The sequence below is a fragment of the Triticum aestivum genome, chromosome 3D (assembly GCF_018294505.1).
Source record: "Triticum aestivum cultivar Chinese Spring chromosome 3D, IWGSC CS RefSeq v2.1, whole genome shotgun sequence".
Taxonomy (NCBI): domain Eukaryota; kingdom Viridiplantae; phylum Streptophyta; class Magnoliopsida; order Poales; family Poaceae; genus Triticum; species Triticum aestivum.
The window spans coordinates 44,095,539-44,167,174 of record NC_057802.1 but is presented as its reverse complement, the minus strand read 5'-3'; the positions used below and the strand labels follow the sequence as shown (position 1 = coordinate 44,167,174).

The 71,636-nt window shown below is 46.3% G+C and overlaps 3 protein-coding genes across 3 annotated transcripts; all 3 read left to right on the top strand.

The window, feature by feature from the left end:
• The first annotated feature begins 44,726 nt into the window (after positions 1-44,726).
• Positions 44,727-48,397, top strand: LOC123077247 (cysteine synthase). Its single transcript, XM_044499481.1, has 10 exons — positions 44,727-45,106; positions 45,408-45,517; positions 45,623-45,680; positions 45,820-46,083; positions 46,186-46,323; positions 46,412-46,463; positions 46,580-46,659; positions 47,052-47,111; positions 47,828-47,908; positions 48,030-48,397. Exons 1-10 carry the CDS (start codon positions 44,864-44,866, stop codon positions 48,120-48,122), a joined length of 1,179 nt encoding a protein of 392 aa, XP_044355416.1. The 5' UTR covers positions 44,727-44,863; the 3' UTR covers positions 48,123-48,397.
• Positions 48,398-48,835: 438 nt separating this feature from the next.
• On the top strand, positions 48,836-55,458 carry LOC123077246 (small G protein signaling modulator 1). The gene is made up of 11 exons (XM_044499480.1): positions 48,836-49,376; positions 49,702-49,800; positions 50,404-50,507; positions 52,219-53,018; positions 53,112-53,234; positions 53,311-53,399; positions 53,491-53,691; positions 53,995-54,402; positions 54,762-54,845; positions 54,938-55,103; positions 55,181-55,458. Exons 1-10 carry the CDS (start codon positions 49,209-49,211, stop codon positions 54,959-54,961), a joined length of 2,100 nt encoding a protein of 699 aa, XP_044355415.1. The 5' UTR covers positions 48,836-49,208; the 3' UTR covers positions 54,962-55,103; positions 55,181-55,458.
• Positions 55,459-57,640: 2,182 nt separating this feature from the next.
• Positions 57,641-60,872, top strand: LOC123077245 (DNA-damage-repair/toleration protein DRT111, chloroplastic). Its single transcript, XM_044499479.1, has 2 exons — positions 57,641-58,745; positions 60,372-60,872. Exons 1-2 carry the CDS (start codon positions 57,873-57,875, stop codon positions 60,666-60,668), a joined length of 1,170 nt encoding a protein of 389 aa, XP_044355414.1. The 5' UTR covers positions 57,641-57,872; the 3' UTR covers positions 60,669-60,872.
• Positions 60,873-71,636: the final 10,764 nt, after the last annotated feature.

Sequence of the window (71,636 nt, the reverse complement as noted above, 5' to 3'; positions counted from 1 at the left end):
TTTCTGAAAGGCACGGCCGTGACTCTCACTAAAGCACAACCGTGCCTCTCGCGAAAGAAAAACCGTGACTTTCACGAAAGAATAAAAACGCGTTTTTTTCGTACAAATTTTTTTTTTCGATTTTTTTTATCGAAAGCTAATAAAGACCAGGGGAAAACCAAAACGTCGAAAAAACCCAAAAAAACCGTTTAAAAAGCCGAAAACGCGTGCGGAAAAATAAAAATAAATCCGGAGGAAGCGCCCAGAGCGCGACACGTGGTGAATGGCTGAGAGCGCGACAAGTGGCGCTGATCGTTGCGAGGCTCCCGAAGGAGCGTTCGTTAAGAGCATCTCCAACAGGCGCCTAAAAAGAGCTCCACGCGTTAAAAAGTTGTTTTTTTGGGCGCCGAACAGCTCCAACAGAAGCTGTAAAATTATGTGCGCGCTAAAAAGTTTTAGGCACGCGCTGAAAAACGCCATCGCACACACCATATTTTAGGCTCCGGATTGGGCGCGCTTCACAATTTGCACATCGTGCGTTTTTGGGCGTGCGTTTTTTGGCGTTTGCTAAAGCAATATTGGTCCAGGCACACTAAAATGCTACAGTAGCGCGCTATAAATTTTATTGGGCGCGGATTTTTTGTGCGACCGTCTCTAACTAGTTGCTCCCCCTGCCGGCGCTTGCAAGGTTTTCTCCTCCACATGAGTTGAGGAAGCCATCTTCGATCTCGCCGCTCGGGGTTGTGTGCCTTTGATCTTTTGGGCGGCAGTAGTTCGGTCGACGCGGGAGGTGGCCGTGGGCGAGGTGTTAACCGATGTCACCCACCCGAGGCGGCCGAGCCCTGCCGCCACCAAGATCCTCCCGCAGGTGGCCCGGGGGCGGGGGAGTGGCGTTGCCTGCAGTTGGTGGCTTCTCCAAGGGTGAGCGTAAGCGTGGCGAGCCGGCGGCGCTGCGGGCTACACTTAGCGCCATGGTGCGGCTGCAGGGGCGGACATCATGCGGCCACGAGGCCAAAGCAAGATCATTAGATCAGGCTGAGCTGCTATGGCTACCGTTCCTCGTTGCCCGAAGGTGAAAATCCCATGCTGCCCCGTGCTTGTCCTCCCATGTATGAATCCTTTGCATATGCAGATGCAGGTAATCATATCTCTATGCCTGTATTTGGCAGCGCCATGATGCAAAATTCAGTTTATGTGATGTGTGTCTGCAAAGGATTTGGCAGTTTTGGCACCAGGATTTTTTGGCCAAATGCGTCGTCTCAACCATAAGTAGAACACGGACAATTGTGAGATGTAGCTAATTGATACGTATACAGACCTTTAGAAAATATATAGAACTGAATAGTTTCCTTCAGTAATTATACCAATTAGCTACCTTCTTACATTTAAGTTTTTGTGAACTACTGTGATTGTTAGATACAGCTGAGTTTGAATATTTATTAGTAGCAAGTACATGTCTATCATTACTGATAATGCTAGGTAGGTCCATTGTTTAATGAAAGCTATACAGTTTCGGTATTGTACTAAGTTATTTGTTGACTGATGCCAGTGGCGGAGGCAACGTTGCTCCCGCCACCGGCCTGCTATGAGATGGGCGTCGGGAGGAGCAGCTGCGTCACCGACCCATCATCGTCGTGACGCCGGACGCATTTTGGCCTCAAAGCAGTGCTCCAGGGGCGGATCTCCTGCGGGTGACGACGGGGGGCTCGCTGCAGATATCCATGGTAGGAGTGGCGACGTTCAAAACCGACACACGCGTGCCCCGCCTCCAGCCTACCGTGGGTGATGCCCTCCTCTCCCAATGGTCGCAGTGCAATAGCACTAGAGGGGCAATGGTGATGGTGCGGATCCGGCTCTGGCCCTTCCATGGTCGTGGCTGATTGCTTGTATCTGCGTTGGTATTTTCTCGAAGAGGAGAGGATGATGCAGCACAGCAACGGTAAGTATTTCCCTCAGTTATGAAATATGAGGTACTTTGTTTCAGCGGAGGAAAAAAGAGAGGTGACCAATCACTGTCTGCGGATGCATCCGCGGACATATAGGGGTCTGATTTGCAGTCCAGTTGTAGATGCTCTATAGGAGATCTTATCAGACTGGGAATATTTTTAGCGTCAACAGGATCTCAAACCTTCAAAACAGGGGCCATTTATTGCTCTATGTGAGTTCCGCTGGAAATATTTGTGCCATCTTTGAATCCTCCTCATGGCCCAATTGAGAGCATCCTTGAGCTTTCATAAATCTTCAAACAGTGTCTTTCTTCTTGGAGTTATTTATCTGGACCTCCTAGGCTATTTGTTTGGGCTGCCACTACTACAGATTCGAATAACAGTAACTGACCAAATCATATCATCACTTTCATGTTTTGGCCCAGCAATGCTTCTGGTTCAGTGATGACTTCAGCATCACAGACGGGCCAGTTTGTCAGTCAGTTCAAAAGCCACGGGGGTCCGGCGGCAAAGCCACGGCAGCGGTTCAAAAGCAAGGTGCTCGGGGCGACTCATGGGCAACCCGGAGATGGTCGTCAGGCAGCGATTCGGAGGCGAAGACGGCTGGCGACGCAGAAACGAGGCGTCTTGGGAGGCCGTGGGTGTAGCTCCGACAGCAGAGGCGGCAACTCGGGCAGAGCGAGGCAGGCCCTGACGGCGGCGACTCCGGTCAGGAGGTTCATGGCGAGGCAGCTGCTCGCAGAGGCGGCTTTAGGCAATGGAGTCCGGCTCGTAGCCGTATTTTGTAGGCGCTGACTCGGGTCGTAGGTGAATCGGCCCTTGAGTGTAATCCACCCCCAATTCATATTCTTCTGTAGGTCGGCGGCTCCGACGCGAGGTAGCTCAACGACAGAGGAAGGCCGGCTCCACGCGTAACCCTAGTTTTCTCTTGACCACAAATCTCAAAAATTGCAAATCCAAACTGATAAATTCGAAGCTGATGCAGATCCTCTCAAGCCGGCTCCTCTTCATTGAAAACGAACTTCTCGACCCCTATGGGAGATCCCTCCAAAAACTCAACACCACCGTGCGCGGGCCCCATGGTGGGCGCCAACTGTCATGGATTTGTCACGGCAGATGTCCTAGTGTGAGGACTTAGTCGTGAGGCCAACGCATCTATGTGGTAGCTTGAGAGGGGTTGATCGGGACGAGAGACGCAACACATAAGACAAGGAATTAGACAGTTTCAGGCCCCGGGAAACATCATCCGGTAATAGCCCTACATGATGTTTGTGGCTAGGTCTTATTATGCTCATGAGGGAGACGCCGTAAATCCGGCTCTCCTCTCTTTGTGTCTAGCCTTAATGATTCTTTTCTTGCTCTCCTCTCTTTGGGTGCCCCGCCCCTCCTTATATAAGATGAAGGGGCGGGTTACATGTAGAGTCAAACTCGGATTAGGACTTAACCTGTTTTGACGTCTTACCATGGGCTTCTTAACGTCTTGGGCTTATCATCGTCTTGGGCTTCTTAACGTAAGTCGGTTTACAATCGGGCTTACAATCTGGCTTACAATCTGGCTTAACTGTCTGGCTTACATGACTGTGTCTGCCGACTTACAATACTTGACTGTGTCTGCCGGCTTACATGACTGTGTCTGCCGGCTTACAATGCTTGACTGTGTCTGCCGGCTTACATGACTGTGTCTGCCGGCTTACAATGTTTAATTGTGTCTGGCTTAACGGTCCGGCTTACATGACTGTGTCTGCCGACTTGCAATACTTGACTGTGTCTGCCGGCTTACATGACTGTGTCTGCCGGCTTACAATGCTTAACTGTGTCCGCCGGCTTAACCTGCTTAACTGTTCCCGCCAGCTTAACCTGCTTAATTGTTCCCGCCGGCTTATAGTATGCAGGGTCACCAATGAAACATCAAGTCCCAGCCGGGTTATATCTCCGGCCGGGTCACACCGCGGGGTATATCCCCGACATTAGCCCCCAGTTTAATTTGGATTCATCCATGTTAAGCTGATCCTGTAAAACAAACACTAGAACAATTTTGACAGATAATGCTCTGGGTTAAGAACTCTTGTAAGCCGGCACCTGGTCATCCTTAAGTCCTTGTCATTTCCTTCTTGTGGGAAGTCCGGGTCAATATACCAGCTTCATAATCAATTTGCTGACATTGGTTTCTCACGGAAAAATATTGTAAAGAATATTGGCCTTGAAATACTCATCTGATTTTCAGCCGGCTTGAAGATGTAGATCTCCATTATATTCATATCACTTGTAGCCCCCAAGGGCCAATTCATTATGCAATAATGAGCAGGGACTTTGTAAATATGATCATGTAGACTTGAGCAGCAACGTGTAGCCCCCAAGGGCCGGCTCAGTAAGATAATACTGAGCTGGGACTTTGTATATAATTCATTGATAATAACATCATATGATGTAATCTCCACCATGGGGCTTGAACCCACGTCCATAAGGTTAAGAGCTTTGTACTCTACCAACCGAGTAGTGGATCTTTCAATATAATGGACTGAGGCTTGTGTATCTTGATTTTTTGACAGGAGCAATTGGTAGCCCCCAAGGGCCGGCTCATTACAATGGGATGAGTCGGGTCTTCAATAAGTTGATCAAAAAATGACTTTACATTAGCCCCCAAGTGCCATGGTGCATGCTGGCAGTGACATGGGACTTGCATATTTGATGTAATCTCAATTTGAATAATGTAGCCTCCAAGTGCCGGGTCGTAAGCCTGCAGCGACTCGGGACTATTCCCTCCATTGTAAAAATAAATCATGTCCATTAATAAAATAATAACCATTGTGTTGAAGCGACTTTGAAGACCTCCATCATAATATTGGCTATTGATAACCATAATAAAAATCCAGCCATGTTGGCTATTAAAGATTTGAATAATATAATCAGGTTTGGAAAACCGGTTCCTGTGATATTGAATCGTACTGCCGGTTTAGGATACCTGTGTAGTAAGGGTGATAACCCAATCTTTAGAAGCCAAAACTTCCAAATGTTTATGATTGTCATATATGGCGACTTATCATCCAAAGTCAAGCCGGGTTAATCGAAACCACATATATGCTTCATATATGAACAAAAAGGTCTCAAGACAAAACCAAAGATTGTTTTCAAAAAAACTTAAGCCAAATAGAGAAAAATAAGGCTTCTGATTCGAATACGATTAGTAAACCGGACCAAAAGGGGTTAAGCTAGGATTCGAATACGATCATGAAGCCCCCTAGTGGTTTTGGCGTTGCGCTGATCAAGAGGGTACCGACAGCTATGTTCTCTTTGGTTCAAATACGACCTATGTTTGAACAGGAAGCCCCCAAATGACCTGGAGAGTTTTTTTAACGACTCTGATTCGAATACGATCAAAATCGTACCCAAAAGGGGTTAAGCTATTATTCGAATACGATCAAGAAGCCCCCTAGTGGGTTTTGGCGTTGCGCCGATCAAGAGGGTACCGACAGCTATGTTCTCTTTGGTTCGAATAGGACCTATGTTTGAACAGGAAGCCCCCAAGTGATCAAGATAAACCCATAAGGCAGGATACTCATGTTTGAACCGTGCATCATGGCAGCAAATTCTCTTTGGCAACCTTTTAGCTTTTCATGAGAACTCAAACTTGCGAGAGATAATATTCTTCTTGAGCCAAAATTTTAAATTGGATTTGAGAGCTTCAGAGCTTTGTGGGAGACAGATTTCCCTTGAACCGGATTTTGAACCGGAATCCTTCTTTTTAAGCCAGAAATTTTCTAACGGCCTTTTAACTTTTCACCAATATGGCGGTGGCCTCCAGGACCGGGTTATAATTGACCCTGTCCTTTGACCCATCCGGTGTAAGCAAGGGCCATAGCTTGATGGCCTATTTTGTAATGATGAATTGTTCTGCATAAGAAATTGCACAAACGAGAGTAATCGTTCTCGAAGAAAATAAAAATGTATCAATAAAAAGTGATTGGACAGCTTTCACCTGATTTGTCTGGAAAAAATGAGCTGTATATAGCGTCCATAGATCACCTCCAGTCACTTCAGCTGTGATTTAGCCACTCTCTCATGGTCGCGGTGGAGGTGGCGGCTTAAAGCGCAGCACCGGGCGGCTCAAGATTGATCCTTTTTTTTGGTCGGGCACTAAGGCCTTTTGACTTTTCTTTCTAGCCACGAACTGCTCCCACTTTTCCAATGCAGCGACCGGCTCAAAGCCACGGTGGTGGCGGCTCAGAACGAGGCCAAGGCGGGGATGCACCGACAACTTTGAGGTAATGGGGGCGGCTTTTCCGGCCGTCTCAAGGTCGTAGTAGTGCGGCGGCTCATCGCAAGGATGAGACAGCGATGATTCGGTGCCCGGCGGGTTACAGGGCGGGTCGGTGAAGCAGCTGAGGTGGGTCAACGGCGATGGCAGGTCAGCCAAGACGATGATAATCTTGCGGCCCGCAGTGAACACAAGCCGGAGGTGGATCGAGGCGGCTCGGTCTCGGCAGCCAGTTGAAGCGGACCGGGGTATGGCGACGGATTGACGGGGGTGTCCGCGGCAGCGGTGGGTTGGAGAGGCGCGACCGTGCAGAGGAGAGCCGGCGCGGCGGCTCACTGAGGAGGTGGTGCGACGAGGCTGGGGCACAGTCAGCTGGCGGCTCGTCGGCGGCCGCGGCGACGGCCCGAGGGCTGCGCACAGTGATGGCAAGCACAGGTGGCTAGGCAGCTCGAGGCAAGGCGAGGCCGCGAGTGTGGTTTGTTGACGGTGGCTCGGAGTAGGTGAACTGGCGGGCGGCATAAACAGTGACGCCGGGCGACTCAAGGCCAGGCCGCGGCTCAGAGGCAAGGCGGCTGACGCGAGAGGGCCGGCCCAGGCACGGCAGAGGTGGATTGGTGACTTGTTCCAGCCAGCAGGTCAGCGAGGCAATTTGAGGCGCTCGGCGACTCAGCGGCCGACGGGTCAGTGGCCATGCAGGACGGAGGCGATGGCAGCGGCAGCTCAGTGATGGTGCATGAGCCGGCGGGCAGAGGTGGTAGCCCGAGGTGATCCCGGGGAGGCAGCGGCTCAGAGTAGTAGTGGCTCGAGGCAGATGTGAGGTCAGCGGAAGCTTTGACCAGCCAGCGGCGACTTGGCGCGACGGCGAAGGCGCGGACAAAGGAGGCGCGCTGAGGCGCAACGGCGACTTATTGCAGGCAGTTCAGAGGGTAGTGGAGCGGCTCACAGTTCGGCGACTTGCGCAGATGGGCGCGGAGTCCACGGCGAGCACGAGAGGAGGCCGCGACACACGGTCGGGCCCGAGACCGCGACGATGGCGGGTCAAGGCAGGCCCACGGCGGCGGTTTTGTCGGAGATCGGCGACTCACAGCGTGCAGACAAGTGGTGGCGCTCAGGCATGGTGAAGAGATGTTGCAGCTGCAGCCCGTGGCCGGCAGGCGCTTCAGGAGGAGCACGGAGACGTGGACCGCGAGGGCGGCTCTTAGTGAGGTCGAACAGTAGCTATTTGGCGTTGAGGTTGCCCAGAAGCAGCTGAGGAAAGTTTGGAGTCAAGGGCAGACCGGAGTGAGGCCGCGGAGCTGAAGGCGACTCGGAACAGGCCGGCTCGGAGGCGAGTTGACGAGGCAGGTCCACAGGGGTCCGGCGGCAGAGCCACAGCAGCGGTTCAAAAGCAAGGTGCTCGGGGGCGACTCATGGGCAACACGGAGATGGTCGTCAGGCGGCGATTCGGAGGCGAAGACGGTTGGCGACGCAGAAACGAGGAGTCTTGGGAGGCTGTGGGTGTAGCTCCGACAGCAGAGGCGGCAACTCGGGCAGAGCGAGGCAGGCCCTGACGGCGGCGACTCCGGTCAGGAGGTTCATGGTGAGGCAGCTGCTCGCAGAGGCGGCTTTAGGCAACGGAGTCCGGCTCGTGGCCATATTTTGTAGGCGCTGACTCGGGTCGCAGGTGAATCGTCCCTTGAGTGTAATCCACCCCCAATTCATATTCTTCTGTAGGTCGGCAGCTCCGACGCAAGGCAGCTCAACGACAGAGGAAGGCCGGCTCCACGCGTAACCCTAGTTTTCTCTTGACCACAAATCTCAAAAATTGCAAATCCAAACTGATAAATTCGAAGCTGATGCAGATCCTCTCAAGCCGGCTCCTCTTCATTGAAAAATTACGAACTTCTCGACCCATGTGGGAGATCCCTCCAAAAACTCAACACCACCGTGCGCGGGTCCCACGGTGGGCGCCAACTGTCGTGGATTTGTCACGGCAGATGTCCTAGTGTGAGGACTTAGTCATGAGGCCAACGCATCTATGTGGTAGCTTGAGAGGGGTTGATTGGGACGAGAGACGCAACACATAAGACAAGGATTTAGACAGCTTCGGGCCCCGGGAAACATCATCCGGTAATAGCCCTACATGATGTTTGTGGCTAGGTCTTATTATGCTCATGAGGGAGACGCCGTAAATCCGGCTCTCCTCTCTTTGTGTCTAGCCTTAATGATTCTTTTCTTGCTCTCCTCTCTTTGGGTGCCCTGCCCCTCCTTATATAAGATGAAGGGGCGGGTTACATGTAGAGTCAAACTCGGATTAGGACTTAACCTGTTTTGACGTCTTACCATGGGCTTCTTAACATCTTGGGTTTATCATCGTCTTGGGCTTCTTAACGTAAGCCGGTTTACAATCCGGCTTACAATCTGGCTTAACTGTCCGGCTTACATGACTGTGTCTGCCGACTTACAATACTTGACTGTGTCTGCCGGCTTACATGACTGTGTCTGCCGGCTTACATGATTGTGTCTGCCGGCTTACAATGCTTAACTGTGTTCGCCGGCTTAACCTGCTTAACTGTTCCCGCCGGCTTAACCTGCTTAACTGTTCCCGCCGGCTTATAGTCTGCCGGGTCACCAATGAAACATCAAGTCCCAGCCGGGTTATATCTCCGGCCGGGTCACACCGCGGGGTATATCCCCGACAGTAACCGTGGCAATAGTAACAATAGCAGTTTTGTAGTGATTGTAACAGTAGCACGGCAAAAGTAACTTAGCAAAGATCAATATGTGAAAAGCTCGTAGGCATTGGATCAGCGATGGATAATTGTGTTGGATAATATTCATCATGTAGCAGTCATAATCTAGGGCGACACAGAACTAGCTCCACTTCATCAATATAATGTAGGCATGTATTCCATATATAGTCATACGTGCTTATTGAAACGAACTTGTATGACATATTTTGTCCTACCCTCCCGTGGCAGCGGGGTCCATAAAGAAACTAAGGGATATTAAGGCCTCCATTTAATAGAGAACCGGAACAAAGCATTAGCACTTAGTGAATACATGAACTCCTCAAACTACGGTAATCACCGAAAAGAATCCCAACTATTGTCACCTTGGGTATGCGGATCATAACATGTAATAGGTGTCTACAAATTGCAAGATCGGATCAAGAACACATATATATTCATGAAAACATAATAGGTTCAGATCTAAATTCATGGCACTCGGTCCCTAGTGACAAGCATTAAGCATAGCAAAGTCATAGCAACATCAATCTCAAAACATAATGGATACTAGGGATCAAACCCTAACAAAACTAACTCAATTACATGATAAATCTCATCCAACCCATCACCGTCCAGCAAGCCTACGATGGAATTACTCACTCCCGGTGGTGGGCATCATGAATTGGTGATGGAGGAAGGTTGATGATGAAGATGACGACGGATTCCACCCTCCGGAGCCCAAAACAGACTCCGGATCAGCCCTCCTGAGGAAGAACAGGAGGTGGCGGTGGCTCCGTATCGTGAAACGCGATGAATCCTTCTCCTTGATTTTTTTATCCACGAATAGGAATATATGGAGTTGGAGTTAGGGTTGTAGGCGGTCCAAGGGCCCCACAAGCCTGGGAGGCGCGCCCTGGAGGGGGGTAGGCCTGCCCCCAGGGCTTGTGGCCTATGGGTGGCCCCCTCGGGGATCTTTTCCACCAGTATTTTGTATTTGTTCCACAAAAATTCTCCGTAAATTTTTAGCTCAATCCAAGAACTTTGGTTTCTGCACAAAAATAACACTAAGGCAATTCTGCTGAAAACAGCGTCAGTCCGGATTAGTTTCATTCAAATCATGCAAATTAAAGTCCAAAACAAGGGCAAAAGAGTTTGGAAAAGCAGATACGATGGAGATGTATCACTCCTCTATTGGAAATATGCCCTAGAGACAATAATAAAATGGTTATTATTATATTTCCTTGTTCATGATAATTGTCTATTGTTCATGCTATAATTGTATTAACCGGAAACTATAATACATGTGTGAATACATAGACCACAACATGTCCCTAGTGAGCCTCTAGTTGACTAGCTCGTTGATCAATAGATGGTTGTGGTTTCCTAACCATGGACATTGGATGTCATTGATAACGGGATCAAATCATTAGGAGAATGATGTGATGGACAAGACCCAATCCTAAGCATAGCACAATATTGTGTAGTTCGTTTGCTAGAGATTTTCTAATGTCAAGTATCATTTCCTTAGACCATGAGATTGTGCAACTCCCGGATACCGTAGGAATGCTTTGGGTGTATCAAACGCCACAACGTAACTGGGTGACTATAAAGGTGCACTACAGGTATCTCCGAAAGTGTCTGTTGGGTTGGCACGAATCGAGACTGGGATTTGTCACTCCGTATGACTGAGAGGTATCTCTGGGCCCACTCAGTAATGCATCATCATAATGAGCTCAATGTGACTAAGGAGTTAGTCACGGGATCATGTGTTACGGAACGAGTAAAGAGACTTGCCGGTAACGAGATTGAACAAGGAATGGGGATACCGACGATCGAATCTCGGGCAAGTACCGATGGACAAAGGGAATTGTATACGTGATTGATTGAATCCCCGACATCGTGGTTCATCTGATGAGATCATCGTGGAACAGGTGGGAGCCAATATGGGTATTCAGATACCGCTATTGGTTATTGGCCGGAGAGGTGTCTCGGTCATGTCTACATGATTCCCGAACCCGTAGGGTCTACACACTTAAGGTTCGGTGACGCTAGAGTTGTAATGGGAATAGTATGTGGTTACCGAAGGTTGTTCGGAGTCCCGGATGAGATCCCGGGCATGACGAGGAACTCCGGAATGGTCCGGAGGTGAAGATCGATATATTGGACGAAGGGTATTGGAGTCCGGAATTGTTCCGGGAGTACCGGGTGACGACCAGCGTAACCGAAAGGAGTTTCGGAGGCCCCGACAAGCGTTGGGAGGCCTTATGGACCAAGGGGAGGGGCACACCAGCCCACTAAGGGGGTGTGCGCCCCTCCCACCCCATCTCACGTAACCTGGAGAGGTTGGGGCGCCTCCCCTAGGGCAGCGCCCCTCCCGGCTTGGGGGCCAAGTTTCCTAGGGGTGGGGGCGCCCAAACCCATCTAGGGTTTCCCTCTGGCCGCCACCCCTCCCCTAGGGAAACCCTAGGGCGCCGCCTCCTCCCACCTTCCCTATATATAGTGAGGGGGTGGGAGGGCAGCCGCACCCCATCCCCCTGGCGCAACCCTCCCCCTCCTACACCTCCTCCTCCTCTGTTGAGCTTGGCGAACCCCTGCCAAAGAACCACGAGCTCCACCACCACTGCGCCGTCGTGTTGCCGGAGTTCTCCCTCAAATTCTCCTCCCCCCTTGCTGGATCAAGTAGGAGGAGACGTCCCTGGGCTGTACGTGTGTTGAACGTGGAGGCGCCGTCCGTTCGGCGCTTGGATCGGATCTTCCGCGATTTGAATCGCCGCGAGTACGACTCCATCAACCGCGTTCATGTAACGCTTCCGCTTAGCGATCTTCAAGGCTATGAAGATGCACTCCCTCTCTCTCGTTGCGAGCATCTCCTAGATTGATCTTGGTGACACATTGATACGTCTCCAATGTATCTACTTTTCCTAACGCTTTTCGTCTTGTTTTGGACTCTAATTTGCATGATTTGAATGAAACTAACCCCGGACTGACGCTGTTTTCAGCAGAACAACCATGGTGTTGTTTTTGTGCAGAAATAAAAGTTCTCAGAATGGAACGAAACATTGCGAGGAAGTTTTATATCAAATAAGAGAATTTCTGGAGCCAAGACCTACCGGAGGGGGCACCTGGGTGGGCACAACCCACCAGGGCGTGCCCCCCTCACCACGCGCGCCCAGGTGGGTTGTCCCCACCTGGTGGCCCCGCAGACCCTGAAACCGATGCTATAAAATGCTATTTTTCAAGAAAAAATCAGGGAGAAAGAATTATCGCGTTCCACGAGACGGAGCCGTCGTCACCTCCTGTTCTTCATCGGGAGGCCAGATCTGGAGTCCGTTTGGGGCTCCGGAGAGGGGGATCTTCGTTCTTCGTCATCACCAACCCTTCTCCATCGCCAATTCCATGATGCTCCCCACCGGGAGTGAGTAATTCCTTCGTAGGCTCGCTGGTCGGTGAGGACTTGGATGAGATTCATCATGTAGTCGAGTTAGTTTTGTTAGGGCTTGATCCCTAGTATCCACTATGTTCTAAGATTGATGTTGCTATGACTTTGCTATGCTTAATGCTTGTCACTTTGGGCCTGGGTGCCATGATTTCAGATCTGAACCGTTTATGTTATCACCATTATGTCCATGTTCTAGATCCTATCTTGCAAGTTATAGTCACCTACTACATGTTATGATCCGGCAACCCCGGAGTGACAATAGTCGGGACCACTCTCGGTGATGACCGTAGTTTGAGGAGTTCATGTATTCACTATTTGTTAATGTTTTGTTCCGGTTCTCTATTAAAAGGACGCCTTAATATCCCTTAGTTTCCAATATGGACCCCGCTGCCACGGGAGGGTAGGACAAAATATGTCATGCAAGTTCTTTCCATAACTGTCTCATGATGAATATCGTCCAACAAGTCACCGATCCAATGCCTACGAATTTATCCTATATTGTTCTTGCTAAGTTACTACTACTATCGTTGTTGTTGCACTTGCTACAAAAATACTGTTATCACTGTTACCGTCGCTATTGCTACTGCTACCATTATCAAAACTATCATATTACTTTGCTACTGATCACTTTGCTGCAGATAATTAATCTCCAGGTGTGGCTGAATTTACAACTCGGCTACTAATACTTACAAATATTCTTTGGCTCCCTTTGTGTCGAATCTATAAATTTGGGTTGAATACTCTACCCTCGAAAACTATTGCGATCCCCTATACTTGTGGGTTATCAAGACTTTTTTCTGGCGCCGTTGCCGGGGAGCATAACTATATTTGTTGAGTCGCTTGGGTTATTATCATATTATCACTATGAGGAATCTGAAGGATGCTAAGACCAAGATATTTCCCTCTAAGACGAGGGGAGGTAAGGAACTGCCATCCAGTTCTGCTTTAGATTCACCTTCTGTTATAAGTAAACTTGCAACACCACCACATGCTATCAATTCTGATATGTCGCAAGTTATTGATGATGCTACTTCTGCTATGGATAATGCTTATGATGATGCTAGTACCTTGCTTGATAATGATGACATGCCACTAGGTGAATTTCTTGATGAACAAATTGCTAGAGTAATACACCATGATGTTGTTGAATCTGATGATGAGCTTGAAACTGAAACTCCTGAAACACCTGCTAGAGCTAGCCTTCCTAGATATGAATTGCCAAAGGTACCGGAAGGTTATGTTATGAATGAGGAGACAACTAGAGATATTCTTGCTTGTAAGGATAGAGATGATCTAGAGAAATTATTATGCAAGTATAAGGAAAAATCTCTGAATGCTAGAATGAAATATGATCCTAACTTTGCTACCTCACCTATCTTTATTGATGATGAGGATTATGAATTCTCTGTCGACCCAAAGTTAATTACTTTGGTTGAATCTGATCCTTTCCATGGTTATGAAACTGAAACTGTTGTGGCACATCTTACTAAGTTGAATGACATAGCCACCCTTTTTACTCATGATGAGAAGACTCGCTATTACTTTATTCTCAAATTATTTCCGTTTTCATTAAAGGGTGATGCTAAAGCTTGGTACAATACTCTTGGTCCTGGTTGTGTGCGTAGTCCCCAGGATATGATTTATTACTTCTCTGAAAGATATTCCCTGCTCATAAGAAACAAGCTGCTTTACAGGAAATATTTAACTTTGTGCAAACTAAAGAAGAGAGTCTCCCACAAGCTTGGGGGCGGCTTTGCCAGCTGCTTAATGCTTTGCCTAATCATCCTATTAAGAAAAATGAAATACTTGATATCTTCTATAATGGACTAACAGATGCTTCTAGGGACTTCCTAGATAGTTGTGTTGGTTGTGTTTTCAGGGAACGAATTGTTGGACAAGCTGAAGAATTATTGAATAACATATTGAAAAATTATGATGATTGGACTCTTCTGAACAACCACCTAAACCCACTCCAAAGAAGAGGGGTATATTATATCTCAGTCCTGAAGATATGCAAGAGGCAAAGAAAACTATGAAGGAAAAAGGTATTAAAGCTGAGGATATTAAAAGTTTACCTCCTATTGAAGAAATACATGGGCTTGATACACCACCACTGCCTAAGGTGGTAGAGGTAAATTCTTTAATGAAGTTCAATGATAATGATAATCCTCACAATATGCACCCTAGACAATGCCTTTATGAGTTTGAAAATTATATTAGAAAGCAAGATCACTTCAATGCAAATGTTATGAAACAATTGAAATATAATTCTGGTATGATTGCTCGCTTGAGTGACTTGTTATTTAGAATCTCAAATGATGTTAGAGGTGTTGGAAAGCATGCTTCTATGGTTCAAACTCAATTAGAACAAGTTGCTAAATCTCAAAGAGAGTTGCTTGATGAAATGAATAATAATATACATGACTTCGCTGTTAGAGTAGCAACTAGAGGAGGTAAAATGACTCAGGAACCACTTTATCCTGAGGGACACCCAAAAAGAATTGAACAGGATTCACAAAGGAACAACACAACTACACCTAGTCCTTCTAAAAAGAAGAAGAAAAAGAAAAATGATAGGACTTTGCATGCTTCTAGTGAACCTGAAGTAGAAAAACATCCTGATAATGATAATGAAATTTCTGTCTTTGATGCTGAAACTCAGTCTGGTAATGAACATCCACCTAGTGATAATGAAAAAGATAATGCTGATGTGTATGAATATACACAACCCAACAATGAAAAAGAACCAGATAATGATGTTGAGATAGAACCACCAGTTGATCTTGATAACCCACAACCTAAGAATAAAAGGTATGATAAAAGTGACTTTGTGGCTAGAAAACACGGTAAAGAAAGAGAACCGTGGATTCAAAAACCTATGCCCTTTCCACCTAAGTCAACTAAAAAGAAAGATGATGAAGAATTTGAACGCTTTGCTAAAATGTTGAGGCTAGTATTTTTGCGTACTCGCTTGACTGATATCTTGAAAATGCCTCCTTATGCAAAGTATATGAAAGACATCGTCACTAATAAGAGAAAAATACCGGAAGCTGAAATCTCCACTATGCCTGCTAATTATACTTTTAAAGATGGAGTACCTAAAAAACTTGGAGATCCGGGAATACCAACTCTATCTTGCTCCATCAAAAAGAATTATGTGAAAACTGCTTTATGTGATTTAGGAGTTGGTGTCAGTGTTATGCCTTTCTCTTTATATAAAAGACTTGATTTGAATAAGCTCACACCTACTGAGATATCTTTGCAAATGGCTGACAAATCAACTGCCATACCTATCGGTATCTGTGAGGATGTGCCCGTTGTTGTTGCTAATGTTACTATTTTGACTGACTTTGTTATACTTGAGATGCCCGAGGACGACAACATGTCGATTATCCTTGGTAGACCCTTCTTGAATACTGCAGGGGCTGTTATTGATTGCAATAAAAGCAAGGTCACTTTTCATATCAATGGTAATGAGCATACGGTGCACTTTCCGAAGAAACAATTACAAGTGAATGGTATTAATGTTATTGAAAAATCTCCGACAATCACTATTGGAAGTTTTCATCTACCTCTACCTATTGTTAAAAAGAAATATGAAATGCTTATTGTTGGGGACATTCATATCCCCGTTGAGGTAACTTAGTGATTTACGAAAGTTCTTCGGTTTCATGCTAATCGAAAGTGGTAGTTAATAAGACTTGATCAACCTTATTAATGGATCATTTTTGAGAGGTATGAAGTTGATGAATTTAGTAAGCACTACCTTCTGTCCCTGCCTTTTGTTTTCGTTAGTTAAATAAAATAAAATGCCATGTTTTGTCTGTTTTCTAAATTTCCCGTGCAATAAAAAATGACCCAAAAATAAAAGTTCTCGGAATGCTCTGAAAATTTAATACGATTTTTTCTGAATATTTAAGAATTTCTAGTGCAAATAATATCAGAGGGAGGTGCACGAGGTGGGCACAGCCCACCTGGGCGCGCCAGGACCCCCATGCGTGCCCTGGTGGGTTGTGGTCCCCACGTGGGCCCCCTCACTTATCCCTTCACACCACATCATCACTTACCTCCAGAAAAAATTCTCCATTGCTCTCTCTCTCTCGTGTTCTTACTCTCAAATCCGTGGATTTCAATCTCTTTGCTCGAAGCTCAGTTTTCGAAACTGTTTCGGGAGATTGTTGCTTGGTATGTGACTCCTCCGTTTGTCCAATTAGTTTTTGTTTTAGTGGTTTATATTTTGAATAATTAGCTACTCTTGGTGCTACTGTACATGAGCTTGCATGTTGAATTCTTAGAGTTCTAAGTAGTTTGAATGCTTGCTATGGTCTCTATGTATCCCTATGAGTAGCTGCTATCAATCTTATAGAGTTTTGTTGATGAATTTTTGTCACTCAAAAATTTTCAGAAAATTGTACGTGAACATGATGAACCCATTTGGAAGGAGTTCTTCGAGGAGGAGATCCTCGGGGGCATCTTCTAGTGACAGCTCCGCTCGCCGGTCTTATGTTGAACCAAGTGAAAGTTCCACACGAGATGCCGCCACCAAAACATGCTTATGGCCTTGCGATGACTATATGGTGCGTGTGGGCATTAAGGAGAAGTTTGATCAATATGTTCACAATGCCGGTCTCGGTCCCTATATTTCAGATAAGTGCAAACAACACCACATTCTCACTGAATCATTTGTCAAAGGATTTAAATTCCATCCCGGTGAGTCAAGGGTGTCGTTTATGCTTTATGATAATCCATTTACCATCTCACTAGAGAATTTTGCTTACCACTGCAAACTCCCATTCTGGGGTTCGCTTGACGAACCGCCAAGGGCTGAATACCAATCATTTTTGACTAATCTTTGCTACGGTGAGACGAGGGGAGTGACACAAGGTAGAATAAAGAGCATTCATTTTCCCGCAATTCAGTACTTTGCATTATTTAACGGGAAATGTATATTAGGCAAGCAAGACTGTAGTACACTTTGTGCTCCAGACTTGAGCCTCATACGCACTGCTCTAACCGGTGATAGGAGTTATAACCTAGGAGCAATTGTTGCACGCAGACTTCAGCAATAACGCTAACAGTGGCTATTTCTATAGTGGAATATATGCCAAGCGTTTAGCACGAGGGTTGGGTGTTTCACCTTTGCCCTTTGACCCTATTCTACCCATGCAGTATTTACATTTCGATGTTTTGAAGAGTCATAAGATCCTTACAGGAAAAGTCCATAATTCACTTATAATCTGTTGTTTAAACAAAAATCTATTGTGCACACATATTTGCCTGCGCCTGCTCTTTTTGACTATCACAGCAAAGGAAGATACTTTGTTCTTGAGAGCGAGGCCCGAGCTCACAACGCAGCAGTGGAGTCAGCACGGCAGGCCACGGCATCCGCACCGAGGGCCTCCGTGAGCTACCACGCCAACTACTATCCAGATTACTGATCGATTACCAAGTTAGGCCAAAAGCCTAAACTTGGGGAGTACGTGTTTCTCACCGACATTACATTCATGTTCACACATTTCATTTCATTTGCCGGTATGACGCCCCCGATTTGACCGTACACTAATCATGCACGCAAATGTGTACGACCAAGATCAGGGACTCACGGGAAGATATCACAACACAACTCTAAAACATAAATAAGTCATACAAGCATCATAATACAAGCCAGGGGCCTCGAGGGCTCGAATACAAGTGCTCGATCACAGACGAGTCAGCGGAAGCAACAATATCTGAGTACAGACATAAGTTAAACAATTTTGCCTTAAGAAGGCTAGCACAAACTGGGATACAGATCGAACGAGGCGCAGGCCTCCTGCCTGGGATCCTCCTAACTACTCCTGGTCGTCGTCAGCGGCCTGCACGTAGTAGTAGGCACCTCCAGTGTCGTAGGTGTCGTCGTCGACGGTGGCGTCTGGCTCCTGGACTCCAACATCTGGTTGCGACAACCAGATAGAAAGGAAAGGGGGAAAAGAGGGAGAGAAGCAACCGTGAGTACTCATCCAAAGTACTCGCAAGCAAGGAGCTATACTACATATGCATGGGTATATGTGTAAAGGGGCATATCAGTGGACTGAACTGCAGAATGCCAGAATAAAAGGGGGATAGCTAGTCCTGTCGAAGACTACGCTTCTGGCCATCTCCATCTTGCAGCATGTAGAAGAGAGTAGATTGAAGTCCTCCAAGTAGCATCGCATAGCATAATCCTACCCGGCGATCCCCTCCTCGTCGCCCTGTTAGAGAGCGATCACCGGGTTGTATCTGGCACTTGGAAGGGTGTATTTTATTCAGTATCCAGTTCTAGTTGTCATAAGGTCAAGGTACAACTCCGGGTCGTCCTTTTACCGAGGGACACGGCTATTCGAATAGATAAACTTCCCTGCAGGGGTGCACCACATAACCCAACACGCTCGATCCCATTTGGCCGGACACACTTTCCTGGGTCATGCCCGGCCTCGTAAGATCAACGCGTCGCAGCCCCACCTAAGCACAACAGAGCGGTCAGCACGCCGGTCTAACCCTATGCGCGCAGGGGTCTGGGCCCATCGCCCTATGCACACCTGCACGTTGCGTACGCGGCCGGAAGCAGACCTAGCCTAGTGGCGTTCCAGTCCAATCCGGCGCGCGCCACTCAGTCGCTGACGTCAAGAAGGCTTCGGCTGATACCACGACGCCGGGATACCCATAACTACTCCCGCGTAGATGGTTAGTGCGTATAGACCAAATGGCCAGACTCAGATCAAATACCAAGATCTCGTTAAGCGTGTTAAGTATCCGCGAACGCCGACCAGGGCCAGGCCCACCTCTCACCTAGGCGGTCTCAACCTGCCCTGTCGCTCCGCCACAAAGATCCACTTGCGGGTACTCCTACGAGCCGACCCGACTTTAGTCATCACATGTGTCATGTATGTAGTATATAAGTATATACCCGTGATCACCGCCCAGGTGATCACGGCCCGATAGTATAGCACAGCAGACGGACAAGAATGTAGGGCCACTGATGGAAATCTAGCATCCTATACTAAGCATGTAGGATTGCAGGTAAAGGTAACAACAGTAGTAGCAAGGATAGGCTATGCATCAGGATAGGATATCGGAAAACAGTAACATGCTACACTACTCTAATGCAAGCAGTATAGAGAAGAATAGGCGATATCTGGTGATCAAGGGGGGGGGCTTGCCTGGTTGCTCTGGCAAGTAGGAGGGGTCGTCAACTCCGTAGTCGAACTGGGCAGCAGCAGTGTCGGTCTCGTAGTCTACCGGAGAGAAGAGGGGGAAGAAACAGTAAATACAATGCAAACATAAGCATGACGATGCGTGACATGACAATGAACGGTGCTAGGTGTGTCCTAACGCGACAGTAGGTGGTACCGGCGAAGGGGGGGAACATCCGGGAGGTATTCCCGATGTTTCGCGTTTTCGGACAGACGGACCGGAGGGGGAAAGTTGCTAGTTCGATAGGTTAGGGAGGTGTGGTGGACGAACGGACTGCGTATTCGGATTCGTCTCGTCGTTCTGAGCAACTTTCATATAGAAAACATTTTCATCCGAGTTACGGTTTAAAAGATATGAATTTTCAAAGTTTATTTGAATTTCTGGATTTATTTAATTAACAGAAAAGGGATATGACGTCAGCATGACGTATGAGTGACGTCAGCGGTCAACAGTCCGGTTGACTGGTCAAAACTGACACGGGGGACCCACCTGTCATAGACAGTGGGTTAACAGAAGATTAAACTAATTAATTTTTAGTTAATTAACTACTGGGCCCACCTGTCAGTGAGTGATTAGATTAATTAATTATTTTTATTTATAAAACATTTTCCTTTTCTTTTCTTTTTTTTATTTTTGCGGCGGGGCCCGCATGTCAGTGGCTGGGCCTGCCCAGTCAGCACGTTGACTGGGTGGACCCAGTCAACGGGGCCCACGGGCCCACTGGCAGTGGCACTGGGGGGGGCCCAGGCCAGCCACGTCGGCGGCCGGCGCCGGAGCGACTCCGACGAGCCAAACGCGGCGGCGCGGCTCGGGAGGGGCGCGGGTTTCACGCACAGGGGGTCTGCGGGGTCGTGGCGGGGCGCGTTCGACGCGGCTCGGCGCCGCGCGTCCAACGGTGGTGGCCGGAGGGGCTGGAACGGGCGGGGGCGAGCGCTTCGAGCTCGCCGGCGGCGAGGTGCTTCGGGCGAGCAACGGCAACGTTGGTTCGGCGCGAGATCGGGCAAGCGGAGGAGCTGGGGAGCATCTACGTGCGGTGGGGAGTGCTGCGGGCTTGAGCCCGTGACCAAAAGGTCACCGGAGACCCGCCGGCGGCGAGCTCCGCGGCGCGGCGTTCGGGCGCGCGCGGGGAAGAAGCTAGGGGGCGCGCGAGAGAGAAAGGACAGGGGAGGAGGGGGGAGAGGCTCACCGCGCGGCACACGGAGGCCGGTGAGAGCTTAGGAGCAGCAGGTCGGCGCCGGGGAAGAAGGGGGTCGCCGGCGTCCGAAGTTGAAGACGAGCTCGGGGAGGCCGTTGCAGTGGCTCCGAGCTTCAACGGAGAGGCGGAGGTGGTGTAGTCGAGGGCGGCGACGGCGTATGACACGGCGAGGTGGCGATTGGGGCACGGTGGCCGTGTGAACGACGGGAACGGCGGCGAGCGCGTCGGGCGTGGGGAAGAAGAGAGCGGCGCGGATCTGGGGGGGAAGAGGGAGGCGCAGGGGCCGAGAGGAGAGCGGGGCGAGTGGGAGAGAGGCCCGAGGAGGCGGGGGGGAGCTGGCGCCCTTATCCTCCCCGTCGCCGGCGAGGGGGTGCGGCGGGGACGGCCCCTGTTCCGACCCCGGTCGGGGGAACAGGGAAGGGGGCGAGGGGAGTGGGAGATGGGCTAGGCCGGCTGGGCCGGGGGTCGGCCCAGTTGGGCCAGGGGTCCAGTGGGGGGGGAGGGCCTTCTCCTTTTTTTTCTTTTTCCCTGTCTGTTCTGTTTTCTGTTTTCTTTTTATTTGTTTATTTTCTTTTCTGTTTTATTTCATTTAAAAGTATTTAGGCATTTTATAAAAATGTGTTTTCTCCACAATAATTATCAGTGCAATTTCTGGCAGGCCCCGAACATTTTTGTTTAAATTTTTGAAAACTTTTATTTTCCACTTTAAATTTAATTGAAGTTTGAATTAGGAGTTTGAAAAGGAATGTGATTCAAATGTGATCAAGCCCTGTTTAGCAACATGATTAGCTTAATCACAGGGAGTTACTGTAGCATGATTCTCGTGGTGTTACAAATCTCCTCCACTACAAGAAATCTCGTCCCGAGATTTAGGAGGTAGAAGGAAACAGTGCGGGGTATTCTTCGCGCAGACGATCCTCTCGTTCCCAAGTGGCCTCATCTTCAGAATGGTGCGACCACTGGACTTTGAGAAACTTGATCGCCTTCTGACGTGTGCGGCGTTCAGCTTGGTCGAGAATGCGGACCGGATGCTCCTTATAGGAGAGGTCTTGCTGCAATTCGAGCACTTCATGATCCACAGCTCGGATTGGGTCCTTGAAGCAACGGCGGAGCTGTGACACATGGAACACATCGTGAACCTGAGAAAGGTTCGGCGGTAGCTCCAGTTGGTATGCCACTTTTCCACGCCTTTCGAGAATAGTGAATGGGCCAATATAGCGAGGAGCTAGTTTGCCCTTGATCCCGAAGCGGTGAGCACCCTTCATAGGTGTGACTCGAAGATAAGCCTTTTCGCCAGGTTGATAGACCATGTCTTTATGATGACGGTCATACTGACTCTTCTGACGTGACTGAGCAGTCTTGAGATTCTCACGAATAATGCGGACTTGTTCTTCGGCATCTTGGATAATATCCGGACCGAAGAGTGGACGTTCCCCAGTTTCTGACCAGTTCAGAGGGGTTCGGCACTTTCGTCCATATAACACTTCGAAGGGGGCCATCTTCAGACTAGCTTGATAGCTATTATTATAAGAGAACTCAGCATACGGGAGAGATTCCTCCCATTTCTTGCCGAAGGAAATAACACAAGCTCGAAGCATGTCTTCGAGAACTTGGTTGACGCGTTCAACTTGCCCTTGCGATTGAGGATGAAACGCAGTACTGAATGACAGATGAGTTCCCATAGCTTCTTGGAAACTTGCCCAGAATCTTGAAGTGAATAAGCTGCCACGGTCTGAGCTGATAACCAATGGAATACCGTGGAGTGAAACAATCCTGGACATATAGAGCGTTGCCAACTGGCTAGCAGTGATCGTTTCTTTGACTGCCAGAAAATGTGCAACTTTGGAAAGCCGGTCAATGACGACAAGAATAGCATCATTACCTTTCTGTGATTTGGGAAATCCAGTGACGAAGTCCATCTCAACATGGTCCCATTTCCATTCAGGAATAGAGATAGGTTGCAGAGTTCCAGCAGGCCTTTGATGTTCTGCTTTGATACGACGGCAAACGTCACACTCAGCAACATAACGAGCAATGGCTTGCTTCATATTAGACCACCAGAATCTCTGACGGATGTCTTGGTACATCTTTGTACTACCAGGATGGATACACAGAGGTGTATCATGAGCTTCTTTCATAACTTCCTGTGTCATATCCAGGTTTTTCTCTGCACATGGCACCACTAGGCGGCCCTTGAAGTATAGGGTGCCATCTTCAGCAATGGTGAAGAATGAGGGCTTTCCTTCTGCGAGGTAGCGCTTAATCTTGTGGGCTTCAGAGTCATACTTCTGTAGCCTTTTGATGCTATCCACGAGATCTGGTTTAGCAACTAGGGTATTGAGGGAACCCTGGGTAACAACGTGGAGGTTCACCTTGCCAAACTCCTTAGGAGGGGGAGCGAGTGCACCCGGAGGAACAATATGGAGGTTCAGCTTCCTGAATTCTTCAACAAGCGAGGGCTGAACTTTGTGAACCTGGAGGTGGTTGCAGTAAGACTTGCGGCTCAAGGCATCAGCCATTACATTAGCCTTGCCTGGCGTATAGGAAATACCCAAGTCAAAGTCTGCAACAAGCTCCATCCATCTCTGTTGACGGAGGTTCAGATCTGGCTGAGTAAACAGATACTTCAGACTTTGGTGGTCAGTGAAGATCTCGCAACGATTACCGAGAAGGTAATGTCGCCACTGCTTCAGCGCATGAATGACAGCAGCAAGTTCGAGGTCGTGAACTGGGTAGTTCTCTTCGTGAGGGCGCAATTGCCGAGAGGCATAAGCAATCACTTTGCGGTCTTGCATTAGGACACAGCCTAATCCTTGACGGGAAGCGTCGCAGTAAATGACAAAGTCCTTCTTAGTATCAGGTGGAGCTAGAACTGGAGCAGAAGTCAACTTGTCTTTGAGTGCCTGGAAACTTTCCTGACATTTGTCTGTCCATTGGAACTTGACACCCTTATGCAACAGGTTAGTCAGAGGCCTGGCGATCTTAGAGAAGTTCTCGACGAATCGACGGCAATAGCTGGCGAGACCGAGAAAACTTCTGACTTGCTTAACGTTCTTGGGAGGAGTCCAATCAAGAATAGCCTGAACTCGCTCGGGGTTGACGGCAATACCATCCTTAGAGATGACATGCCCAAGATAGGTTACTTCCGGTAGCCAGAATTCACATTTGGAGAACTTGGCATATAGTTGATGCTCTCGTAGCTTCTCCAGCACAAGTCGAAGATGTTCGGCATGTTCTTCTTCGTTCTTGGAAAATACCAGGATATCATCCAGATAAACCACGACGAACTTGTCGAGGTAATCCATGAATATATAGTTCATCAGACGAGAGAAGGTGGCTGGAGCATTGGTTAAACCGAAAGACATGACGGTGTACTCGTATGAACCATAGCGAGTCACGAAGGCGGTCTTTGGGATATCCTCTTCGCGAACACGGATCTGGTGGTAGCCCAACCTCAAGTCGAGCTTAGAGAACACTGACGAACCCGCCAGTTGATCATACAGATCATTGATCCGAGGAAGAGGGTATTTATTCTGAATGGTAGCTTGGTTTATAGGACGGTAGTCTTGAACTAACCGGTTTGTCCCATCCTTCTTCTTGACAAAGAGAGAAGGTGCTCCCCAAGGAGAGCAACTTGGGCGAATGAATCCTTTGCGAAGAGATTTGTCGATTTCCTCCTTAAGCTCAAGGAGTTCATGCGGCGGCATTTTGTAGGGTCGCTTGGCTATAGGAGTGGTGCCTGGTTTCAAGTCGATGATGAATTCGACAGCTCTAGCAGGGGGAATCCCTGGAAGTTCTTCAGGAAAGACGTCGAGGAATTCACGCACGACGGGAATGTTTTCAATGCCCTCGAGTGGTGCAGCGTTCAATGCATTCAATGCATAGAGCCTTGCCTCGGCATTTTGCACCAGATGAGCTTGGTAAGCAACTATTTCATCTGAAGGGTGTAGCAGATGGACGGTTTTAGTGGCGCAAACTATAGAAGCAGTATGCGCTTTCAACCAATCCATACCCAAAATGAGGTCGATGTTAGACGACTTCAGGATAATGGGAGAGGCATAGAATTCCAGCCCTTCGATTTCCACGGGGACATCGATGCCAACCAAGGAGGTTTGACACTGTCCCACGGGGGTTTTGACCAATACAGAGGTGTTCATCTCCTCACATTTAACGTCGTGCTTGTATGCAAAATCTTCTGACATGAATGAATGCGATGCACCTGTATCAAATAAAACGGATGCTGGTACTGAATTTACGAGGAGTGTACCCATCACAGTAGCAGGCTGGTCTTGAGCTTCGTTGAGATCAACGTGGTTGGCATGAGCACGACCATAAGACTTAGCATTGTTGTTGCGAGGCTGATTGTTACCACGGCCAGTTGCTGGAAGGGCCAGTTGATTCTGGTTCTGGTTGCATTCTCTAGCACGGTGTCCTGGTTGACCACACCTGAAGCACAAGCCATTATTCGGAGTGGGAACAGGAGCTTGGGATGGTGGAGCTGGAAGTCTTGACTGCCTAGATGGTGGTGGAGGCAGACGAGGTGCAGCATAGGTCTGCCTTGGGGCAGATGCATTTGGACGGTACATGCTGTTCGGGATCCATATCTTACGCTTCTGTGCGGGCGAGCCCGAAGATGAGCCCGTGTCACGGTTGCGCCTGTGAGAGCTCTGGTATTCCTGCAGACCAGTTTCGACATTGATGGCCTTGTTCACCAAGGTGGCGAAATCAGCAAAGTCATGCACTAGAAGTGCGAGCTTGATGTCAGCTTGAAGGCCATCACGGAACTTCTCCTGTCTGCGTGCATCAGTTGCAATGTCTTCTTCAGCATAGCGGGACAAGTCCAGAAACTCCCGCTGATAAGCTTCGACAGTTTTGTTGCCTTGGGTGAGGTTGCGGAACTCACGCTTCTTCCGGTCCATGACTCCTTGAGGAATGAAGCGGGCACGGAAAGCAGCTTGGAAGTCTGGCCATGTGATGATTGTTCCAGCTGGCAGAGTACGCCTGTGGCTGTCCCACCATTGAGCTGCGGGTCCCTTCAAGAAGAAGGAAGCAAAGGTGACATAGCTGGCAGGGGCTACATCAGCAGACTCCATCTCATAGGTGATGTCACGGAGCCAGTCATCAGCATCCAGAGGCTGAGTTGAGCTGCGGTAGATGGTTGGGTTGAGGCGTATGAAATCTTGAAGAGTCACTTGGGCTGGCTGCTGGTTCATATTGGGGCGAGGAAACTGAGCCATCATATTTTCCATGAATTGGCGGTTCAGTTCAAACTGTTGGATCATACCAGCCATGTACTCAGGTGGTGGTGGGGCATCGCCACCACGACCACGACCACCTGGTCTAACCATCCTGCTAATATATAACAGGGGTAGTTCAGCATTGAGAAATTTGCAATGACAAGAATCATTCATGATGAAACATGCATAATGAAAGGAGCACGATAGCTACTACATAGTAGTCGGCATAACTTACAAAAGGGGTCATGCATAGAGTTCAGTACATAGAGTTCAGTACATAGACTAAACATCATAGGCGGCACACAGGCTCGCGGCGACTGCAACTAATACTACAAGCAAGCCTACATCAGTCCCAAGAGGTACTGTGGAGGTAATCGTAGCCCGACAGCTGGTAGTGAGGCAACGGATAGCCCTCGACGTCAGCAGACTGGGGGCCGCGGATACTCAGGTGTAGAGCCCGACGCTCAGGTGGCAGAAGAGGGCCAAGTGCGGGAGAGTAGCCTCCCACCTCTGGCCAACCGACACCGTGGGGCATCACGGTCCTGGCTGGGTAGATCGCAGTACGCGGTACCTGTCCAGATCGGACAAAGGGGTGCAGCAGCGTCAGAGCACGGTAAAGGTGCTGACGGGTGGTGTACATCTCGTGGCGAAGAGCTCGGTTAGCTCGATCCAGCCCATCAGCATGCAGAACCAGGTGCTGATGGTAGAAGGGCTCTCGGGTGACAGTGGAGTAGGCAGCAGTATAGTATCCCTCCGCACCAACATCAGATGCGATAGCAATGTGCCTGAAAGGGGAGGTGTCCAACTCCTGATACTCTCCACGAAGACGTGTCAGAGCAGCATAGGCAGCATCGTGGACAGCCATATCGATGGTCACACCAACACCATGTGCGGTGTGCAGCACAGTAGTGGAGTCATACTCCCGAGAGTAGAGGTGGACGATGGCACGGTACTGCTCCTGGTTAAAGTCCTGGTACTCCTCGTAGACGGTGTACTCAGGGTGCCAGCGATAACCCAGATAGGTCATCATCTCAGCTAGCACCGCAGGTGATCCCGAGGCACCAATGGCCGTCGTGTGGCGAACGACCTGCCTCGTGGGTTCCATCTGAAAGCAAAGACGTTTCAAAGGAGTCAAATGACAGTGTGTGAATTGTTCAAAATACTACTCTAAGAAACAACTATGGCTTATCCAACTTTGGGGTGAATGCGGTCACGGGATCCTAGTGTTAAAGTTAGTAAATTCGTTTAACCCGAGTAGAAGAGAGTTCAGAGTCCCAGAGTAAAGGTCGAGGAGTAAAAGATACTAGTACCACCCAATGGCGACGTGGGCCCGTAAGACACACAGCCATGTTAGTAAAAGTTTTGTAATGTCTAGACTCGACTTCGGCCAAGGAGTGTGGAAAGGGGGATTCCTACAGGCAGTCGGCTCTGATACCAACTTGTGACGCCCCCGATTTGACCGTACACTAATCATGCACGCAAATGTGTACGACCAAGATCAGGGACTCACGGGAAGATATCACAACACAACTCTAAAACATAAATAAGTCATACAAGCATCATAATACAAGCCAGGGGCCTCGAGGGCTCGAATACAAGTGCTCGATCACAGACGAGTCAGCGGAAGCAACAATATCTGAGTACAGACATAAGTTAAACAAGTTTGCCTTAAGAAGGCTAGCACAAACTGGGATACAGATCGAACGAGGCGCAGGCCTCCTGCCTGGGATCCTCCTAACTACTCCTGGTCGTCGTCAGCGGCCTGCACGTAGTAGTAGGCACCTCCAGTGTCGTAGGTGTCGTCGTCGACGGTGGCGTCTGGCTCCTGGACTCCAACATCTGGTTGCGACAACCAGATAGAAAGGAAAGGGGGAAAAGAGGGAGAGAAGCAACCGTGAGTACTCATCCAAAGTACTCGCAAGCAAGGAGCTATACTACATATGCATGGGTATATGTGTAAAGGGGCATATCAGTGGACTGAACTGCAGAATGCCAGAATAAAAGGGGGATAGCTAGTCCTGTCGAAGACTACGCTTCTGGCCATCTCCATCTTGCAGCATGTAGAAGAGAGTAGATTGAAGTCCTCCAAGTAGCATCGCATAGCATAATCCTACCCGGCGATCCCCTCCTCGTCGCCCTGTTAGAGAGCGATCACCGGGTTGTATCTGGCACTTGGAAGGGTGTATTTTATTCAGTATCCAGTTCTAGTTGTCATAAGGTCAAGGTACAACTCCGGGTCGTCCTTTTACCGAGGGACACGGCTATTCGAATAGATAAACTTCCCTGCAGGGGTGCACCACATAACCCAACACGCTCGATCCCATTTGGCCGGACACACTTTTCTGGGTCATGCCCGGCCTCGTAAGATCAACGCGTCGCAGCCCCACCTAAGCACAACAGAGCGGTCAGCACGCCGGTCTAACCCTATGCGCGCAGGGGTCTGGGCCCATCGCCCTATGCACACCTGCACGTTGCGTACGCGGCCGGAAGCAGACCTAGCCTAGTGGCGTTCCAGTCCAATCCGGCGCGCGCCACTCAGTCGCTGACGTCAAGAAGGCTTCGGCTGATACCACGACGCCGGGATACCCATAACTACTCCCGCGTAGATGGTTAGTGCGTATAGACCAAATGGCCAGACTCAGATCAAATACCAAGATCTCGTTAAGCGTGTTAAGTATCCGCGAACGCCGACCAGGGCCAGGCCCACCTCTCACCTAGGCGGTCTCAACCTGCCCTGTCGCTCCGCCACAAAGATCCACTTGCGGGTACTCCTACGAGCCGACCCGACTTTAGTCATCACATGTGTCATGTATATAGTATATAAGTATATACCCGTGATCACCGCCCAGGTGATCACGGCCCGATAGTATAGCACAGCAGACGGACAAGAATGTAGGGCCACTGATGGAAATCTAGCATCCTATACTAAGCATGTAGGATTGCAGGTAAAGGTAACAACAGTAGTAGCAAGGATAGGCTATGCATCAGGATAGGATATCGGAAAACAGTAACATGCTACACTACTCTAATGCAAGCAGTATAGAGAAGAATAGGCGATATCTGGTGATCAAGGGGGGGGGCTTGCCTGGTTGCTCTGGCAAGTAGGAGGGGTCGTCAACTCCGTAGTCGAACTGGGCAGCAGCAGTGTCGGTCTCGTAGTCTACCGGAGAGAAGAGGGGGAAGAAACAGTAAATACAATGCAAACATAAGCATGACGATGCGTGACATGACAATGAGCGGTGCTAGGTGTGTCCTAACGCGACAGTAGGTGGTACCGGCGAAGGGGGGGAACATCCGGGAGGTATTCCCGATGTTTCGCGTTTTCGGACAGACGGACCGGAGGGGGAAAGTTGCTAGTTCGATAGGTTAGGGAGGTGTGGTGGACGAACGGACTGCGTATTCGGATTCGTCTCGTCGTTCTGAGCAACTTTCATATAGAAAACATTTTCATCCGAGTTACGGTTTAAAAGATATGAATTTTCAAAGATTATTTGAATTTCTGGAATTATTTAATTAACAGAAAAGGGATATGACGTCAGCATGACGTATGAGTGACGTCAGCGGTCAACAGTCCGGTTGACTGGTCAAAACTGACACGGGGGACCCACCTGTCATAGACAGTGGGTTAACAGAAGATTAAACTAATTAATTTTTAGTTAATTAACTACTGGGCCCACCTGTCAGTGAGTGATTAGATTAATTAATTATTTTTATTTATAAAACATTTTCTTTTCTTTCTTTTTTTTATTTTTGCGGCGGGGCCCGCATGTCAGTGGCTGGGCCTGCCCAGTCAGCACGTTGACTGGGTGGACCCAGTCAACGGGGCCCACGGGCCCACTGGCAGTGGCACTGGGGGGGGCCAGGCCAGCCACGTCGGCGGCCGGCGCCGGAGCGACTCCGACGAGCCAAACGCGGCGGCGCGGCTCGGGAGGGGCGCGGGTTTCACGCACAGGGGGTCTGCGGGGTCGTGGCGGGGCGCGTTCGACGCGGCTCGGCGCCGCGCGTCCAACGGTGGTGGCCGGAGGGGCTGGAACGGGCGGGGGCGAGCGCTTCGAGCTCGCCGGCGGCGAGGTGCTTCGGGCGAGCAACGGCAACGTTGGTTCGGCGCGAGATCGGGCAAGCGGAGGAGCTGGGGAGCATCTACGTGCGGTGGGGAGTGCTGCGGGCTTGAGCCCGTGACCAAAAGGTCACCGGAGACCCGCCGGCGGCGAGCTCCGCGGCGCGGCGTTCGGGCGCGCGCGGGGAAGAAGCTAGGGGGCGCGCGAGAGAGAAAGGACAGGGGAGGAGGGGGGAGAGGCTCACCGCGCGGCACACGGAGGCCGGTGAGAGCTTAGGAGCAGCAGGTCGGCGCCGGGGAAGAAGGGGGTCGCCGGCGTCCGAAGTTGAAGACGAGCTCGGGGAGGCCGTTGCAGTGGCTCCGAGCTTCAACGGAGAGGCGGAGGTGGTGTAGTCGAGGGCGGCGACGGCGTATGACACGGCGAGGTGGCGATTGGGGCACGGTGGCCGTATGAACGACGGGAACGGCGGCGAGCGCGTCGGGCGTGGGGAAGAAGAGAGCGGCGCGGATCTGGGGGGGAAGAGGGAGGCGCAGGGGCCGAGAGGAGAGCGGGGCGAGTGGGAGAGAGGCCCGAGGAGGCGGGGGAGCTGGCGCCCTTATCCTCCCCGTCGCCGGCGAGGGGGTGCGGCGGGGACGGCCCCTGTTCCGACCCCGGTCGGGGGAACAGGGAAGGGGGCGAGGGGGAGTGGGAGATGGGCTAGGCCGGCTGGGCCGGGGGTCGGCCCAGTTGGGCCAGCGGTCCAGTGGAGGGGGGAGGGCCTTCTCCTTTTTTCTTTTTCCCTGTGTGTTCTGTTTTCTGTTTTCTTTTTATTTGTTTATTTTCTTTTCTGTTTTATTTCATTTAAAAGTATTTAGGCATTTTATAAAAAATGTGTTTTCTCCATAATAATTATCAGTGCAATTTCTGGCAGGGCCCGAACATTTTTGTTTAAATTTTTGAAAACTTTTATTTTCCACTTTTAAATTTAATTGAAGTTTGAATTAGGAGTTTGAAAAGGAATGTGATTCAAATGTGATCAAGCCCTGTTTAGCAACATGATTAGCTTAATCACAGGGAGTTACTGTAGCATAATTCTCGGGGTGTTACAGCCGGTGTTCACACTTTTTCATTGTATCATCCATGCTTAATTTAATTATCTCGCTTTCTTCTTTGTGTGTTTGAAAAACTTGAGAAAATCCAAAATATTTCCTGCTTCTTTTTGATTTTCTTTCTAGAGTAGTTAACTGTAGCACTAAAAAGAGAACTGATACGTCTCCGTCGTATCTATAATTTTTGATTGTTTCATGCCAATATTATATCACTTTCACATATTTTTGGCAACTTTTTATATGATTTATTGGACCAACCTATTGATCCAGTGCCCTGCATGTTTTTTGTATTGCAGAAAATCCATATCAAATGAAGTCCAAATGTAATAAAATTTCACGGAGAATTATTTTGGAATATACGTGATTTTTGGGAGTTGGAATCACCGCAAACGGAGGCCCACACAGCCCACAAGACACCAGGGCGCGCCAGAGGCCCCTGGCGCGTGGTGGTGGGTTGTGCCCTCCTACAACGTCGGTTGGAGCTCTACTTCGGGTGCAAGGAAGCTTATATCCGGAAAAAAAAAATCGTGTTAAAATCTCAGCGCAATCGGAGTTACGGATCTCCCGGAATATAAGAAAAGGTATTCGGCCAGATCAGGGGAGCGGAACAGAAGAGAACAGAGAGGGAGATCCAATCTCGAAGGGGCTCCCGCCCCTCTGCCGCCATGGAGACCATGGACCGGAGGGGAAACTCTACTCCCATCTAGGGGGGAGGCCAAGGAAGAAGAAGAAGGAGGGGGCTCTCTCCCCCTCTCTCCCGGTGGCGCCGGAGTGCCGCCGGGGCAAGGATCATGACGGCGATCTACATCAACAATCTTGCTACCATCATCACCAACTTTCTCCCCCTCTATGCAGCGGTGTAACACCTCTTCTTCCCGTTGTAATTTCTACTTAAACATGGTGCTCAACTCCATATATTATTTCCCAATGATCTATGGTTATCCTATGATGTTTGAGTAGATCCGCTTTGTCCTGTGGGTTAATCGTGATCTTGGTTGGTATGATTGTATATTTTATTATGGTGTTGTCCTACGGTGCCCTCCGTTCTCGCGCAAACGTGAGGGGGCCCCGCTGTAGGGTGTTGCAATATGTTCATGGTTCGCTTATGGTGGGTTGCGAGAGTGACAGAAGCTTAAACCCGAGTAGGTGGGCTATGGCGTATGGGAGTAAAGAGGACTTGATACTTAATGCTATGGTTGGGTTTCACGACCTTAATGATCTTTAGTAGTTGAGGATGCTTGCTAGAGTTCCAATCATAAGTGCATATGATCCAAGTAGAGAAAGTATGTTAGCTCATGCCTCTCCCTCATATAAAATTATAAGAATGATTACCGGTACTTGTTATCGATTGCCTAGGGACAAATGACTTTCTTATTGACAAAATCTATCCACTTTTACTACCTTGCAATTTATTCATAGTTTTATTCTCGCAAAGTACTCGTAGTTTTATTCTTGCAAAATAGTTTTATACTTGTTTTAGGTAAAGCAAACGTCAAGTGTGCGTAGAGTTGTATCGGTGGTCGATAGAACTTGAGGGAATATTTGTTCTACCTTTAGCTCCTCGTTGGGTTCGACACTCTTATTTATCGAAGAAGGCTACAAATGATCCCCTATACTTGTGGGTTATCAAGACCTTTTTCTGGCACCATTGTCGGGGAGCAATAGTGTGGGTGAATATTCTCGTGTGTGCTTGTTTGCTTTATCACTAAGTAGTTTTTGTTTTCTGCTCTAAGTTGTTCTCTATCTTTAGTTATGGATATGGAACACAAAACACCAAAAAAATTAGTGGTACTTGCTACTCATGGAGATGGGGAACCTCCTAAAACCCTCGATGCTCGTTATGTGAAAGATATTATGCATTACTTTGATAATCCTGAGAAAACCCCATTCAACTTGATAATGGGAGTAACGTTGGATCAACGTGAATACTTTAGGGATTATCGGTTGACACAAAAAGGGAAACTTTTATGGGATCAAATTTATATGTTTCATTGGTATGCTCGGGATTTATGCTTGAGATATGATTTTACTTGTTGCTCTAGGATGAATGCTCCACATCTTCCCTTTTCATGTGAATTTAATGATAATTAAACCTTAGCTTCTTATGCTAATGGTATATATGATTATTATGATGTGGAACGAATAGAAGAATCTGTTGCTTTTAAGGGTGCTTATGAAATTGAATCTTTGTTTGAAAAATATGAAGCTTTTGATGATGATGTTTATAGACCTGAAAATTTTGCCATCCTTAAATATTGCTATGATAATTATAAATTCAATTCCGATATTGATGCATTTATTGAGAAAGTCTCCGCTGTCCAAGAAGAGACTAATATTTTGCAGGAGTCTATGGAAGAAGGAATTGATGAAACTGTGAGCTCATTGGATGAAAAAGATGATGAGGAGAGTGAAGAACAAAAGGAGGAGGAGCGGATTAGCTACCCGTGCCCACTTTCTAATGAGAGTAACTCTTCAACTCATACATTGTTTAATTTCCCTTCGTTCTTACCGAAGGATGAATGCCATGATAATTGTTATGATCCCGTTGATTTGTTTGAAATATCCCTTTTTGATGATGCTTGCTATGCTAGTGGCCATGATGCCAATATTAATTATGCTTACGGAGATGAACTTGCTATAGTTCCTTATGTCAAGAATGACATTGTTGTTATTGCACCCACACATGATAGTCCTATTATCTTTTTGGATTCTCCCAACTACACTGTATCGGAGAAGTTTGCTCTTATTAAGGATTACATTGATGGGTTGCGTTTTACCATTGCACATGATGCTTTTGATTAATATAATATGCATGTGCTTGCTGCTCCTACTTGCAATTATTATGAGAGAGGAACTACATCTCCGCCTCTCTATGTTTCCAACATGATAAAATTGCAAGAAACTACTTATGTTATGTATTGGCCTTTACTTGATGTGCATGAATTGTTCTTGTATGACATGCCGATGCATAGGAAGAGAGTTAGACTTCTTCATTGCTTGATTTATGTTGCTTTGTGCTCACTACTAAATGTTAAATCATTGCTGATTCAAATTGGCTTTGATATACCTTGGGATCCGGGTGGATTCATTACTTGAGCACTTTATGCCTAGCTTAATGGCTTTAAAGAAAGAGCTACCAGGGAGACAACCCGGAAGTTTTAGAGAGTCATTTATTTCTGTTGAGTGCTTTTATATAGTTTAAAAAAATATAGAGGGGAACTTAAAACTTTTCACAAAAGAGAAGCGATTGGAAATTATGCATTGGAGAAGTGAGGGTCGACCTTGAACACTTGTGTTCATGCTCATGGAAACAATGTAGAATTTTTCATGAAGATTCTCACAAAAATAATTATCCCCTTGTACAATTCCATTGTATTATAAAAATAATGTGCCAAGGTTTGCCTTTAGGATGTTTAGATTGCTTGTTGGTTTGTGCGGTGCAAAACAGAAACTTTGGCTGTAGTGCGCGATTTTACAATTTTTTTACTGGAACGTCAAACGGTTCTGAAACTTTTTGCACTGTCTTTATATACAAATTTTTTATTTTTCCTAATTTTTTCATAATTTTTGGAGTACCAGAACTATGGTGAAGGTTCAGATTACTACAGACTGTCCTGTTTAAGACAGATTCTGTTTTTGATGCATTGTTTTGCTTGTTTTGATGAAACTATTGATTCTATCAGTGGATTAAGCCATGAAGAAGTTATATTACAGTAGCTACAATGCAAAAAACAAAATATGAGTTGGTTTGCAACAGTACTTAGAGTAGTGATTTGCTTTATTATACTAACGGATCTTACCAAGCTTTCTGTTGAGTTTTGTGTGGATGAAGTGATCAAAGATCGAGGAGGTCTCGATATGAGGAGAAGGAGGAGAGGCAAGGGCTCAAGCTTGGGGATGCCCAAGGCACCCCAAGTAAATATTCAAGGAGACTCAAGCGTCTAAGCTTGCGGATGCCCCGGAAGGCATCCCATCTTTCTTCAACAAGTATCGGTATGTTTTCGTTCTCGTGATATGTGCAAACCTTGGAGCGTCTTTTGCTTTTAGTTTTCATTTTTCTTTTATGCACCATGCTGGTATGAGATAGTCCATGGTTGATTTATAGAATGCTCATTGCACTTCACTTAAATCTTTTGAGTATGGCTTTATAGAATGCTTCATGTGCTTCACTTATATCATTTGAAGTTTGGATTGCCTGTTTCTCTTCACATAGGAAACCGTTATTTGAAGAATGCTCTTTTGCTTAACTTAAATTTATTAGAGCATGGTCTTTTATAGAAAGAATTAAACTCTCATGCTTCACTTATATCTATTTAGAGAGTCAAAAGGAATTGGTCAATTGCATGGTTAGTCATAAAATCCTACATAAAACTTATGGATCACTGAATATGATATGTTTGATTCCTTGCAATAGTTTTGCGATATAGAGATGATAATATGTGGGAGGTACTAGTAAACGGTTGTGTTTAGTAAGAATATTGGTGTTAAGGTTTGTGATTCCCGAAGCATGCGCGTATAGTCTTTCGTTATGCTATGAAAGTTGGAGCATGATTTATTATTGATTGTCTTCCTTATGAGTGGCGGTCGGGGACGAGCAATGGTCTTTTCCTACCAATCTATCCCCCCAGGAGCATGCGTAGTATTACTTTGCTTCGAGGGCTAATAAACTTTTGCAATAAGTATGTGAGTTCTTTATGAATAATGTGAGTCCATGGATTATACGCACTCTTACCTTTCCGCAATTTGCTAGCCTCTACGGTACCGTGCATTGCCCTTTCTCACCTCGGGACGTGGTGCAAACTTCGCAGGTGCATCCAAACCCCGTGATATGATACGCTCTATCACACATAAGCCTTATTATATCTTCCTCAAAATAGCCACCATACCTACCCATTATGGCTTTTCCATGGCCATTTCGAGATATATTGCCATGCAACTTCCACCGCTTCCGTTTGATGACTTGAGAATTCATTGTCATATTGCTTTGCATGATCATATAGCTGACATAGTAGTTGTGGCTCAGCCACCATTCATCATTTTTCATACATGTTATGCTAGATCATTGCACATCCTGGTACACGCCAGAGGCATTCATATAGAGTCATACTTTGTCATAGGTATCGAGTTGTAATTTTTATTTCTTTTGAGTTATAAGTAAATAGAAGTGTGATGATCATCATTATTCATTTTTAGAGCAGTGCCCCAGTAAGGAAAGGATGATGGAGACTATGATTCCCCCACAAGTCGGGATGAGACTCCGGACAATGAGAGAAAAAAAGGAAAAGAAAAAAAAGAAAAAAAGAAAAAGGAAAAAAAGAAGAAAAAAAGGAAAAGAAAACAAAATAAAACAAAGAGAGAAGGGGCATTGTTAGTATCCTTTACCACACTTGTGCTTGAAAGTAGCACCATGTTTTTCATATGGAGAGTCTCCTATGTTGTCACTTTCATATACTAGTGGGAATTTTTCATTATAGGTTTAGATGCACACCCACTTAGTTTTCATATTGAGCTTTCATACACTTATAGCTCTTAGTGCATTCGTTGCATGGCAATCCCTACTCCTCATGTTGATATCAATTGATGGGCATCTCCATAGCCCGTTGGTTAGCCGCGTCGGTGTGAGACTTTCTTACTTTTTGTCTTCTTTATATTTACCCCTATCATCATATTCTATTCCACCCATAGTGCTATATCCATGGCTTGTGCTCATGTATTGCGTGAGGGTTGAAAAAGCTGAAGCGCGTCAAAAAGTATGAACCAATTGCTCAGCTTGTCATCGGGGTTGTGCATGATAAATACTTTGTGTTAAGAAGATAGAGCATGACAAGACTATATGATTTTGTAGGGATAGCTTTCTTTAGCGTTGATATTTTGAAAGACATGATTGTTTGTTGGGATGCCTGGGTATTGATGTCTTTATGTCAAATTATAGACTATTGCTTTGAATCACTTATGTCTTAATATTCATGCCATGATTAGATATATGATCAAGTTTATGCTAGGTGGCATTCCACATTAAAAATTATCTTTTTTATCATTTACCTGCTCGAGGACGAGCAGGAATTAAGCTTGGGGATGCTGATACGTCTCCGTCGTATCTATAATTTTTGATTGTTTCATGCCAATATTATATCACTTTCACATATTTTTGGCAACTTTTTATATGATTTATTGGACTAACCTATTGATCCAGTGCCCAGTGACAGTTCATGTTTTTTGTATCGCAGAAAATCCATATCAAACGGCGTCCAAATGCAATAAAATTTCACGGAGAATTATTTTGGAATATATGTGATTTTTGGGAGTTGGAATCACTGCAAATGGAGTCCCACACAGCCCACAAGACACCAGGGCGCGCTAGAGGCCCCTGGTGCGTGGTGGTGGGTTGTGCCCTGCTCGAACGTCGGTTGGAGCTCTACTTCGGGCGCAAGGAAGCTTATATCCAGAAAAAAAATCGTGTTAAAATCTCAGCGCAATCGGAGTTACGGATCTCCCAGAATATAAGAAACGGTTTCGGCCAGATCAGGGGAGCACGAAACAGAAGAGAACAGAAAGGGAGATCCAATCTTGGAGGGGCTCCCGCCCCTCCGCCGCCATGGAGACCATGGACCAGAGGAGGAACTCTCCTCCCATCTAGGGGGGGGCCAAGGAAGAAGAAGAAGGAGGGGGCTCTCTCCCCCTCTCTCCCGGTGGCGCCGGAGTGCCGCCAGGGCAAGGATCGTGACGACGATCTACATCAACAATCTTGCTACCGTCATCACCAACTTTCTGCCCCTCTATGCAGCGGTGTAACACCTCTTCTTCCCGCTGTAATCTCTACTTAAACATGGTGCTCAACTCCATATATTATTTCCCAATGATCTATGGTTATCCTATGATGTTTGAGTAGATCTGCTTTGTCCTATGGGTTAATCGTGATCTTGGTTGGTATGATTGTATATTTTATTTATGGTGCTGTCCTACGGTGCCCTCCGTTCTCGCGCAAACGTGAGGGGCCCCCGCTGTAGGCTGTTGCAATATGTTCATGGTTCGCTTAAGGTGGGTTGCGAGAGTAACAGAAGCTTAAACCCGAGTAGGTGGGCTATGGCGTATGGGAGCAAAGAGGACTTGATACTTAATGCTATGGTTGGGTTTCACGGCCTTAATGATCTTTAGTAGTTGCGGATGCTTTCTAGAGTTCCAATCATAAGTGCATATGATCCAAGTAGAGAAAGTATGTTAGCTCATGCCTCTCCCTCATATAAAATTACAAGAATGATTACCGGTACTTGTTATCGATTGCCTAGGGACAAATGACTTTCTTATTGACAAAAGCTATCCACTTTTACTACCTTGCAATTTATTCATAGTTTTATTCTCGCAAAGTACTCGTAGTTTTATTCTTGCAAAATAGTTTAATACTTGTTTTAGGTAAAGCAAATGTCAAGTGTGCATAGAGTTGTATCGGTGGTCGATAAAACTTGAGGGAATATTTGTTCTACCTTTAGCTCCTCGTTGGGTTCGACAGTCTTATTTATCGAAGAAAGCTACAAACGATCCCCTATACTTGTGGGTTATCAAAAACCCAAAAAGATTTCTTTGTTCTTCTTTTGCTTGTTGGGAGTTTTCCCGTGTAAATAATTTTTCTCGTTTTTGCTTTTCCTTTTAATTTGCTTATTCAAGAAAACCAAAAACTCCAAAAATATTTTAGTGTATTTCTCTGAATTTCTTTTCTTTTTATTTGAGTCGTACCGAGGAGAAGACCATGATGAAAATGTTGAGTGGCTCTCATATGAATAACTGTTGATCTAATAAAGAACCCATTTCACCTTGTTTAATAAAATGTTTGCAGATTCCAGCTTAGTCCACGGTGTTCGGTCGTGCCAGGAAATATTATTATTTTCACATCATTCGGTCGTGCAAGTGAAAGGCAATAATGAAGACATTCGATGAACTGGCTGTGGCAGAGAGAAAATGGTATGAACTCAACTTGTTCTGTTTGTGTAAATATGTTTAACCTAGTATCCATGATTCGGCCCATTATGATTAAACATGTTTGCAATGACAATTAGAGATTATAGTTTCTCATGCCATGCATAAGTAGCTGGGAGTGGATAATGATTTATCTTGGATATCAATATTGTGTTAAAATGATTGCGATGTAGTATGATGATATGGTATCCTCCTCTGAATGTTCGAGTGGCTTGACTTGGCACATGTTCATGCATGTAGTTGAATCAAAACCAACATAGCCTCTATGATATTTATGTTCATGGTGTTCATATCCTACTCATGCTAGTGTCCAATGTTACTTATGCATAATGCATGTTCATGACCGTTGTTGCTCTCTAGCTGGCCGCTTCTCAACCTAATTGCTAGCCTTCGCCTGTACTAAGTGGGAATTCTGCTTGTACATCAAAAACCTTGAACCCAAGTTATTCCAGATGAGTCCATCATACCTACCTATATGCAGTATTATCCTGCCGTCCTAAGTAAATTTGCATGTTCCACCTCTAAAAACTTCAAATAAATATCCTTTTTGTGTGCCTGGATCGTTCATGGAACGGCAGGAGGTGGTCGGTATCTTTCATGCTAAGCAAGTTATTCTCAGGTCGAGTGTTTATTCACTCGCCATCGCACGAGAAAAGGGCGGTAATAGGGATGCCTAGTCCCAAACTGCAAAAAGAAAAGAGCTTACAAATAATCAAACAAAAACTCCCAATGGAGGCAAAATCTTTACTTTATCGCTTGGGACCCGCCACTAGCGTGTTTAGCATGGAAGATATTGATAACTGATGGGCGTGAAGTAAATGAGAAGGGTGCATGTCTTAAAATATCATACCTCTGTTTTAAAAACTTGAGCTCTGGCACCTCTGCAAATCACTGCTTCCCTCTGCGAAGGGACTATCTATTTACTTTTATGGTGTGTCATCACCTTCTAAAATAAGCGCCAGAACCTGAGAGCACTGCTGTCATGCTATGCATTGTGTGTAGCTAATGTTGGGTGCATCATGACTGGATATTTTCTGCCATGAATTACAATGTCTAGTCTCTGCTTGAACTTTGGAGGTGCTCTGCATTTATGTTTTGTGGTCTTTGAAAGGGCTAGCAAGATACCACTATTGTCATATTAAATCATGGTTGTTTTGACAACGTGTTGCTGCTTGAGATGTCTTATTCTTGCTCGCTAGCTGATTATGTCATTGATATGAGTTAATATAATCTTTAAGAGTTATTGTCGGCATGGTTAGTTATAATGATTGGCTGAAAACCTGGGTGTTGTTTAAGCTTATTTATGCAAACAAGAGCAAAAGAGTTCGTAAAAGTTTTTCTTTTTCACTTTCAGTTTATCAACTGAATTGCTTGAGGGAGTTGATACGTCTCCAACGTATCTACTTTTCCTAATGCTTTTCCTCTTGTTTTGCACTCTAATTTGCATGATTTGAATGAAAGTAACCCCGGACTGACGCTGTTTTCAGCAGAATTACCATGGTGTTGTTTTGTGCAGAAATAAAAGTTCTCGGAATGGAACGAAACTTTGCGAGGAATTTTTATATCAAATAAGAGAATTTCTGGAGTCAAGACCTACCAGAGGGGGGCACCTGGGTGGGCACAACCCACCAGGGCGCGCCCCCCTCACCAGGCGCGCCCAGGTGGGTTGTCCCCACCTGGTGGCCCTGCAGACCCTGAAACCGACGCTATAAAATCCTATTTTTCCAGAAAAAATCAGGGAGAAAGAATTATCGCGTTCCACGAGACAGAGCCGCCATCACCTCCTGTTCTTCATCGGGAGGCCAAATCTGGAGTCCGTTTGGGGCTCCGGAGAGGGGGATCTTCGTTCTTCGTCATCACCAATCCTTCTCCATCGCAAATTCCATGATGCTCCCCACCGGGAATGAGTAATTCCTTCGTAGGCTCGCTCGTCGGTGAGAAGTTGGATGAGATTCATCATGTAATCGAGTTAGTTTTGTTAGGGCTTGATCCCTAGTATCCACTATGTTCTAAGATTGATGTTGCTATGACTTTGCTATGCTTAATGCCACTTTGGGCCCGGGTGCCATGATTTCAGATCTGAATCGTTTATGTTATCACCATTATGTCCATGTTCTAGATCCGATCTTGCAAGTTATAGTCACCTACTACGTGTTATGATCCGGCAACCCCGGAGTGACAATAGTCGGGACCACTCCCGGTGATGACCGTAGTTTGAGGAGTTCATGTATTCACTATGTGTTAATGCTTTGTTCCGGTTCTCTATTAAAAGGAGGCCTTAATATCCCTTAGTTTCCAATATGGACCCCACTACCACAGAAGGGTAGGACAAAAGATGTCATGCAAGTTCTTTCCATAAGCACGTATGACTATTTACGGAATACATGCCTACATTATATTGACGAACTGGAGCTAGTGCCGTATCGCCCTAGGTTATAACTGTCTCATGATGAATATCATCCAACAAGTCACTGATCCAATGCCTACGAATTTATCCTATATTGTTCTTGCTAAGTTACTACTGCTATCGTTGTTGTTGCACTTGCTACAAAAATACTGCTATCACTGTTACCGTTGCTATTGCTACTACTACCATTATCAAAACTATCATATTACTTTGCTACTGATCACTTTGCTGCAGATAATTAATCTCCACGTGTGGCTGAATTGACAACTCAGCTGCTAATACTTACAAATATTCTTTGGCTCCCCTTGTGTCGAATCTATAAATTTGGGTTGAATACTCTACCCTCAAAAACTGTTGCGATGCCCTATACTTGTGGATTATCACACGTAGGAATTTTTTTTAATTATTACTACGTTCCCCAACATCCTCACTCTTCATGTTCTCTCCAGAAATTTTTGTGCAGTGCAACTAAAATATAATGTCATTACCGCCTTCACATTTTGCTAACGGTAAGTGCGCCTTCAAAAGTACTTACAAATTGTGTTTACACGACAGTCAAAATCAGCCAAGAAATCAACCCACATAGGTTTCTATCCTTGTGAAGGACCTTCTTAAACAAGTCTGGAAGCAAAAGCATATGGCTCCAAGGGTCCAAACCTTCACATGAAGATTACTTCGAAAAGCCCTTCCTAAAGGTTTGCAAGCCAACCACTTCTCTATTCACATATCAAAAGAGTGTTGTCGATGTACTCAAGATGAGGATGAGATGCACCTCCTATTTCCATATGTACCTTAGATCTGATCTTCTCACGGGAAATCATCAATCTATGCAAATTTTTATTCATGTTTTGCTTAAATGAACCACCCTCATGCATCTATCTCTAATATTTTCAACTTCTTGTAGTGCATTTGGAAATCAAGAAATGATTATCTATTTGCTAGGAAAAAAATCTTCCCCTCCTTAGGTACACCATGTTGTTGCCATTGCAGATTGCAATGATAGTCGAGTGGCCTCATAGAATAATGTTGGTTCCACTATCAATTCTCGGGACACATGGGATCCAATGAAGCTGGAAAGGAGCACATTCACTGCTTAAGTGGAACCACTCAACTCCCATCTAACAATTGTAGGATCAAAAAATTCAGTGATGCTGCTTTTAGAAACACACAAATCTTGGGATGCAGGCTCTACGAGCACTCAAATTGGTGTTTCAATTCATTGCTCCTATGTTGTTGGTTTCAATAGAATTATAACTCAGACAACGGCTCAGTTCACTCTTTCCCCCTACAAGTTGAAGCTTTAGCCCTATGATTTGGAGCCAAGGTTGCAGCAATTCTCCAGCTTAACCAAGTAACTTATATGACATATAACCTTACTTTGGCTAGAGCAGTTGCAAGCAGGAACATCAATTCGAACGCTGTTCGCTGGGAGATCAGACCAAATCTTGTTGATTTTTTTAAATATCTTCAACCATAATGATTGCTCCATCTTTCGTATCCCACGTTCTCTAAATGAAGATGTCCACATTTGTGCTCACGAGGCTCTCACCAGCTCCATCTGCTTTTTTACTTGTTCCAACTCACAACACTCTCACATGCCTTGTGGTTATATTCATGCTTTGCAAAACGCCAATCTCGATGGATATTTAGCCTATATGGTTATATGTTGGTAATGCAGATGCTGACCTCTCTTCCTTAAGCTTCTAGATTCCATGTGCTTTGAAGTTTTTGCGACTTTCGTTCTCTTTATGCAGACACTCTAAGGTTCCCTTCACCGCTGCGATTTGGACTATGTTGAAAGGACAGTCTACTGGGAGATAATTTCAGCATTTTGATAAATTTGCAGGTCAAAGAATCATGTATTTGCAGCGATCAGGATGCTCACATGAATTTGACTTACGCGATCTAATGTACTCCTTCCTAGTTGCAGCTATTTCTTCTAATTCTTCTCTAGCATTTTTTGTTGCCTAGATGTTCATCAGGATTTTTTTTAGATTCCTGCTTCCGGTGGCTTTCTTGATCACATGATGTTAGGCATTGCTCTTGCTCTCAACTCTTGTCTCTTTAAACATGGCCTTATACTTCACCTTGTACTACTATTTGAGATGAATGCATTTGGGCCCCTTTGCGTGCCTTTTCATGCTAAAAAATATATTGATATATTAACAACCTTACTTTATTAGAGAGAGATATTTTGTTATATATTTTCCTACTCTCTATGTAATAGTTGGATATATTGTCATTTTGGTAGTAATTGATGAGGTAACCAGCTCAACCTTTGACCATAAAAAAACGCTAGTGGCTTAAAAACAAGAGTTCTTAAATCTCGAACTGTAGTGCTTGGTGCGGCTTGAGCCTTGAACAGTGTAGCTCTCTAAATCAAACCAAAAGTTCATAAAATCATATAAATTAAAACCCTAACCATTTTCAAAAAGTGATTTTTATGTTTCAAGAAATTTATAAAATTTTAAAACTTTAGCAAACTTGATGAAATGTAACCCATAGTTCATTCTCACATATGACCATTTATACCACGTTTAAAAAGCAACAACAAAGTTCTCTTATCTTTTGCGTTATTTATGGAGCACACGTGACTGCACCAACAATCTCGACACACGTAAACTATTTCATTGTTTGAAATAAAGGAACAAAAAACCCAGTCATATAGGGAAACTACAACTTCAAAATTTTGAAAATAAATAGAAAAAACACAAACACATGGATCCTATTAATTGAGAACCATACACATTCCTCAAGAAAATATTACAATTTATTTTTGGTATAAGAACAAGGAGAATTGATCTCCAAAATCTTTGGTACAAGAATATTTACCAATTTTCCATTGTTGCACATGAAACGAATACCCCGTACTCTTTTGATGAAATTTTGCATATTATAAACTCCAAAAATATCCTAAATCTCCAAATGCCCGCGCATATCTTTAGAACTTGCAAAAAAGAGAGGCAAAACCGCCATTCAAAACCAGGCTATGTCTCAATATAAACGGTTTTATGAATTCTAGTAGCGTTGAATATGAATGCCCACACTTCAAACCAGAGCAGGGCCGTGTCTCAGTCCCAGCGTGGCTGATCATCCCCGGACCATACTTTTTTGTGCTTAAAATGTAAGACAAAAAAAGTGTGTGTTTTTGGAGTTAGTGGAGAAGAGATATCTGGTGTGTGATGGCCGATGAACGAATGTACTAACACCATTTCCAGGTCCGAATACATCCATCCAACCCTCCATCGCAACGAAAAGAGGCCCATATTCGATCCATCCATCCATCCATCCCCTGGGAATCCCAGAGGGCAGACGGCACCATCACACCCAGCGAAGCAAGAATCCGAGGGGAAAGGAAGGAAGGGAGAATGGCGCCGTGGACACCATCGCCCGTCGCCGCCACCGCCGCCGCCGCCTCCCAGGCCCAATTCGGCTTCTCGGCCGCCCGCCCGGCGCAGGCGCGGCAGGCCGTCGTCCTGCCGCCTCTCGCCCGCAGGTTCCCCGGCTCCTCCCTCCTCGCCGTCAACGCCCCCGCCCCCTCCCCCTCGTGGAGGCGCCATGCCCTCGCCACCGAGGTCGAGGGCCTCAACATCGCCGACGACGTCACCCAGGTAACCAACACCGTCTATCCACTGCCTCCAGTTCAATCGCTCCATTTCCACTCTCTGCCCAGTTAGGAGTAGTGGGGTTGGTAGGATTGCTAGTACCTAGAGCTTACTGATGCCGCAAAGCCTAAACTAGTAAAGATCTAGTTTGACCCTGCGACATCCTTCGTTCATCATATCTCAAATCATCCTAGTTTCACATGGGCAAATTCTTTAGCAAGAAAACAAAACATCATCATCAGTCTCATAATCTAAGCACCCGTCTCAGGATTTTTGTTGTTGTTGTTGTTGTTGAATTTGATCGCAGCTCATCGGCAAGACGCCCATGGTGTATCTCAACAAGATCGTCAAGGGCTGCGTGGCCAACGTTGCCGCCAAGCTTGAGATTATGGAGCCCTGTTGCAGTGTCAAGGACAGGTTACATTACAAATTCTTATTGTCCTCCTCATTTCAATGTTGAGGTCGTTTTCTTCCCATGATGGACCGACCAACTAAGCAGCTCCCAACCGATTTATGCTTCAGGATAGGTATCAGTATGATTTCCGACGCTGAAGAGAAGGGTTTGATAACACCAGGAAAGGTGAGGCATCTTCTGTTTGTGTGCATATGCACTCGCTGGCTTCTTTATCATGTTCTATCCCATTCCTAACAATTATCAACAAGGGAAGGGTATTGGTTAACAATATGTGCATATATTAACTTATGTTCTCTGCCCTCAGAGTGTTTTGGTGGAAGCAACAAGTGGAAATACAGGAATTGGTCTTGCTTTCATTGCTGCTTCCAGGGGATATAAGTTGATACTGACAATGCCCACATCAATGAGCATGGAGAGGAGAGTTCTACTCAAGGCTTTTGGCGCTGAACTTGTGCTCACGGATGCCGCAAAAGGGATGAAAGGGGCCCTAGATAAAGCTACAGAGATATTAAATAAGACACCCAATTCATACATGCTTGAGCAGTTTGACAACCCTGCCAACCCAAAGGTAACAAGGAGAAGTAACTATGTGTCTCTACTCTACGTAAGTGTGCGCTATTACTTCTAACCTACTTGAGGCTGATGTTTATCTTTACTGATTTTCAATCAGGTACATTATGAGACTACTGGGCCAGAAATCTGGGAGGATTCAAAAGGGAAGGTAGATATATTCATTGGTGGAATTGGAACAGGCGGAACAATATCTGGTGCTGGTCGTTTCCTGAAGGAGAAAAATCCCGATGTCAAGGTTTCTTCAAATTCCACCCAAATAAAATGTACTCTGTTATATTCTAAAAAAACTACTCTATAGTGCTCATACTGTTATCCTTTTCTAGGTTATTGGTGTTGAACCTACTGAAAGTAACATACTCTCTGGTGGTAAACCTGGTATGTTTGCTATCAGAGAAAGACTTCCATTGAGTTTTCCTTAAAAAAAAGACATACTTCCTTTGAGCTTGTCAAACTTATGTTCTTTGCCTTAAAACTCTTATCCGCTTGTGTAGGCCCACATAAGATTCAAGGCATTGGAGCAGGATTTGTTCCTAGGAATTTGGACAGTGATGTTCTCAATGAAGTAATTGAGGTCAGAGTTTTTTCTATCCGTCAGTATATTTCACCTTTTTTAGAATAAAAGCAAGACATGAAGGTTGTAGTTTCTTTCTTGAATTCAGCTGAACTGTGCCATTTATTCCATTTCACTGTATTTTCTTAACGTCTCAGCATAGGCTGATAGGTCTATTATGCATTTATGCTAGTTCTACGTAGTTATACAAGTACAATTGCATATGCTAGTTCTATTGTGGTTACGTCTTCAGTCATGTGGATGTCGTCCTTGCATGAGTGGATCATCCCTCCTTTTCCTCTGCTTGGTATAATGCAAATGTTAGGGTTGTGTGGTACTACTTTCTTAGGACTATTACTGCAGGGTTTTCTTTTCTTATAGTTATATCTAACCACGTTCTGCTTATGTTCTAGATATCAAGCGATGAGGCTGTTGAGACAGCAAAGCAGTTGGCTCTTCAGGAAGGATTGCTGGTATTGTAATTTCACATGTTGATGCATTTTTTGTGTGTTCCATACATTTATGCGGCGTTCTTTTTGAGATATCGTCCTTTAGTTGCAAACGTTTATATGCTTAAAAAAAAGCAGGGGAATCATGACTCACATCATGCTAGTCTGTTTTTTTCCCTTGGCTTGCTATTTAAGTGTAAGCACCTGGCGGTCTTCTCTGTAGATCTAGACTAGAAATAGTGTGTTTTTGATAGGCAGCGTGTTTGAGCCAGTTTATCTGTTCATTTCTCCCATCATAGTGTTGTTAAATGTATGATGCATCCCAGTACAAATTTTCTATGGTGCATCATAGTGCCAGTTAGAGTTGTGGAGACAGACTTTGGAATCGAAAGGTTTTAGGCTCAGTAGAACTAAAACTGAGTACATGAGGTGCGGTTTCAGTACTACTAGGCACGAGGAGGAGTTAGCCTTGGTGGGCAGGTGGTACCTCAGAAGGACAGTTGTTGTTGTTGCATCGTATCCACATAATCTCATGTGGGACCAGGGTGTAGGAGACCACCACATAATCTCATTGTTGCGAAAATCATGAACCATTTGTTCATATATGTATGGCTGTTCTGTTCCTCATATGCAGTGGTTAATTAGTAGGAAGCCTGCATTTTTTGTTTCTCATGTCAGTCAGTCGTCTATGAATCAGAGATCAGAAATCCTGAACCTATATATGAATGTATGTTGTGCAGGTCGGGATCTCGTCTGGGGCAGCCGCGGCCGCTGCCATAAAGGTCGCCCAGAGACCCGAGAACGCGGGGAAGCTGATAGTGGTAAATACCGCTAATCTTACAACAACGTGTCATATCTCTAGCTCATAGAACTCTTGTCTTGAAAACATCCACGGACGATCGACACCGACATTGTTGTCTGTTTTGTGTGCGTGACAAACAGGTGGTGTTCCCGAGCTTCGGCGAGAGGTACCTGTCGTCGGTGCTGTTCCAGTCCATCAGAGAAGAGTGCGAGAAGATGGAGGCCGAGGCGTGAGGACCATTTCCACGCCTGGCGAAGAAGCTTTTTCTGCTCCGTCTTCTTTGTCAAACCGAATAAGAATAAGGCGGCATACATGGAAACGAACGCTTGACCTACGCCCGTCGCTCACATTTTGTTGGTATTGATTGACAGTGATGATGATACGCATGGTTGTAAGGAAACAATTACGTCACTTTTTTGGATGAGCAACGCTCACTCACTCGCTCAAAGCAGAAATCAGGCAGCCTGTATACACTGAAATTTGAAATGCTTGTGTTTGGTGTTTTTTCTGAGCTGGGGTTATCTCGAGGTTTGATGGTGTTTGTAATTTCATTGTTTTGTTGGTAGATCGATGACATAATAATAAGGAAATAATAGCATAACTTTTTTTCAATTTACAGTGTAATATGTAATAAATAAAATAAAATACTACTACCTCTGTTCGTTTTTATAAGACGTTTTAGACATTCAAACACTGTTCAAAACAGTACAAAGCAAGCTGTCTGAAACGTCTTATAAAGACAAACGGAGGGAGTAATAATTAATAAAATAAATTAGTAATAAGAAAATTTTATATAAAAAATAAGTGAAATGAACTAGCACTATTATGAGAGAGCAATTTTGTTCTTGGTGGTACTCGTTTTCTTGGGTCGTTGGCACGTAGAGAAGGTAGGAAAGCGAAGAAGCAAGTGAGAAGAAGAGGAGACGAGACGAATGATGAGCAGTTGCAGTTAGGTTGGTTCGTTGCTTCCACCCCCCCTCCCCCCTCTCCCACCCACGACTCCTCGAGCCAAGCGAAGCAAACACGGCGCCCAGACCGACGGACGGAGACCAAGCCAGCAAGCCATAGGCGGCGGATCCCCGACCCGCCGACGGGACACAGAGAACCCTACCCACTCCCTCCAGGACCAAGAGCTCGCCGCCAGAGCAGCAGGGGGGGAGAGGAGCCGCCGGCTCGACTCCGCTCGGGCAGCCAGCAAGGCCCCTCGCGCGATTCGGATCCCCGCCCCGCCGACGGTTCTTGCGATTCGCGCGCGCCGGAGATCCGGACTCCCCTCGCACCCGCCGCGCCGCCGTACCGGGGACGGGAGGGGAGGATCCATGTCCCAGCCCCACAGGCGCAGCACCGGGAACGGCGGCGCGGTCTCCGGCGCGGGCGCGGGAGGGGACTACATCAAGTCATGGATCATGTGCGGCAACCTGCAGCGCGGCTTCGGCTCCCTCGTCCGCGAGCCCTGCGGCCTCAACCCGGACCCCTACTACCTCAAGGTCCCCTCCCGCTTCCTTCTTTCTTCAACTATACATACATCTCTCTGTACGCCAATGCCATCAGGATAACCAATCCCCACTGCCAATGCTATGAAACACCTCAGCATCGTCACTCCTCTAAATATAGCTTAGGCACTCTTCTTGGCAGTCGGCGCAGTGTTTATATTTAGCACACAGCATAGACTCTGTGTCGACACCGCACCAGAACCAGAGTCTCTATGGCATGGAATATTTAGCTGTGCGCAGCTTGATTCATGTTCACCTCTCTTGCCTGCACTACTCACATTTTCTTTCTTTCTTTCTAACTCTATCTGCGGTTCTACAGGGGGGCAAAATGCTCAGGCGAGAGAAATGGAACACGTGTTTCGATGCCGACGGGAAGGTCATCGGCTTCCGTAAGGCCCTCAAATTCATTGTCTTAGGGGTGAGTGGACTGGTATCCCTTTCGTGCTTCAAAGACTTGGTGTTCATCTCCTTGTACCTATGTTTGTAGACATGTCTGCTATTCTTCTTTCCAGCCTTCAGGCATCACCTTCAAAGCATGATGGGAATCGTATTGCATTGCCTTATTATGCCCCAGGAAAATTATATTTACGCTGTATATATTCTGTATCAGAACCCAGGAAATATCAGTTACTTCATACATTGACCGAACCTTAGACAGTTCATTTGGCATTAGATGCACCATCCATCTCCTTATTGGAAATTTAGATTAGCTACGCTCATTGTAGTAATTTTCCCTTAAATGCCGATCTGATTACTCTAGCTGATTGTTAATTTTGCACCGTGAGATGAATGAATCAGATTACTTTCTTGATTAGTGCTGTCCTTTGATGTAAACAATGGGGAAAAAGAATCATGTTCCTTCAAAGCAACTCCTGTGATGCACTGCTATTGATCTTTGTATAGTAGGATTTTTTTTTCATAAATAACCAAATGGACTGCCTACAACTGTCAATAATTTAAGCACAGAGCACACTGGTTTCTGCTCTTAAAGCAACTATTTACCTCCATTATTGATGTGCAGGGCATGGATCCCTCTATTCGAGCAGAAGTTTGGGAGTTTCTTCTTGGGTGCTATGCCTTAAGTAGCACAACAGAGTATAGGAGGAAACTAAGAGCCGCTCGAAGGTTTGATCCCTTCTTTTTTTCTGTTTTTCATACAATGCTACCTTATATTTAGAAACGTGATTGTTTTCCATTTTATTATCTTGAATAATAGGCTGTAGCAGGCTTCGATTCGGTCATCTATGCATTATACTGAAATTGGAACCTTTGTAGCTAAATCTCCACATCCTTTCGTTGTTGTCTTCTATATATGAAGCATTAAAACCACTGCCGCAGGCTACAGTTGTCCTTATGTTTGTATCTGTGTGTTGAAGAACATGGGAGACAACGTCTGATACATTTGATGTAATTGGCTCCATGGCTTTCATGGCGGACTAGGCAATCATGTTACCTGACTGTTCCTTGGGTGGCATAAGGTGACCATAAATAGCTGTCTTGAACAATAAATTAGAGAGGTCAACACCAATAAGGGAGAGAAGTAGTTCTACTTCTACACTTCTATAGTAGAGAAAAGCAGATAAGCAAGTGGGGAGATCCTAGCAGTAGAATAAAGCTATAGAAGGTTGAGGAGATAATGGCAGTGGAGCATTCGCAGAGGAGGTTGGGGAGATCATAGCAGTAGAGCATAGGCATAGCAGAGGCTGGGGAGATCATAGCAGTGGATCACAGGCAGAGGCGGTGGGGGAAAACAAAAGAATGGTGAAGAGCAGATAACAGAAGGGACGGAGGGAGAAACGGATAACTGAGAAGGGGGAAAAGTGGAACAGAAGTGGAACACAGGCGGAGCAAGGCAATGCTGCAGAAGTAGAGACAGCCACCCAGGAAGGGAGTGGGCGGAAGCCCGTTGGCGGGAGCATACTCTCTCTCTCTCTCCATCGCTCCCTCTCCCTCACACACACACACACACACACACACACGCACACACGCACACACGCACACACACACACACACGCCCACACGCGCACACGCACACACACACACACACGCCCACACGTGCACACGCGCACACGCACACACGCACACACACACACACACTGACAGACAGACAGACACTGACAGACAGACACTTAAATCCCCAAGCGACGAACACCACCCAGTCATGGTGACCACGCCTCTGGTTATCTACCGTGACTGCTTTTGCGCCTACGCAGCACTGAGACAAACATAATTGGCTCGATAACTGGATTTACTTTGGTAGTCCACCTCACCTGCAGTTTTGTGGTTTAACCTTGTATTCTGCACTTCCATTAGGCCCCTTCATTCCCTTGATGACTCGAGATATTTTGCAGTTATACTAGAGAGTAGGTAAATGAAATACAGAGAATCTAAGTAACATGATTCGTAGGTAGCTTGGGTGAATATAGCTAATTTTCTTGCTTCATGGCCACTAGTATGTGACAACTGAACGTACAGTTATCGAGCCACCAATGTATAACAACTGAAGGTCTGAACCATTACTGACCAATGGTTATCTATTCCTAGTAGTGCTACAAGGATCCTAGTTTCAATCTATATGGTATCTCTACATATGATTTTTCATTCAAACATTATACCCTGATCGGTCATATAGTAATATTTCTTCATACCTAGGAGACCGGAATGTTTTACATTTTGTGTTTTGCATTTGTTATGTATTCCTATGTTGCAAGCAGGGTGACCAAATTCCTACTTTTGCAATTTACCGTGATGTTTTCCCTCTTACAATTTTACACATGTGAGCTGTAGAGCATTTTCAGAAGCATCTAACCTAGTGAATTTTTTTATTTATATGAAGGGAGAAATATCAATGTTTAGTTAGGCAATGCAAGAGTATGCACCCAAGCATTGGTACAGGTGAGCTTGCGTATGCTGTTGGCTCAAAGCTGATGGATGTCAGGACTATGCCAAAAGAAAATGACAGTAGAGAAGAAGTCAGCACAAGTCAACGAGCCTCAGAAAATGCACCTGGCAGTACAGTAGAAAATTCCAACTTAAATTATGACTCTGGTGGAGCACCACAGTCACAAAGCTGTAGCAAATCAGCTGAAGTAGCTGGTTTCAACGCACATAATGATAGCTCTGTATATAATTCATCCAAATTTATGGTGTCCTCCACAGTGGTGAATAGTTGCTTGTCAGATTCTGGGGATTACAATGACATGGGTGAACCAAGATATGACAGTGAGACATTCACGGAGTATCCCTCCCTGCCTGGTACAAACTTGTTCGCAAATGATGGTGGGGATGTCAATGGGGTTGACGAAAGTCTTTGTAGTTTCTCAGTTCCTGAAGATAGGTTAAGACAACGTGACGAACGCATGCACAGCTTCCAAATCAATAATAACATAGATCTCATTATGGAGTCCAATTCCAGTGATCTGTTTCGGGCTAGCAACAGCGACTCAGCCATCTTTCACTCTGATGCGTTCAAACAGGATAGATGGTTAGATGACATTGGCTACAACAGGGAAATAGTAGATTCTTTGAAGATATCTGATGCGCCAGAAGCAGATTTTGTTGACGGAACCAAATCCGACAGTCCAGTCGCAAACAAAGACAGAGTCGCCGAGTGGCTATGGACACTGCATAGAATTGGTATGCTTATTCTTCCCCCCTCACACCACACAATTACAAAGGCCTCTTATTATTGTCATATTGTGTTCTAATTGCTAAAAATGGCTTATGCAGTGGTCGATGTTGTCAGAACAGATAGCCATCTTGATTTCTATGGAGAATCAAGAAATATGGCGAGAATGTCAGATATACTTGCAGTTTATGCATGGGTTGATCCTTCCACTGGATACTGTCAAGGTTTGCTTGTCAATGGAGCATTACATCATTTTGCTTCAATTATTTAAACTGCCTAAATGGTATAAGTTGATTGTAGGTATGAGCGATCTGCTTTCCCCTTTTGTTGTTCTATACGAGGATGATGCAGATGCCTTTTGGTGTTTTGAGATGCTATTGAGAAGGATGGTAATTTGCATCTATGTCAAACTATACTGGCATATGTTAGGTTGGTATTTTGCGTGACTTAATGCATGATATAAATTTTGTTGCATCTCAGCGTGAAAATTTCCAGCTCGAGGGACCGACAGGAGTTATGAAGCAGTTGGAAGCATTGTGGAAGATCATGGAATTGACCGATACGGAATTATTTGAGCATTTATCAGCAATTGGTGCTGAAAGCCTCCATTTTGCTTTCCGGATGCTGCTAGTGCTTTTTCGTCGAGAGCTATCTTTTGAGGAGTCGCTGAGCATGTGGGAGGTCTGTCAGGCACTTCAAAGATATTTGTGATTTAGTTTGGACGGTTCCTAGTTCGTATAGAGATTTTTTTCTTGGATATTTAGTCGCTAGTGTTCCACAAAATTTATATGAGAAATCTTTGAAATAGTTGATTGTGACAAGATGGTTAAGTTAGTGTACATGCATTGCAGAATCTACGAACTATTTTTTTATTTGGCATTACACTAACCATGGGGAAGTACCCACATAAATCAACAATTATATTTTAAAGGCTCTTCATAGTATAGTCTTGTTCGGTTAATTAATTGTGCTTTCTGTCTTCAGATGATGTGGGCTGCTGATTTTGACGAAGATGCAATCAGGAATTTGGAAGCGAACTGCCTAGAACCGTTGCTACTAGATGTGAAGAATGATTTGTCATGTGAGGTCAAAGAAGAGCCCCGGGTGAACAAGTACGTGAGAAGAAAATCCAAAAGCAGGAGATCCCATCGTAGAAATGGTGAAATCCGCGTGTCCTGCAACCCTGGAGTGAAATCTAGTACAAGAAATCCCCTGTGTGGCTTGTCAGGGGCTACTATCTGGGCAAGGCATCAACATATACCTCATTTGAGTACAAATGTCTTGACAAAGAATGGAGACGACGAACTGCCTATATTCTGTGTAGCAGCAATCTTGATAATCAATCGACACAAGATTATTAGAGATACTCACTCAATAGATGATGCTATCAAGGCAAGTTGGGTCACTACTTTCTCTTTTCGAATCTCCAGTCACTGCTTTTTTTCATATTATTTTAAGCCTTGGGCCCATGAAATAACTATTAAAATTTATTTATTTGCGGCAGACTTTTGTGCATTCCAGTTTATGGTTAGGAGTGCACGTTTCAGTTTTGATAGATTAACATTTGCAAGTTAGGACAGCTGCTAGTCATTCTATATATAGCATGATATGTGTATATATAAGTTGCTCTCAAGCTGAAATTGGATGGATTATGGCATGTCAATGTTGTCTAGTTTATATCTACTGCAACTGCATCTGTATACATGTACTCTTCATTTTCCTTGGAACTGAGCTGGTCCATTTGTCTTCAGATGTTCAACGACAATATACTGAAAATCAATGTAAAAAGATGTGTACGCCTGGCTGTCAGGCTGAGGAAGAAGTACCAGTACAAGGTAAGTTCTGATATGACTCACATTGGAGATTTGAGTTCCTTGTGGACATGAGCATCATGGTTGGGATTTTGAGTGTTATTCTTGTGTTGCAGTCACTAAAAGGAGGTTCAGAGTGATGAAAAAAAATAAGGAAATTGAAGAATTCATGTTTCCCCTTAGAAAAAAATCCATAATTATATTCAACCATAAATTTGATCTCCAAAGGAGGACGGCGTCGGAGCAGCAGTCCTAAGCATCTCCAGGATTTTCTGTTGCGAGGTTAGCTATATAAATATCTCTTGCCTCTGGAGTTGGCTGCAGATGATTGACAGAATTTTGCATTCCTTGTTTTTCAGGATAATTGTACATATGAGGATGGTAATACTTGAAAACAGTAGTAGATGAACCAACGCTTGAAAGGGAAAATAAAGAAAAAGTATCCCACAATGTTTGATGCTGCCATTGTTCCTGTTGTACCATAATCATGATGATTAAGTTATTTATGAATTCTCGAGCAACCGTTATGGCGTCCAAAAAAAGAGAGGAATGGATGATGTGTATAAATCAGTCTGTAATCAATTGCGATCGATTCAATATAGAAGAATAATACAAAGAGCGTGGTTTCACGCATGCAGTTCTAGAAGTGAAAAGAAATGTTTTGTTTGTCTGGAAGTAATAAAAAATGTCTTTTTCTAGATGTTAAAAAGATGGTTTGTTTTTCTGGTAGTAAAAATATTTTATAGGATGAAAAGGTGATGGCCTTGATTGTATCCCCATTGAGGTGCCGAGAGCCTTTGGAGACAAAGTGATAGTATGACTAAGTTTAAACCTCATTTTTCGATTAAACACGGTGCCTGAAGAATGAAGGTAGGGCATATTAGTACACAGAGAGAAGGTAGGGCATATTAGTACACACACACAGAGAGCGGGAGGGAGGGAGGGAGGGAGAGAACGATGACTTTCCAATTAAGATAGGATTGCACCAAGGGTTTAGCTTTGAGCTTATGCTTTGCTGATGGATGATAAAATTATGTCTTTTAAGTCATAAATTTGTAAATTACTATTATGTCATTTTTAAATTTTCTGCTTTGGCTATTATGATACATACCCAAATAATTTGGTACTACCTCCATCTAGGTTTATTAGTCTTATTGTATTTTGGGTCAAACTTTTACCACATATTTCCTCTGCCCCAAAATAAATGTCTCAACCTTAGTACAACATTGCACTAAAATTAATACAAACTTTTACCACATATTTTGGGTCAAACTTTTACCACATATTTCCTCTGTCCCAAAATAAATGTCTCAACCTTAATACAACATTGCACTAAAATTAATACAAAGTTGAGACACTTATTTGGGGATGAGAGAGTATTTGACTAGCAAAATATCAATGCATGTCATCAAAACATATAGTGTTTGATTTGTAGTTTGTAATGATGTTATTTTTGCTACCCATAACTTATATTTTATTAGTTAAATCATGATCAAAATATGACTAAAATATGAGAGGGATTAATAAACCAGGACATAGGTTGTATATACCAAAACCCGACTGTATTTTAATATTATACCATATTTATCGAAATATATCTTCCAAACTGAAAAACCGTATAAATCAAGGAAAACGCTCAACGTCAACCGGCTGAAAAGAAACTTCGCGTCCGCCTCCTTCGCTATGTAACACGTGTCCATGTGGGCCTGATGCACGTATCTACCTTCCCCCGATTTCTGAACCAACGCCCAACTGTTCTTCCCCACTCTATTCTCTCGCATCTCTTCTCTCATGGTGCAGAGTGGACGGGGCGTTGGAAGCTGGGTGCCGCTGCTGCTCACACCGCCCAGCCGGTCGCCTAGCCCCTCAGGTCTCTCCTGCCCTGGGCGCCGGATCTGGCCCGAGCTCGCCGGGAAAGTAGCCGGAGGCGAAGGAGGTGAGAGAGAGAGAGAGGTGGGTCATGGGAGAGGAGAGGCACGGCGAGTTGGAGCAGAGAAAGGGAGGAAGGCGGCGCCGGAGAAAGGGCTCGCCGGTCAACAGCGTACTGGGTGGCGCAGAAGCTTCGAGCGCGAGCTCTCCCAATGCCACGACGCAGCGCACGGCCTCTTCGTCGGCACTGTCGATGTCGGGGGAACCCTCGCTGATGGATCCCTCCAGCCCTGTGTGGCATGTTTACAGGCTGGCGGCAAGCTATCGCCTTCCGCGGTGAGGCATTTGGGGGTTAAGCACCGTTCGTAGATGCTTTTACAACGCCATTAATGTTTCCGAAACATAGGTCTTGTTGCAATAGTCAACAATGTTTCTAAAACAAAGCTCTTGTTTGCAAAGAGGGATCATGCACGGAGAGATTTGCAACGTCATCAATGTTTCTGAAACAAAGCTCTTGTTGCAGTAGTCACCGATATGTTTCGGAAACAAAGCTCTTGTTTCAATAGTCACCAACGTGTTTCTGAAACAAAGCTCTTGTTGCAATAGTCACCGACGTGTTTCTGAAACAAAGATCTTGTTGCAATAGTCAATGCTCTTGTTGTAAAGAGCAATCGTACGGTTAGCTACCTATATCGGACGGCTCGCGAGGCGGCGGATCTTCTGAAAAGATCCACCAGCCGACGCGTAGCACTCCCCATAAATCAAACCATGTATAATAAACCGAATTAAAAGAGGTAGAGGAGTGGGTATTGTTTCTTAACTAGGGACAAAAAGAAAGGCTTCAGAGAGGAAACATCTCCCAAAGGCCCATTAGATAATAGCCCAAATCAACTGAAAAAAGAGAACGGACCAATCGAGCAGCCGCGGCCCATACAAGAGGTGGCCCGGGGAGAGGCCGGGTGCCCTGTCTCCTCCGAGACTTCGGATAGAGCGAGTCTTCTTCTTCCTCCCTGCTCCGACCGAGATCCGCTCGAGAAGATTCGATTAGGGTTAGGGTTTGCCTCACTGATCGTGAGCTGGGCTGCTACATCCACCTACCTGGTTTCTCGGATTCCGGTAGAATCAACCACCCGATCTATCGACACAATTTCCCCCGCCGGTGCGGCCTCTGCTTTGTCGAAGATGCTGGGCGGATTATACGGCGACCTCCCGCCGCCCACCTCCGCGGCCGGCGACGAAGACAAGCCGACGGCCTCCGTCTGGTCGAGCGCCACCAAGATGGCGCCGCCGACCCTCCGCAAGCCCTCCGCGACCTTCGCCCCTCCCACGTCCCTCCTCAGGAACCAGCACCCCCGCCCCGCCGCCGCTCCCAAGCCCAGCGCCGTGCAGCAGCAGCAGCAGCAGCCGCCGCACCCCCTCCCCCTCGCCTCCGCCGTCACCACCACCACCGCAGCCTCCTTCCACCCCGCCCTCGTCGCCGTGCAGTCCACCGTGCTCGAGGAGTACGACCCCGCCAGGCCCAACGACTACGAGGACTACCGCAAGGAGAAGCTCAAGCGGGCCAAGGACGCCGAGATGAAGAAGGAGCTCGACCGGAGGCGCCGCGAGGACCAGGAGAGGGAGAGGGAGCGCGAGCTGAGGGAGGCCGAGGCACGCCTGCGCGAGGAGCAGTCCAGGGCCTCCTCCCTCAACATATCCGGCGAGGAAGCCTGGAAGAGGAGGGCCGCCATGAGCGGCGCTGGCGGCGGCGCTACTCAGAGGGCCTCGTCTCCGCCCCACGGCGATGCCAGTGGCTTCTCCATCCCAGGCTCCTCCTCCTCTGGCTTGGGCCTGGGCGCCGGCGGCCAGATGACTGCTGCCCAGAGAATGATGGCCAAGATGGGGTGGAAGGAAGGCCAGGGGCTCGGCAAGCAGGAGCAGGGAATCACAGCGCCTCTGGTCGCTAGGAAGACCGATCGGAGGGCAGGGGTTATTGTCGATGAGAGCAGTTCCAGGAGGCCCAGATCAGCCAACTTTGAAGGCCAGCCCACCAGAGTAGTGCTGCTGCGTAACATGGTAAATGCTTTCCCATGACTTCTGCGTAATAAGAGTATCACATTTTGGCAACATTTTCAGGTTTGTATGAATAAGGATGAAGTAGTGGTCCATGGGTTATCCCTGATTTCCCCTCTTGGGCACTGAGTTGCAAAATGCATCCTTTGTGTGTTTATATGCTGACATCTATTACGCTGTTATGCGAATATCTAAGCTGAAGTTAGGTCCTTGTCTAATTTAGATATCACCTTAGCAAATGTACGTCTGCTGCTCTTGTTGATTTATTATTGTTACTGGTTTCTCTTACATAGGCAACAACTATTCTAGAATATATCACCATCCATTCTGAGCATATAGTTTTTAGTATTATCTCTACTTGTGTGCTGGTAGCCTGATACCAACTAGCAAAATGTAGTTACCTATGTGACATAATTGCCTTGTCGATGCTGACTGGTATGTGATAATTTGCAGTAGAATGCCCAGTAAACGCATAGACAGGTATCAGGTGGCATATGTATTTGGATTTTTTTTGTTTCTTTTATGGTTGAAGTGCACAGGCTATTGTTTGATCTGTTTTCAGATGATACTGATACACACATGAACGCTAAGGACTTAAATCATGAAGGGTGATTAGCAATGTATAGAGTTTGAGAATCTATTTGTGATACTGTAAATCTACTGTTGGTTATTTTGTACTACCTCTGTTCACTTTTATAAGACGTTTTAGACATTCAGACACCGTTGAAAACAGCACAAAGCAAGCTGTCTGAAACGTCTTATAAAAACAAACAGAGGGAGTACTAGGGAACTTGGGGTAAACAGGGTAGTGCAAAATAGCAACTACTGTTTGCTGACTGCATTAGCTTCCAAATCTAACCACTATATAGCATAGACAGCTTATGTTAATTTTGATTAACAGGCAGCTGGGAATTTTAGTCTTTCAGGTTGCTGTTGGCTTTATTCAATATAAGCTGGTTGCTTTTTAGTTCAATATAAAATGTGTAACTTAAGGTCCAATTTCATGTAAATAAAGTTCAGCGTATGATGGATTCTGTACCAATGGGTTCAGATCATGATTTGAGCTTTGCAATATAATCATTAAACTTGAATATTATGTTAGGGTATTTGATCACACAATCATCAAACTTGAATGTGTACTTCTAGAAAACAGCTCTGCTCTATTTTATTAGTAACCTTGAATAGTACCTGATGGGCATAGAACCTGATGAATTTGTCGAATTTGGGCACTACAATGGCGTTACCCAGTTTTGACACGATGTCAACTGTGGGTTGTGATAAAAAAAAAAGGTTCAAACAGGTTAGGTATTTGATCACACAATGCATTTGGCTTTGTGAATTGTCTGATGAAGCCTCATTAGTTTTATCTGCAAGTGGTATTTGATCTTACATGATGAGGAGCTGTCTTCTATGGTATCAGGGTTTGCTGCCACCGATCTATTATGTTGTTGAACTGTATGTTTGTTTTTGATTGTTGCTTAAGCCGGTGCCTTTGTATGCTGGAATAGAGGGATGATGCCATAATGTTGAATATTGCTTGATGATTTACTTGCATGATTTATTTATAGTTAAGGCGATAGTTTTGTCTAGTGCAACATGTTTTTAATCATCAGAATGAAATATATGCAGATTGGTCCGGGTGAGGTTGACGACGAGCTGGAAGATGAGATTGCCTCGGAATGCTCCAAGTTTGGGGCTGTGTTGCGCGTGCTGATATTCGAGATCACCCAGGCAGACTTCCCCGCGGACGAAGCAGTGAGGATCTTTGTGCTGTTCGAGAGGACAGAAGAGTCGACCAAGGCGTTGGTCGAACTGGAAGGCCGCTACTTTGGCGGACGCATAGTGCATGCCACCTTCTTCGACGAGGGAAGGTTTGAGAGGAACGAGCTTGCTCCGATGCCCGGGGAAGTACCAGGGTTCGACTAAATCTTAATAATCAGACTAAAGAAGAACTGGACGTTGGTGTCTTGGGTGTAACTTAATCTAGAGCATGAACAGTGTTTTTCTTTTCTTTAAGGACAGTTTACAGCATGTTGGTGAATGTTGACCAACTGCCATTTTATTATTGTAGAGTTATTGTTATTATATTCTTTTTCTGGGTGTAGAGGTGGGCATCTTGCATTGCATCCCCATTTTCCTTTCCATTTTTTGAATGTGCATCAGGTACTCTTGTTAATTCTTACAAAAGAAATTCTGGCACCCATTGGATTTGGCAATATTGATCGCTCAAGCCCAAACATCCACCTCTCTGGCAGGAGAGCGTGGTGCACCTTGTGCTCGTCATCTCCAGTCTCCACCAAAAACTGACCTTTGGTAAGATCGAAACGTCGAATGACCTGAAACAGAGACGATTAGCTGTTCGGCCGGTTCTCTCTGTTTTTCTGAATAATATACCACCAGAGAGGGTAGTTTGATAATTCAAGCGACGACTGGGAAAATATACTGATAACATGTATTCCTCAGGCGCTTACATCCAAGGAAATCAAGAAAAGAAAATTCGCAGAAAAGGAAAACTGCTCGATCCTCCACCAAAAACTGACATATTGTGCGAATGACCTGAAAGTCTGAAACAGAGAAGACAAACTGCTCGATCGGTTCTCTCTGTCTGAATTTGCAGTTTTTGTCTGAATTTGCAGTTTGGGTCCGATTATATCACGTCTAGATGTAAGATAATATCTCACATCTAACTATCCACCTCAGCAGACTAGCCCGTGAGGAATCGAACTCCAGAGCAGATAGTGCTAAGCACAACCTCCTACCAATACAACACATCAATGTTGGTGATGCTACAGAAGCGTGAAACATTTAAGAAATAGTAGAGCGTCTGAGATTAGAAGACGTTTATGAAAAAAATTGAAAACATTTTCTCAAATTGTGTTTTTTTTAATTCCAGATATTTATGGGAACACAAATACTTTTAAAAATTTCGAACAATTTTTGTGAGGGCTCAACTAAGATAATGTCACCCCTAGTCCAGTACATGTAAAGCTTAAGAGTTACTTAGAGATGATTAGCTTTTGTGAACAATTTTTTTAGAAAGGAAAATTGTTTCAAACATTTAAGTATTATTTAGAAAACACAAACAATTTTTAAACCTGCGATATTTTTTTTGAAAAACATGAACCTAATTTGTTATTTTTCAACATTTTTGAAAATTCCAAACAATTTTTGGAAAACGAAGAATTTTGAAAATTCCAAACATTTTTTGAAACAAAAAATGAAAAATAGAAAACAATATTAAAAAAAAGGTAAAAAGGAAAGGAAAGCTAATGAAGGAAAAGCAAAAAAAGGAATAAACAAGGAAAAACAAAACAAACAAAACGGATCCTAGCTACTTGGGCCGACCATCTGCAATTTACTAGCTTCTCGTCTTGTGCGAAACAACAACATTTTGTCGTAGTGAGTGGTGTATAGGATATTCAAGGGGTGTGCTTGCAACCAAGACGACAACATCTCTTGGTCCACTTGCGAGTCGGTGGTCTTGCAACGGGGTTGGAAAGCAGTACATGCCAAGTTGCGAGTCGAGGGTTGGGCTTGCAACCGAGAAGACAACAACACCTATAGGCCCAGTTCTAAGTCGAGGGATGGACTTGCAAGTGGGACAACACTTACTAGGGGCCCAGTTGCGAGTCAAGGGGGGACTTGCAACTGGTACAATGAGAAATAGGGGACCAGTTGCGAGTCAAGGCGGGACTTGCAACTGGGACAAGGACAAGTAGGGGCCTAGTTGCGAGATGAGTATGGACTTGCAATTGGGACAAAAAAGGTCGAGCCGCAGTTGCGAGTCGAGGGTGGGATTGCAACTGGGACAAAAAAGGTCGGATCCCAGTTGCGACTCGAGGGTGGACTTGCAATTGGGACAAAAAAAGTCGGGCCTAGTTGCGAGTTGAGGATGAACTTGCAAGCGGGACAAAAAGAAGGACGTGCCCCAGTTGCGAGTCTAGGGTGGGATTGCAACCGAGACAAAAAAGGTCGAACCCCAGTTGCGAATCGAGTGTGGACTTGCAACTGGAAATCAGGTCCCAGTTGCGAGTCGATGGTGGACTTGCAACTGGGACAAAAAAAAGGTCAAGGCCCCAGTTGCAAGTCAATGGTGAACTTGTAACTCGGACAAAAAAGGTCACGCCCAGTTGCGAGTTGAGCATGGACTTGAAGCTAGGACAAAAAATAGTGTTGGGCCCGAGTTGCGAGTTGAGGTTGGACTTGTAACTAACAAAAAAAAAAGGTTCGGCCCTAGTTTTGAGTCAAGGATGGACTTGCATCTGGGACAAACCCAGTTGCGAGTCGACGATAGACTTGCAACTGAACAAAAAAATGTTGACCCCGGTTGTGAGTCGAGGTTGGACTATCAACTAGGGAAAAAAAGGTCAAGCCCCAGTTTCTTTAAAAAATATTCACGAATTTAAAAGGTGTCCACTAACTTAACAAACATTTTCAAAATTTTACAAAAATATTAAAAACTAATTCACAAATTTAAAAATAAGAATAATGATAATGGACTAAATGAAAGAGAAAGAAAGAAATAAAAACGGACACAAAAAGAAAAAAGAAAAAGAAAAAAGGATACAAAAAATTGAGAAAATAAAGAAACACTAAAATGCTGCTAATAGTATTTAGATACAAAAACACACTAAAAATATATAGAAGACACAAAAAAATACTCAAAACAGAAAATGAAAAAAAATGGGGGTCATAACTGAACCACATAAGTTCATTTGTATGATGCAAAATTTACTATATCACAATTGAAACGCACACAAAATAGTCTACATAGAACACAATCGGAACTGTCGTGGAATTGTCACGGCAGATGTCCTCGAGCTAGGACTTAGTCGTGGAGCCATCGCAACTAGGAAGCTTGAAGGGGTTATGCGGGACAAGGAACACGAGGGTTTATACTGGTTCGGCCCCTTACGGTGAAGGTAAAAGCCTACGTCCAGTTCGTGGTATTCTTGATTAGGGTTACGATCGCCCGGGAGCTAAATAGCTATGCCCGGCTCTCGGAGAGATTGTTGTCCCCCTTCCACTGCTGCCGGGTCGTCCCTTTATATAAGGAGGCCGACGCCCAGCAGCCCTTAGAGTCCCGGCCGGCTCATAAGAGTGTCCGGCTCGGACTCTAAACAATACTTGCCTTACATTACAAGTTTACTATAACAATGATTGTAACTACAGGCCTTAAGCCATATCCGGGTCTCAGCCCATCTCTGGCCCATTATCCTGAAACTTAGCTCCGGGCTTCTGGTAATGACCCTGGAGTAACCCGGCCCTCCTGGCGGGTGACCCCCAGGTCTATATCCTCAACATTAGGCCCCAGATTGACTTGAGCCGGCTCGTGTCAATCTTCAGCTCTGCAGACGGAAAAATTCTCCGGCTTACTGTTCATGTGAAGGCCATAACCCGAAATGACGTCATTCTCCGGACTCCGGATAATCCGCCGTGACGTCATCCTCCATTAAGTCCGTTTGTTACTCCGCCAGATCCACAACGGATCTTTGCTTTTACTGTCGTTCCGAAAATCGAGGCGCCGTGAGGGGGAGATAACCACGCCGTGGTCTCCTTGAATCTCGCGCCCACTTATGACTCCGCCTTATAAATAGGCCGGCCCGGCATTCTCTTCTCACACTCTCCTTCTTCTTCCTCGCGCTGTCGTCCTCTGCCCGAGCTTCTGCCGCCGCCATCGCCGTCGCGCCCCTGATCTTCATCGACCCGGCCGCTGCATCACCCTGACCCGGACCAGATAACACCGGCGACCTCCTCTCTTCCTCAACTCCGGTGAGTCTTCTCTGCCTTGCTAGAATAGATCTGCGGTAGGGTTCCTTCAGTTCTTCGTGTTCGTCACCATTGCCCACAAACTCGGTAGTTCTTGTTGCCACCGTAGTTGGTTGATCCTTAACCTCGCGTATAACCACTGCGGTAGAGGTTTGAGACCTGTTTCATCTGTAAGAAACCCTCTTTTTACTGCATAAGAACTGCGTTCAACCTCAAGAACTTCTCCTGCCTCTGTTTTTAGGTCTAGAAAAATTTCATCCTGCCTGACCACTTTGATCCGAAAAAGTTACTGCCATATGTGAAATCTGTTTTACCACACTTGGCAAAAATTGCAGCCCTTGAATCTTGACGGCTTATATTTCCGGCTTAAAGAACCCACGCACCGTAGAACTTTCCGGCTTAAAGAGAACCATGCTCTGTAGATTCCTCCGGCTTAACTGTAGTAAACCGTAGATGACTCATTTATTCTGAATGTTCCTACGGCTCAGATAACTCACCGTTCATGAGTATATATCATTAGTCCCCTTCATAAGCCGCCATTTTAACTTGATCAATAGATTTTCGGCTTATAATTTACCCGGATACTTTTCTCTCTATTATAGACCACCAACCTTCACCATGCCTCCCAAGGCCCCCATCACTTGCAACTGGACAAGATCCAATGTCACTGAAGAGACCCTAGCCAACTTTGTTAAGTCCGGGTATCTGCCCAAGAAAGAAGTGATGTCCTACCGTGCCCCTGATCCGTCAGAAGAAAGACCACAGCCGAGAGACGGGGAGGTAGTGATCTTTGCGGATCACATGGTCCGGGGCTTCGCACCGCCCGGTTCAAAATTCTTCCGGGACGTGCTCAACTTTTTTGACCTTCGGCCTCAGGATATAGGACCCAATTCCATATCCAATATCTGCAACTTCCAAGTCTTTTGTGAAGTATATCTTGGGGAAGAGCCGAATCTTCTGCTCTTCAGAGAGCTGTTTTATTTGAACCGCCAAACCGAGTGCGCAAACGGTCCAAGTCTAGAGCTAGGCGGCATCTCCATCCAACGGCGCAGAGATTGTCTGTTCCCTTACGCAGAACCGCCAAGTCACCCCAAGGACTGGAACATGACTTGGTTCTACTGCCAAGACACGTCCCCGGCTGATGAGAGCCCGCTGCCCGGCTTTCGCCCAACGCGACTGGAGCCAACTCATCCATTACCCGACAAACTGACTGCCGCAGAACGCCAGCCTCTGCTCCCAACGATCAACAAGATCAAAGCCCTGCTAGGCAATGGTCTGAACGGAATTGACCTGGTCCGGGTCTGGATCTCTTGGCGGGTGATCCCATTGAGCCGCCGCCCCGGCTTAATGTGTGAGTACACCGGGCGAAAGGATGACCCGCAGAGGCACAGTCGCAATGATCTTCCAGAAGACGTTGCTGAAGAAGAGACCAAGGCTCTTTTAAACGAGAGCCTGGCAGACTGTGGAAGAACCGGGCTAGCCCCGTTCTGCAAGACCAATCCAGCCCCAGCGGTAAGCCGCTGACTTTAACCTTTCCATTTTGCTTTACCTGTCCTTTTACGAAGAACTCATTACTGTATTTCTCAGGCTGATGATAAATTCTGGCGGGTCAAGTATGACCACGAGGCGGCCAAGAAGGCTAGGAAGGCGAAGAAAGCCGCCAAGAAAGCCGCCCCTCGCAAAAAGGGAAGCAGACCCACTGCTTCGGAGCTGCTGCAATTAAGCGATAGCTCCGAGTCAGAGGTAACCTTTAAACCTTTTAAATTCTTGCAGTATATATTGTCTGATGCTGTCCACCTTATCAACACTTGCTTATTGACAGGATGACACCGGCGCCAGTAACCCGGTGGTCGAAGAGGTAACATCACTTTCCTCCGGCTCGGAGCCTTTACCACCGCTGAAAGTCCGAAGGGTAACCCGGAAAGTAAGCTTTTCCCATCCATTAGCTCACCGAGATCCTCAATTTCTTTTGAAGCAGCAGGTTCACGAAAACCGGCGTCACACCCGGGCCCGCAAGGACACCGACCTCTCCACCGGGTTGCCCGACGCAACGAGGAAACGCCGTACTGAGGTTTTTTCTCACCTGTACCCTTTTCGTCCGTTGGCGGGTGTTATCCGTCAACCGCTTAATTCTTCTGACTCCAATTACCAGGAGACCTCCCCTTCCTCTGGTGACTCCATGCAGTCAAGTCTGCCGGCCTTCAAGACTGCCCCCGGGTAATAACAATCGCCTTACATTATCTGTCTGTACTTACCCTTTGTATGCTTAACACTTCTGCCTTTTCAGCGCCCAGGCAAAGCTCACCAAAAGAGCAAAGAAGACCAGGTCAGCCGGAGTGCCGGACTTGCCTGAGCCGGAGACGACGGCTCAAGACCCGCCAGCCACCTCCGAAGCCACAATTCCCATGGACACGGCGCCTGAAGCCCCTGCCCCGACCACCAAGACCACAACCGAAGCGTCAGCTAATCCGGAGGCCTCCGGCTCAACCCCACCGGCTGACGACCCGGACGTGGTAATTACCCGGACGGAGTATGTTGAGCCGGGGAGGCCGACCGCACTGGCCCAATGCTCCGCGAAGGGGGAGCTGCTCCGACCCCATCGGGTGAATCTAGATCTCTCCAGCTACACCAATTTAAGCATTGGAGAGCTTGTCTCAGGCTACATCAGCCAAGTTCACAAGAACCGGGATGCCGAGATCGCCATGGTCACCCAGATCCACCAAAAATCTGAGGTAACCTTCTGCTGTTTTCTTACTTTCTGCATAGTAATCCTTGTCATTCTAGCCCCCAAGTCTAGGACTTATACTTGAATAGGTTGTAGACTTAGAGTCCGGCTTACTTAATTGAGCCAGCAGTACGTAGACAAACACGTTCAATATGCATTAGCCCCCAAGTGCCGAGTGTCTTTGCTTGGAAAGCGCTTGGGACTTTATAGAATGACTGTTAATAACCCGGAAATATATGCAGGCTGTTGGCAAGAAATTAGAGTCGGACCTGGCGGATCTCAAGAGCCGGCTGAAGGCACAAGAGATGGAGACCCGGAAGGCAAACGCCAAGTTTGTCTCCAGCATCGCTGCTCAAGAAAAACTGAAGACCGAATTTGATGCTGAGCGGAAGGCCTGGGCTGAAGAGAAAACTGCACTGGTGACCCGGGCAGAACAGGCGGAGAAGGCCCTTACTGAGAAGACCGCTGAGCTCTCCGGTCTAAAGCGCCAAGTGTCCCAAATGGTAGCTGCCATCTTCGGTAAGTCGCCTCACCGGCTTTCATTCACGTTGGAATGTTTACATTTCTTAACTCATCCTTACCACCGGGTCATCTGATGTTGTTTAAACAGGTTCCAGAAGCGCCAACTTGAACCAGAGCGTGGTCACCAAGCTAAAGGCCGTGTACACCCTAGTGGAACAACTCTACACCGGGTCACAGCGAGCTTTAGCTGTGGTGGCCCTGTCGAATGAAGTGCCGACTCATCTGGCCGAAGTCCTGCGCCGGCTCGCAGTTCTGCCGCAGCGGATCCAGGAGCTACGACGAGCATCCGCGAGATCCGGAGCAATCGCCGCACTGAGCCGGGCCAAAGCCTTCTTGCCGGAGCTAGACCCGGCAGACATCGCCCTGGGTTACCCGAGCCTGAAAGAAGACGGCTCAGCGTTCAACCAGAAGGACTTCGCGGCTTGTGTGAAGGCTGTGCGCCCGGTGGCCACCATCATCGGGAACGACACCGATTTAACCAAGTATCAGCCAGGGTACAACGCGGAGAATCAGAGGATTCCAACCCCTCGCTATGAAGCTCTTAGTCTGATTCCTCCGGCTCGTCAACACACCTTCGCCCCCGAGATTGACCCGGCCGGGTTAATTGACGAAGAAGCCCAATTCGAAGCTCTCAGCGGCATCGACTGGAAGTCATCAACCTTCGAGGTCTTGGGATCAACCGGAGCAGAAGACGAGCCGGGGACTTCGACCCAGCAGGCATCGTAAAGCGGCTGGCGGTTCATCGAACAATGCTCCCGCCTTGAGACTTGAGGAATTTTGTAATAGACTGGGTGCAACATTCTATCTCTGCCGTGTATGTAATGAATGCTGGAAACTCTTGAAATTATCCTTTGTGTTCCTCCGGGTCGTAATTATCCCTTTGTCCTTCTCAACCTTAAAAAGTGCCTTTAAGTATCTGCATAGAAAGGCAAATCACAAGTCGCAAGGCGGCTTACCGCCCTGAGAACCAGGTGTTTGAGATGGATAACCCGGAATACAAACCAAAAAGACTGGTCCTTAACTATATTCTGAACACAGTCGTGACAACACATTCAACAGCCTGTAAGCATACTTCCGGGTTAAATAACCCGGGTAGCACGGTTGGTACCTTAACTCGAATTTACTTGTCTTGATGACATCCATGATGCTCAACTAACAAGATAAACCAAAATTAAGCCGGCAAGTGAAACCCGGCAGCACATACTTTGACATGATCAGAGTAAACTTGTGGTAAAATATAAGAACTTAAGGGCTTCCGGTTCGAATACGACCAGAAACTCGGTCCAAAGGGGTTAAGCTAAGATTCGGATACGATCATATAGCCCCCAGTGGGTTTGGCGATGCCAATCAAGAGGGTATCGACAGCTATGTTCTCTTTGGTTCGAATACGACCCATGTTTGAACAGGAAGCCCCCAAGTGATTCTGAAAATTGTTTAACGACGCTGATTCGAATACGATCCACGTCGGTTCTCAGAGGGGTTACACTATGATTCAAATATGACCAGAGGCAACTTCCCAATGAGCTCGGCACTTTGCCAATCAAATGGGTATCGACAGCTATGTTCTCTTTGGTTCGAATACGACCCATGTGTGAACAGGAAGCCCCCAAGTGACTTTACTGCTTACAGCTAGATTCGAAGATGGTCATAAGCCGGATCTTCTATAGGTCAGCATGTAAAAAAAAACAACACACATATTTGGAAGAGAGCAAAGGACAGAGGTCCTGCTTTATTACTTTATCATAACGGCTGAGATAAATATGTACATCACAAGAGCCGGTAGCTCAAGTGTAGTAAGGCCGAAGCTGAGCTATGTTCCACGGCCGACGGGTCTCCTCCTCAGATTTACGCGAGTCCTTATGCTCCCGGATATCAATGAGGTGATATGACCCGTTGTGCAAGTTCTTACTGACCACAAAAGGCCCTTCCCAAGGCGGGGATAACTTGTGTGCATCTGTTTGATCCTGGATGAGTCGGAGCACCAGGTCGCCTTCTTGGAAGACCCGGGATTTGACCCGGCGGCTATGATAACGGCGCAGGTCCTGTTGGTAAATCGCTGAACGGGCGGCTGCCACATCACGCTGTTCGTCCAACAAGTCCAGAGCATCTTGGCGCGCCTGTTCATTATTCGTCTCAACATAAGCCGCCACACGAGGTGAATCATGACGGATGTCGCTGGGGAGAACTGCTTCTGCTCCATAAACCATGAAGAAAGGCGTGAAACCTGTAGACCTGTTAGGAGTAGTGTTGATGCTCCATAAGACGGAGGGCAACTCCTCCACCCAACAACCCGGCGTCCGTTGCAAAGGGACCGAGAGCCGGGGTTTGATGCCCTTCAGGATCTCCTGGTTAGCTCTCTCCGCTTGACCATTGGATTGGGGGTGTGCCACTGAAGAAACATCAAGCCGGATATGCTCTCTTTGACAAAACTCTTCCATAGCACCCTTGGATAGATTGGTGCCATTGTCAGTTATGATGCTGTGCGGAAAACCGAAGCGGAAAATCACCTTTTTCATAAATTGAACCACCGTGGCTGCATCGCACTTGCTAACTGGCTCCGCCTCCACCCACTTCGTGAATTTGTCAACTGCCACCAAGAGGTGGGTCTTCTTATCCTTGGACCGTTTAAAAGGCCCAACCATGTCAAGCCCCCAGACCGCAAAGGGCCAAGTGATTGGAATCATCCTCAACTCCTGAGCCGGCACATGAGCCCGTCGTGAGAACCTTTGGCAGCCATCACATTTACTGACCAAGTCCTCTGCATCAGCGTGAGCCGTCAGCCAATAAAAACCATGACGGAAAGCCTTGGCCACAAGAGATTTTGAACCGGCATGATGGCCACAGTCCCCTTCATGGATCTCGCGCAAGATCTCTTGACCTTCCTCAGGCGAGACACAACGCTGAAATGCGCCTGAGACACTGCGATGATGCAACTCGCCATCGATAACACTCATTGACTTAGCCCGCCGGGTTATTTGCCTGGCCAGAGTTTCATCTTCAGGCAATTCTCCCCGGGTTATATAAGCCAGATATGGCATTGTCCATTCTGGTATGACATGGAGAGCCGCCACCAGTCGCGCCTCCGGGTCAGGGACGGCCAAATCTTCCTCTGTAGGCAACTTGACCGAAGGATTATACAGGACATCCAGGAAAGTGTTAGGCGGCACCGGCTTTCGCTGAGAGCCTAGCCGGCTTAACGCATCTGCCGCCTCGTTCCTCCGGCGATCAATATGCTCCACTTGGTATCCCTGGAAGTGCCCAGCAATGGCATCAACCTCGCGGCGATAAGCCGCCATTAGAGGATCCTTAGAATCCCAGGTGCCTGATACTTGTTGAGCCACCAAGTCTGAGTCACCAAAACACCTCACCCGGCTTAAGCTCATCTCCTTAGCCACCCGAAGACCGTGGAGCAAAGCCTCGTATTCAGCCGCATTGTTAGTGCAAGGAAACATCAACCGTAGCACATAATGGAATTTGTCACCTTTAGGGGAAGCCAAGACAACACCAGCCCCCGAGCCCTCCAGCTGCCTGGACCCATCAAAGTGAATGGTCCAATAGGTGTTATCCGGCTTCTGTTCAGGCACTTGCGACTCTGTCCAATCATTAATAAAATCCACCAAAGCCTGAGACTTAACGGCAGTGCGTGGCACATATTTGAGGCCATGAGGCCCAAGCTCAATAGCCCACTTAGCAATTCTCCCTGTAGCCTCTCGGTTCTGGATAATATCCCCAAGAGGGGCAGAACTAACCACAGTGATGGGATGACCCTGAAAATAGTGCTTGAGTTTCCGGCTTGCCATGAACACACCATATACAAGCTTCTGCCAGTGTGGGTATCGCTGCTTGGACTCAATAAGCACCTCACTGACATAATAAAC

Coding starts and splice junctions, on each gene's coding strand:
- LOC123077247 (XM_044499481.1), top strand. CDS start 44,864: ATGGCGCCGTGGACACCATCGCCCGTCGCCGCCACCGCCGCCGCCGCC. Junction 45,518..45,622: donor TGTTGCAGTGTCAAGGACAG/GTTACATTACAA, acceptor TTTATGCTTCAG/GATAGGTATCAGTATGATTT. Junction 45,681..45,819: donor GTTTGATAACACCAGGAAAG/GTGAGGCATCTT, acceptor CTCTGCCCTCAG/AGTGTTTTGGTGGAAGCAAC.
- LOC123077246 (XM_044499480.1), top strand. CDS start 49,209: ATGTCCCAGCCCCACAGGCGCAGCACCGGGAACGGCGGCGCGGTCTCC. Junction 49,801..50,403: donor TCAAATTCATTGTCTTAGGG/GTGAGTGGACTG, acceptor ATTGATGTGCAG/GGCATGGATCCCTCTATTCG. Junction 54,846..54,937: donor GGAAGAAGTACCAGTACAAG/GTAAGTTCTGAT, acceptor CTTGTGTTGCAG/TCACTAAAAGGAGGTTCAGA.
- LOC123077245 (XM_044499479.1), top strand. CDS start 57,873: ATGCTGGGCGGATTATACGGCGACCTCCCGCCGCCCACCTCCGCGGCC. Junction 58,746..60,371: donor TAGTGCTGCTGCGTAACATG/GTAAATGCTTTC, acceptor AAATATATGCAG/ATTGGTCCGGGTGAGGTTGA.